The 72,089-nt window shown below is 44.1% G+C and overlaps 1 protein-coding gene across 1 annotated transcript; it reads left to right on the top strand.

Annotated features, from left to right (window-relative positions):
- The first annotated feature begins 31,667 nt into the window (after window positions 1-31,667).
- Window positions 31,668-57,578, top strand: LOC140716798 (major histocompatibility complex class I-related gene protein-like). The gene is made up of 6 exons (XM_073029709.1): window positions 31,668-32,172; window positions 38,459-38,707; window positions 41,662-41,922; window positions 48,803-49,078; window positions 57,169-57,281; window positions 57,364-57,578. The coding sequence occupies exons 1-5, from the start codon at window positions 32,079-32,081 to the stop codon at window positions 57,243-57,245; spliced, it is 957 nt and encodes a 318-aa protein (XP_072885810.1). The 5' UTR covers window positions 31,668-32,078; the 3' UTR covers window positions 57,246-57,281; window positions 57,364-57,578.
- The last annotated feature ends 14,511 nt before the right edge of the window (window positions 57,579-72,089 follow it).

Here is a 72,089-nt window from a genome sequence, read left to right as displayed (position 1 = left end):
AGAAGTTGATGTTTATGCTATCAGATTGGAGGCTACCTTGATGAAGAGGCAGAAGAGGGGGCCGTGGACCAACATTAGAACAGGAATGGGGATAGGAATTGAAATTGTTAGCTACTGGGAAATTCTATGTTTTGCTGATGGACCTGCTTCATAAAGAGGACACGCGATCTGCATTGGGGCTCACCAATGTAGAGGGTGCCACACTAGGAGCACCAGATACAGTACGTCACCCCAATAGATTCACAAGTGAAGTGTCGCCTCACTTGGAAGGATTGTCTGGGGCCCTGAGGGAGGAGATGAATGGCCAAGAATAGAAACTTCGGCCACTTACAGGATAAGTGCCAAGAGGGAGATTAACGGGGAAGGATGAATGGACAAAGGAAGATGGAGAGAGAAATCCCTCCAGAGTGTGGAGAGGGGTAAGGTAAAGTGTATTTGGTAGCAGGGTCACATTGAAGATGGCAGAAGTTGCAGAGATATGATGTGTCGAATATGGAGGCTCATGGGTGGTAAGTGAGGACAAGAGGAACTCTACCTGTGGTTTGGCAGTAGGAGATGGGGTGAGTGCTGATGCCTGGGAAATGTTGGAGATGTGGGTGAGATTAGCATCAATGATGGAGGAAGGGAAAGCCCATTTCACAACATGGGCTCTGTCGTGGGCAAAGTACTGGAGAGTTTAACATCGGTAGCTGAGCGAAGGGCACTGAGTAGGCTACGGTCAATTATGGAAAACCCTGAACATCCTCTACATAGATAGATAGATAGATAGATAGATAGATAGATAGATAGATAGATAGATAGATAGATAGATAGATAGATACTTTATTCATCCCCATGGGGAAATTCAACATTTTTTCCAATGTCCCATACACTTGTTGTAGCAAAAACTCATTACATACAATACTTAACTCAGTAATAATATGATATGCATCTAAATCACTATCTCAAAAAGCATTAATAATAGCTTTAAAAAAGTTCTTAAGTCCTGGCAGTTGAATTGTAAAGCCTAATGGCATTGGGGAGTATTGACCTCTTCATCCTGTCTGAGGAGCATTGCATCGACAGTAACCTGTCGCTGAAACTGCTTCTCTGTCTCTGGATGGTGCTATGTAGAGGATGTTCAGGGTTTTCCATAATTGACCGTAGCCTACTCAGCGCCCTTCGCTCAGCTACCGATGTTAAACTCTCCAGTACTTTGCCCACGACAGAGCCCGCCTTCCTTATCAGCTTATTAAGACGTGAGGCGTCCTTCTTCTTAATGCTTCCTCCCCAACACGCCACCACAAAGAAGAGGGCGCTCTCAACAACTGACCTATAGAACATCTTCAGCATCTCACTGCAGACATTGAATGACGCCAACCTTCTAAGGAAGTACAGTCGACTCTGTGCCTTCCTGCACAAGGCATCTGTGTTGGCAGTCCAGTCTAGCTTCTCGTCCAACTGTACTCCCAGATACTTGTAGGTCTTAACCTGCTCCACACATTCTCCATTAATGATCACTGGCTCCATATGAGGCCTAGATCTCCTAAAGTCCACCACCATCTCCTTGGTCTTGGTGACATTGAGACGCAGGTAGTTTGAGTTGCACCATATCACAAAGTCCTGTATCAGTTTCCTATACTCCTCCTCCTGTCCATTCCTGACACACCCCACTATGGCCGTGTCATCAGCGAACTTCTGCACATGGCAGGACTCCGAGTTATATTGGAAGTCAGATGTGTACAGGGTGAACAGGACCGGAGAGAGTACGGTTCCCTGTGGCGCTCCTGTGCTGCTGACCACTGTGTCAGACCTACAGTCTCCCAACCGCACATACTGAGGTCTATCTGTCAAGTAGTCCACTATCCAATCCACCATGTGAGAGTCTACTCCCATCTCCGTTAGTTTGTGCTTTAAGATCATGGGCTGGATGGTGTTAAAGGCACTAGAGAAGTCAAGGAATGTAATCCTCACAGCACAACTGACCCCATCTAGGTGAGAGAGTGACCATCACCATCCAGAGACAGAGAAGCAGTTTCAGCGACAGGTTACTGTCGATGCAATGCTCCTCAGACAGGATGAAGAGGTCAATACTCCCCAATGCCATTAGGCTTTACAATTCAACTGCCAGGACTTAAGAACTTTTTTTAAAGCTATTATTAATGCTTTTTGAGTTAGTGATTTAGATGCATATCATATTATTACTGAGTTAAGTATTGTATGTAATGAGTTTTTGCTACAACAAGTGTATGGGACATTGGAAAAAAATGTTGAATTTCCCCATGGGGATGAATAAAGTATCTATCTATCTATCTATCTATCTATCTATCTAATTCTGTAGCTGGGTGGCAGAGGGTGGAGCAAGAGCTGGCAGACAATAGTGTGTGCTAGTAAGGAGGAATATAGGCAGATGGAGAAGGAAAGAGGAAGAAAAGCGTCTTGACCAGAAATTTTGACTGCCCACTTCCTTCCATAAATGCTGCCTGACATACTGAGTTCCTTAGTTCACACTGTATGTGTGTTTTTAGCCATTATCCCCTGACATTAAAATTGCTTTTCAAGTACTTCCCCACTAGTCTAACAGGTTTACCCACATTCTAGCTATTGCTGGGATTTCACCTGAGAACAGGAAACAGCACAAACAGAATCAAAGAGATGAGGTAAGCAGAAAGAAACAATGCTGGAGGAACTCAGCAGTCTGGCAGCATTTGTGGGGGGAAATGAACAGTCAATATTTAGGGCAGAGATCCTTCATCTTTATTGAAAGATACAGAGATGATAATCAGTTTAAAGAGGTGGGAAGAAGTGGTGCAGCAACAGCTGGCAAGCGATAGGTGGATCCAGGTGAGGATGTGTGACAGGAGAGGAACATGCTCTCTTCTCATTGCTACCATTATGGAGGAGGTTTAAGACAAACACACACATTTTAGGAACAGTTTCTTCCCCTCTGCCATCATATTTCTGAATGGACCTTGAATCAGCCCATGAACATTACCTCACTATGTTTTGCTCTCTTTTTGGACATCCACACTCACCCCATCTTCCCGCCACCTTAACAGAGATAGACTTTCACTTGTCCTCTTCTACCTCCCCATGACCATTCAAGCAGTCCTTCCAGGTAAGGCAACATTTTACCTGTGAATCTGTTTGGGTATTCCATTGTATTAGGTGCTCTCGACGTGGCCTCCTCTATATCGGTGTGATCTGACATAAGCTGAGGGACTGCTTTGTCGAGCATCTCCACTCTATCCACCAAAAGCAGAATGTGGTAAATTGGATCAGCAAGTTTGCTGATGCCACTAAGATTGGAGGCGTTGTGGACAGCGAGAAAGGCTTTCAAAGCTTGCAGAGGGATCTGGACCAACTGGAAAAATGGGCCAGAAAATGACAGATGGAATTTAATACAGAAAAGTGTGAGGTGTTGCATTTTGGAAGGACAAATCAAGGTAGGACATACACAGTAAGTGGTAGGACACTGAGGAGTGCAGAGGAACAAAGGGATCTGGGAGTTCAGATAGATAATTCCCTGAAAGTGGCGTCACAGATGGACAGGGTTGTAAAGAAGGCTTTTGGCATCCTGGCATTCATAAATCAAAGTATTGAGTATAGGAGTTGGGATGTTATGGTGAGGTTGTATAAAATATTGGTGAGGCCAAATTTGGAATATTGTGTGCAGTTCTGGTCACCTAACTATAGGAAGGATATCAGTAAGATTGAAAGAGTGCAGAGAAGATTTACTAGGATGTTGCCAGGTCTTCAGGAGTTGAGTTACAGGGAAAGATTGAACAGGTTAGGACTTTATTCCTTGGAGCATAGAAGAATGAGGGGGGATTTGATAGAGGCTTACAAAATTATGAGGGGTATAGACAGAGTAAATGTGAGTAGGCTCTTTCCACTTAGATTAAGAGAGATAAATACGAGAGGACATGCTTTAGGGTGAAAGGGGAAAGATTTAGGGGGAACATTAGGGGGAACTTCTTCACTCAGAAAGTGGTGGGAGTGTGGAACGAGCTGCCATCTGACATGGTAAATGCGGGCTCACTCTTAAATTTTAAGAATAAATTGGATAGGTACATGGATGGGAGAGGTCTGGAGGGTTATGGACTGGGTGCAGGTCAATGGGACTAACAGAATAAAGTTTTGGCACAGACCAGAAGGACCCAATGGCCTGTTTTTCTGTGCTAATGTGTTCTATGGATCTATGGTTCTAATTTTCCGGTGGCCAACATTTTAATTTTTCCCTGCAATTCCCATTCCACTTTCCCACTGTAACGCTCTGGTTAATATTTTTACTGCTATGCTCTAGGTATTTCATTTAGCAGTTCTGTAAGAGCCGTCTGTTCTGCTTTCAGCCTGTTTGGGTTTGAGCTGAGATATGGGGATTTGTTGTTCAACTACAGAATGTGATGTCAGCCAGTCAGGGTGTTGGAATTGAGAGGAGGTTCTAGAGAACGCTGGGCAGAGAGTTTTTGAGGGACACTGGTGTGGATCTTGGTCTTTGTTGGCAGGAGCTGGGAGAAGGCAGGAGGAAAGATCGCTGAGGATGCCATCTCTGTTGCACAAGGTGCTTTGTGCAGATGAATGGCTTCAAGGAGGAAGAACCAATACTCCAGTGAGGGAGCCTGTTTGTTTGAGATGATTTTTGAGCGACATTCGGAAGTTGCTGTGTGTACATTGAAAACAATGTCTTCTGTAAAATGTGAGCTCTACCGTGCACATGTGGCTGTTTAAGTACAATAGGCCTTTTTTCTCGTTTTCTTCTTTCTTTCCTTTAATAACTGGTTGCTTAAGTTAACATTCTTAAATGTACTTCTTTATAATTTCATGCAGTGTACGATCTGTTATTTCTTGCCAAGGCAGTAAATTACACAGCATTCACACAAACCCTGGTTTGGGAGGGCGAGACATCCCAACCTCACGCATTTGGCGGGACCAAATTTGTATACACTCTAGACATATGAAGCCTGAGAAAGGTGGGGTTCTCGCCATGGAGTCCAGTGGCTGTTAGCAAGGGGATAACGAGTGGCATTTCCAGAGATGACCAGTACAAAGGGGTTTCATCGTAGGAGCGTCATCCTGGATTGAATTCATTGAAAGCTGTGTGACTGCCCTACGAATTGATTAAGTGAGTTTTGTGTTTAAGCCTGAGTGAAATTAATGTCCAGGAAAGTGATTAAGATACTTGCTCATGGACGCTGCAGGGAATGAGTGTTGGTGTGATTCAAAGACATTGCCTGTAACTAATGCTTGTGTTCTGAGCAGGTTGGATATCTGCAGCCCAGATGAACTGTTGAATAGGGTTGTAAGTACTGTTGGAGTATTAGGGAAAGCTATGGTCATGAAGTGGCAATTTGACCAAACAGAGGGGAATGATGAGGAGTTTGTTCAGACTAGATCTGACATAATGGGAGTGGATCTGCCTGGTACCACTGGAGTACCTGGAGAGGCAGGGCCATGGGCCATCCATACTTTCAGAGAAAGGGGGAGTGTAGGCGAGGGTGCTGAGTTGAAAGTCAAGTTTCCTGTAGCTGAGGGTGAAGACTTTAAAGAAAAGTTGCTCTTGTTTCTGCGGGGTGAGGGGAAGGGGATGTCTGATGTAATAGGCCTAATGAGTACTTCAGCTGTTGATTTAAATTCTGGGCTCGTTTTGGCTATTGCATCACCGGTTGAGAAATACAGAAGTATATCTGTGGAGAGCTAAAGTTATTGTAGGCCGGAAGTGTTCACCGTGGCCAAACCTACACCCGATGGGGAAGCAGAATGTGAGGCTTGGGCTGAGCAGATATCTCAGTTACTGGAGTGCTCAGATAATATGAAAAAACTGAGACTGATAGAGAAATTAAGGGGCCATGGCTGATATCGTAAGGTTACCCAAGGCAGAAAACCCATTAGCCATGTCAGCTAGTTACCTGCAAGCTCTGGAAGATGCTTCTGGCACTGCTGGAAGTGCAGCCAATCTTAGGATGAAGTTTAGGCATATATTCCAGGAGGAAGGAGAGAAATTATCTGCCTTCATTTTCAGGTTGAAGAATCCACTGCACTGTTTGTGCCACTGTCTCAGAGGAATTGCTTGAGAATGGAGCAACTTGTGAAGGGCAAATTGTCACATGACCTGATTGCTCTACTTACTCGAATGACCCACAAGATGCACCCTCCTCCATCTTTTACCAAGTAAAGCAGTGAAGCTAGGAGGAAAACACGATGCAGGAGCAGGAGGCCTCCGGCAGAAGGGCACTGTCCTTGGTAGTAACATCTGTTGCTAAAGCGACCCCTGATCAGAATCAGAATCAGGTTTATTATCACCGGCATGTGACGTGAAATTTGTTAACTTAGCAGCAGCAGTTCAATGCAATACATAATCTAGAAGAGAAAAAAATTTGAAAAAAATAAATAAGCAAGTAAATCAATTGCAGTATATGTATATTGAATAGATTTTTTTAAAGTGTGCAAAAAAACATAAATACTGTATATTAAAAAAAGTGAGGTAGTGTCCAAGAGTTCAATGTCCATTTAGGAATTGGATGGCAGAGGGGAAGAAGCTGTTCCTGAATCGCTGAGTGTGTGCCTTCAGGCTTCTGTACCTCTAACCTGATGGTAACAGTGAGAAAAGGGCAAGCCCTGGGTGCTGGAGGTCCTTAATAATAGATGCCGCCTTTCTGAAACACAGCTCTCTGAAGATGTCCTGGGTACTTTGTAGGCTAGTACCCAAGATGAAGCTGACTAGATTTACAACCTTCTGCAGCTTCTTTTGGTCCTGTGCAGTAGCTCACCTCTCCCCCCCACCCCCCCCCCCCAATACCAGACAGTGATGCGGCCTATCAGAATGCTCTCCATAGCAAAACTATAGAGATTTTTGAGTGTATCTCTTGATGTGCCATATCTCTGCAAACTCCTAATGAAGTATAGACACTGTTTTGCCTTCTTTATAACTATATCGATATGTTGTGACCAGGTGAGATCCTCAGAGATCTTGACACCCAGGAACTTGAAACTGCTCACTCTCTCCAGTTCTGATCCCTCTATGAGGATTGGTATGTGTTCCTTCATCTTACCCTTCTTGAAGTCCACAATCAGCTCTTTTGTCTTACTGACGTAGAGTGCCAGATTGTTGCTGTGATACCATTCCATTAGTTCACATATCTCACTCCTGTACACCCTCTCATCACCACCTGAGATTCTACCAACAATGGTTGTATCAGCAAATTTATAGATGGTATTTGAGCTATGCCTACCCACACTGTCATGTGTATATAGAGGGTAGAGCAGTGGGCTAAACACACACAGCTGAGCGCGCCAGTGTTGATCATCAGCGACGAGGATATGTTATCACCAACCCGCACAGATTGTGGTCTTCCAGTTAGGAGGTCGAGGATCCAATTGCAGAGGGAGGAACAGAGGCCCAGGTTCTGCAACTTCTCAATCAGGATTGTGGGAATGATGGTATAAAATGATGAGTTATATTCGATGAACAGCATCCTGAGGTTGGTGTTAGTGTTGTCCAGGTGGTTTAAAGCTGTGTGGAGAGCCATGGAGATTGTGTTTTCCATTGACCTATTGTGATGATAGGCAAATTGCAATGTGTCCAGGTCCTTGCTGAGGCAGGAGTTCAGTTTAGTCATGACCAACCTCTCAAAGCATTTCATCACTGTCGATGTGAGTGCTAATGGGTGATAGTCATTAAGGCAGCTCACCTTATTCTTCTTAGGCACTGGTATAATTGGTGCCTTTTTGAAGCAAGTGGGAACTTCCATCTGTAGCAGTGAGAGGTTGAAAATGTCCTTGAATATTCCCTCTAGTTGGTTGGCACAGGTTTTCGGAGCTTTACCAGGTACTCCATTAGGACCTTCCACCTTGCGAGGGTTGAATCTCTTTAAAGACAGCCTTACATCGGCCTCAGAGACGGAGATCACAGGGTCATCAGGTGCAGCAGGGATCTTCACAGCAGCAGTTGTGTTCTCCCTTTCAAAACAGGCATAGAAGGCGTTGAGTTCATACTATTTCAGAATTGTGTCTTCACCTTTGAAATAACCCTCTGCAAATCTGGTTTTCTGGTACAGGCCTGGGTTGCTAGTCTTGAATGCCACAGATCTAGCCTTCAGCAGATGATGTACCTCCTGGTTCATCCATGGCTTTTGATTTGGGAATGTGCAGCAAGTCTTTGTAGGCACACACTCATCGACACAGGTTTTAATGAAGTCTAAATTTGAAGGTGAATCCATGAATATGGTCCAGTCCACCAACTCAAAGCAGTCCTGTAGGTGCTCCTGTGCTTCCCTTGTCCATACCTTCTTGGTCCTCACTACTGGTGCTACAGTCTTCAGTCCCTACCTTTAGTCAGGGAGTAGAAATACAGCCAGGTGGTCAGACTTCCCAAAGTGAGGGCATGGAGAGTGTGGTAGGCATCCTTGAAGGTGGTGTAGCCACGGTCCAGTGTATTGTTTCCACTGGTATTGTAAGTGATCTGTTGATGGTGTTACGAAGTATGAACAACTCTGATGGGCAGAAGGGTACAAAATCGCCAATGCCCCCCCCCCTTTTGGAGAATTGCAAATCGCTACTATTCTGATGCTGTTATCAAGGAAGTGAGAGAGAGAGACAGGACAGCTGCCAGAGCAGTTGTTACTGATAACAGCTCATGAAAATTAATGAGAGAAGAGACACAGCTCAGGTTGGAATGTCTCCTATTGACAAAAGGGGAGATTTACTGCTATTGTCTCTTGGAGAAGGATTGTTTATTGAGTACTGTTCTATTAATTGAAACCCCTCAGGGGGCAACCAGAGTGGGCTGGTTTGATGGGTTGCATCATCCCAACCTGATTGACACCTGAGACCCCGTGAGTGGAGATAAAAGTAGGGTCTGGGGCAACACCCCCTCAGATGCACCAGGAGAGATGCTACGAGACCGGTGGGGGCTTGTGTGTGTGTCCACCCTTGCCTGGGTGACGAGTCCACCACGGAAGAACGGTCTAGCTAAAGGACGGAGGGGTCATATGTGAATGGCCACAGCAACAACTCATCGACGGATCAAAAATCGTAAAGGAAAGTTGGCAAGTCAATAGCTGTTACTGTTCTCTCTCTCTCTCTCTCTCTCTCTCTCTCTCTCTCTCTCTCTCTCTCTCTCTCTCCAACAGTTGCAACACAGCGACCAACAACTACCGCAGCCTGCATGAACTGAACTGAACTTTATATTTCCATCTGACAATTCATTATCCCCTAGACAATGATAGAGCTTATTTCTTATTGATTATTATTGTACCCGCACTTTTAGGTTTAGTATTGAGGACGTATATTATCTGTATATTTGCATTGATAATATTTTTGTGTATTTTTACTAATAAATACTGTTGAAAATAGTATCACCAGACTCCAACGGACACTTCTATCTTTGCTGGTAAGACACCCAGTTACGGGGTTCGTAACAATGGTAATTGCTTAGTGATCTTTCAGACTGGCCTGGTCAAAATCTCCCAAATCAATGTTGAAGGTGTTAGGCTGCATTGTTTTGTGCATATTGATCCTATTGCTCAGATCATCTAAAGCCTGCTTGACATTGGCCTGAGGTGGAATGTAAACTGCTGCCAAAATTACCCCAGAGAACTCCCGTGGTAGGTAAAAAGGACAGCATTTAACTGCTAGATATTCTGGTGAGTAGAATTGGGACAGCACTGATATATTTGTGCACCAAGAAGAGTTGATTATGAGGCGTACTCCTCAACTTCTGCTTTTGAGAGACTCTATAGATTTATCCTGATGGTGTATACTAAACCCATCGATCTGAGTCGCTGCTTCCAGTACGGAAGGTGTTAACCAGGATTCCATGAAATAAAGGACACAGGCGGTCCTAATGTCCCTCTGATTCAGCACCCTAGCTCTGAGATTATCGGTTTTATTCACCAGAGACTGCATGCTCACCAGCAAGATCGTCGGTATGATGCTGCCACCAAGAATGACAAGGCTGATAGGAAACTGGACCCACTGGTGGGACATACCAAGGCAAGGGCTGCTACTGAGCGGGGACCCTGACCAGAGTGATCGGTATTTTCTGATACAATTGCGGACAGAATTCAAGCGGGAGTGTGAAGGAGAGGAAGATCTTCAGAAAGTAAATCAGCGGTTAATCAAACAGCGAAGAAAAGAGGTAAAACTATGGAACAACCCAGTAAAGGAACTGGCTGACATTTCAGAGAGGATACATTCCCATCAGTATATCAAGGGAAATACTAAGGTACCTGTTACGGATTCAAGCAACAATAAATATATGAGTTAGGCAGGGGTTTTTATAACAAACAATATGTTTATTAAACACTGAAAACAAACCCCCAAAAGTAAACAAATCACTAACGTAACCGGAAATCAGCTGCTGTGCGGCAGCTTAAACAGTTCTTAAAGCGATGTTACAAAAACAGTTCTTCAAAGTAGTATTGCAAAAGTTAAAAATGCTTACAGTCCATTAGAGGGAGAGACTTTTTAAGATGATTTAAATTCTCTTTCACGTCGTGTCGTTGCAGTTCCCAGTCGAACTACTTTTCCCACAAAGAATTTTACGAAGGTGATATGTAACGGCTTAAAGGCACTGACCTTTCCTTTACAACACTGTTCCCAATCCTTTCTGCTATTATTCACAGGGATTAACATGGGCACAGTCAACGAATTCCTTCCGAATGAGGATCAAACAAGGTCGAACCTGTTGCACCATCGAAATCGATTCTCCTCGATCTTTTAACTCCCGAACTCCGATCTTCACTGTCCACTAATTCTCAACTAGCACTATTATACAGAAACTGCTGGCAATGACCTTTTAAACTTTAGGCATTAAATAAAACTTCATCCTTCAACTAAACTGCGTCATAACATTAAATCACGCAGTGGCATGAAGTCAACATGGCAAATCCAGCCACGAACTGCCCCTCCTCACAGGGAGGGGTCCTCCTTATATACCCTGTAAAAAAAACCTGTCACGTGACCTCTATTGGCGGGAAAATGACGTCACTCCACCATCACAAGACCATTACCTCAAGTCCAGTATAGCTTCAGCACCTGTCACGTTACAAGTACACCACTGTCACTTGTCACGGGTATGTAACACCTCCCTCCAAAAAAAAAACATTTTTGGTCTGTCAAGAACAAAAATTTTAACAATAATTTACAAGAAAAACAAATGTATAAATTTTATAACATACATAATATACAATACAGTATCATTATATAACATCTTACAACTCACAATACAGTAGGAGTGTTACAATTGTAAAAAAAACCACTCCGTAAAAAAAATTACATTGTACATTCAACATCGAGATAGACAATCAGCAACCACATTATCTTTACCTTTAATATGAGTTATCACAATATTGTACTCTTGTAACATCAAACTCCAATTTAATAGTCTTCTGTTTTTGTTTTTCATCTTACTCAGAAACACTAACGGATTATGATCAGTGTAAACAATAAGTGGTTTTTGAGTTGTACCAACATATACCTCAAAATATTCTAAAGCTAAAACAAGAGATAACAATTCCTTCTCTATTGTTGAATAGTTTCTTTGATGCTTATTAAATTTCTTAGAAAAGTAAGCTACTGGATGATCAACCTCATCCCCCACATTCCTTTGCATTAATACTGCTCCTGCAGCCTCATCACTAGCATCTACAGCTAATGAAAAAGGTTTTTCAAAGTCAGGTGCCTTAAGCACAGGTTGTTGACATATCATTGTTTTCAATTTTTCAAATGCTTCTTGACAAGGCACTGTCCACACAAACTTCACATTCTTCTGCAAAAGGTTAGTTAATGGAAGGGCAACATTAGCAAAATTCTTACAAAATTTTCGATAATATCCTACCATTCCCAAGAATCTTCTGAGAGTTTTTTTCCCCGTTGGAGTTGGAATCTCTAAAATTGCCCGAACTTTTGCCTCAACAGGAGCTAACTTACCTTGACCCACAACATAACCAAGGTAAGTCACAGTGGCATGTCCAAATTCACTCTTAGCTAAATTAATAGTTAAGTTAGCTTTTGAAAACCTTTCAAACAATTTCTCCACCGCAATAATGTGTGCTTCCCAAGTATCATTTCCTGTCACTAAATCATCAATATAAGCATCAGTATCTTTCAATCCCTGAATCACAGAGTTAATCATCCTCTGGAAAGTACCTGGGGCATTCTTCATCCCAAATGGAAGAACATTATATTCATGTAGCCCAGATGTTGTTACAAATGCAGAAATCTCTCTACCTCTGTCCGTTAATGGAACACACCAATACCCTTTCAATAAATCAATCTTTGTAAGGAACTTTGCTCTTCCAACTTTATCTACACAATCATCTACTCTAGGAATTGGATATGCATCTGTTTTTGTTACAGCATTCACCTTCCTATAGTCCATACAAAACCTAATACTACCATCTGGTTTTGGCACCATAACACAGGGTGAACTCCAATTCGAGTTAGAAGGAATAATAATATTATTCTCTAACATATATTCAATTTTTTTCTCAGCAAGTTCACATTTTTCTATGTTCATCCTATATGGGTGTTGTTTAATGGGTTTGGCATCTCCAACATCTACATCATGTGAAGCTATAGTAGTCCCTCTCGGAACATCTGGAAACAAATCCTTATATTTAAAAAGTAATTCCTTCATCTGCTGTTTCTGCTCCAGCTGTAAATGTGCTAATTTCTCATCAATATTTTCCAGAATGATTGAATTTGGTAACCTGACAGAAACAATGTTGGATTTAGAATGAAATTCAGATGAATCATCTATCATGTTCCTAGTTAAATCAAACTCATTCTCACTAACCACAACAGTCACAGTATCAGATTGTTTCCCAAAATATGGTTTTATCATATTTATATGGCAAAGTTGTGTTGACATTCTACGATCTGGAGTTTTTATCACGTAATCCACATCATTGATTTTAGACACAATTTCATAAGGACCATGAAATCTAGCTTGTAAAGGATTTGTTTGCACTGGGAAAAGAACCAACACCTTATCTCCAGGCTTAAACATCCTCATCCTAGCTTCTTTATCATACCAAGTTTTCATTTTCTCCTGAGCCAATTTTAAATTTTCCTTGGCTAAGCTACAAGCTTTATGTAACCAGTCCTTAAATTTCAAAACATAGTCCAACAAATTCGTGTGTATTTCCTTACTAATCCACTTCCTCATCAACACTCCTTTTTCCAAGTAATATCCTACTGGCACCTTCTCAATTTCACTATCTAGTAGAGCTTGTTCTCTTAATTTTATAATCTCAGGGTCTCTATTCTGCTCTGCTATCATCTCCTTCTGAGACAGAGATAAATCTTCATAGTCAGACTTACTCCAAGAATCTTGTTCAAACAATGAAGGTAAGAAAGTCTCTGACACATCCTCAAAACTCGAATCCTGAGTTGAACAGTCATGAGTAACAACTTCATTCTGCGCATCAATCTTTTTAGCCATAGCTCTAGTCACAACACAGGAAGAATCTGTGTTAGAATTCATCTCTGGTTCCTCTGACTCCATTGTCAAATGCACTTCAGGAAAAACTTGTCCACCTGCCAAGTCATTACCTAACAATAAAGAAATATCCTTCACAGGTAAGCTATGCTGTAATCCTACTTTAACAAATCCTGTATCTAACCCTGACTTTAAATTTACTTTATGCAAATGTACAGGCATAAAATCACTCCCAACACCTCTTATATAATTTACCTCACCAGTATCAGACTCTTCATTAAACTTCAATACACTGTCTAGCATCAGTGATTGAGAAGCTCCAGTATCCCTAAGGATTTTTATTGGCACCAGAGTAGATCCTTCTTTCAAGGACACAAACCCTTCAGTTATAAAATGATCATATCCCTTTTTAACTTGGTCAGACTCTAACAAAACCTCATTTGTGTTTATCGAACCCTGTAATTTTACAGGTGCTTCAGTATGTTGCACACAAGCATCTGGAACTGCTTCTTTCTCTTTTTTTCCCAATCTGAAACAGTTAGCTTTTACATGGCCAGGTTTCTTACAATAGTTACAAATAAGACCAACTGTCTTTTCTTCACAGGTTTTCCTTCCTCCTTACTTTTCTCATTAACTTCTGATTTAATTTCTGATTTACCTTGAGTCTCCGTGTTATTTTTCCTCTTAAAAATTCTGCCCTGAGGAAATTTATTCTTATGGATTAAAACATACTCATCAGCTAATCTAGCACAGTCCTGCAATGTATCAGTATCCCTCTCATTTAAGTAGGTCCTTACTTCAACAGGGATACTCCTTTTAAATTCCTCCATTAAAATCAGCTCTTTCAATGTATCATAGTCCTCATTTACATTTTTAGAAGAAACCCATCTCTCAAAACACACAGCTTTATCATAGGCAAATTCCACATAAGTTTTTTCCACAGACTTCTTCAAACTTCTGAATCTTTCTCTATACACTTCTGGGACCAATTCATATGATTTTAAAATATGCTTTTTCACAATATCATAATCTAATGCTTGCGCAGCAGTTAAAGCCGTATAAACTTGTTGTGCTTTGTCTTTAATTACACTTTGTAACAACACTGACCATTTATCTTTCAGCCACTCTGAAATCTGAGCAATCGTTTCAAAATGTTGGAAATATCTTTCCACTTCTGTTTCACTAAATGGTGGGACCAATTTAATTTCTTGACTAGCAACAAATGGTTTTTTAGAACCAGAAGACTGATCCCCAGACCTTAATTCCATCATTGCATATTCAAAATCCCTTTTCTTCTGATCAGCTTCTAACCTACAATGCTCCAATTCAGCTTTACTTTGTTCCAACTTCATTCGTTCAATTTGCAACTGCATCTCTATATTACTTATTGGAAACGACTCTAAAATCGATTCATCAAAATCACCCGAATCCACATAGTGTGACACGATTTCTCTCTGTATTAGAGCTTTTGATGTAGTCTTCAAAATACCTTTAAGTTGCAATCTACTAGCTAACTCAGACACCTCAGTTTTTTTCGCCGCCGCTAACAACTCCGCGTCTGGTGAAGCCAGAAACTCATCAATATTCATTGTTGCTGAATACCACTCACAAGCCAATCAAACAAAAGAATCAAGTATTCCCCATTTCCAAAACACCGATTCAAAATTTAACAAGCATTTAAACTCAAATGATCCAATCCGGACGCAGCCCCCATATTTATGTTACGGATTCAAGCAACAATAAATATATGAGTTAGGCAGGGGTTTTTATAACAAACAACATGTTTATTAAACACTGAAAACAAACCCCCCAAAAGTAAACAAATCACTAATGTAACCGGAAATCAGCTGCTGTGCGGCAGCTTAAACAGTTCTTAAAGCGATGTTACAAAAACAGTTCTTCAAAGTAGTATTGCAAAAGTTAAAAATGCTTACAGTCCATTAGAGGGAGAGACTTTTTAAGACGATTTAAATTCTCTTTCACGTCATGGCGTTGCAGTTCCCAGTCGAACTACTTTTTCCACGAAGAATTTTACGAAGGTGATATGTAACGGCTTTAAGGCACTGACCTTTCCTTTACAAAACTGTTCCCAATCCTTTCTGCTATTATTCACAGGGATTAACATGGGCACAGTCAACGAATTCCTTCCGAATGAGGATCAAACAAGGTCGAACCTGTTGCACCATCGAAATCGATTCTCCTCGATCTTTTAACTCCCGAACTCCGATCTTCACTCTCCACTAATTCTCAACTAGCAGTATTATACAGAAACTGCTGGCAATGACCTTTTAAACTTTAGGCATTAAATAAAACTTCATCCTTCAACTAAACTGCGTCATAACATTAAATCACGCAGTGGCATGAAGTCAACATGGCAAATCCAGCCACGAACTGCCCCTCCTCACAGGGAGGGGTCCTCCTTATATACCCTGTAAAAAAAACCTGTCGCATGACCTCTACTGGCGGGAAAATGACGTCATTCCACCATCACAAGACCATTACCTCAAGTCCAGTATAGCTTCAGCACCTGTCACGTGACAAGTACACCATTGTCACTTGTCACAGGTACGTAACATACCAAACACTATTCCTGAAGGTTTAGGGGCCAAGTTCTGCTGTAACCATATGGATTGAAGGTACTTATGTCAGAGCCATACTTGACACAGGTTCTCAAGTTACTTTGTTTTATAGATCCTTTCACAACCGGTATTTGACTCATTTACCATTGACGCCATTCAGTGCCCCTGAGATTTGGGGGCCTGGTGTTGATGATTATCCATACGATGGTTACTTGTCATTGAAGCTGGAGTTTTCAGAAGAAGATGTTGGAGTAACTGAGTAACTGTTGACACACCAGTGTTGGTCTGCCTGAAGCCAGTTGAGAAAGGGCGGAGCTTCCATTTTTGTGGGAACAAATACTGCATTATAAGAAGGCTCCTGCGAGCATGCAAGGAGAGAAATGGAGAGAACTTTTTGAAAACATTGTCCAATCACATTGTGTTTAGAGCTGCTTTTGAGAAGGTGCAAATTTCTCCTATGCAGGACATCGAGCAGAAACGAGGAGCTATGTGTTGCACCCAGTCTAAACCCCCCAGATTTGTCGGAATGTCTGAGGAATGGAAAAGATGTTTAATTGAGAAAATGTTGGGTTCAAAGATATGTTTTCTATTGACGAGGCTGATGTTGGTTACTCCAGGAGTACTTGCCACACTTTGGGAGAGAACGAGGACACTCCTTTTTTGAGAGAAGTCTTGCCAGTTAGCACCAGCAGGATGTGAGGATATTTGATCATGGAGCAGGAAGATACAAGTGAGATGTACCCTTTAGAAGACAGGAAGGGTCACAAGGGGTGGATAAAACTTGAGGAGCTGAAGATTGGATAAGGAGGTCTCAAAGAGTCAGGAAACCCCCAGATAGGTTGGCCTATGTTGCACCAGGGTAACAGAGTGTTGCATCTATCCCCCTATTGAGATATGTCACTACCATTCACAAATGGATTGGAGGTCCTGACATCAGGAAATTCCTTTGAAAACTGTTATTAAGGATGGGTTGATAAGTTTCAAAGTCATGAGGACATGACTACTTTTTGGTGGTGGGAGAATAAAGCTCTGGTTAAGATTTTCACTGCTATGCTGTAGGTATTTCATTTACAGTTCTGTAAGAGCAGTCGGTTCTGCTTTCAGTCTTTTAGGGTTTAAGCTGAGATAAGGGGCTTTGTGGTTCAACTTTGGAATGTGGTGTCAGCCAATTAGGATGGAGGAATTCAAAGAAGGTTCTAGAGAGTGCTGGGTGGAGAATTTTTGTGAGGGTCACTGGTGTGGGTTGAGGTCTTTGTTGGTGGGAACTGGGAGAAGGTGGGAAGATGGCTGAGGATGCTGTCCCTGTTGCACAAGGTGCTTCGAGGAGGAAGGACAAATATTCCAGTGGGGGAGCCTGTTTGTTCAAAATGGATTTCAAGCGAAATTTGGAAGATACAGTGTGTACATCAACAACAATGGCTTCTGGAAGATGTGAGCTCCACCGTGCACACGTGACTGTTTAAGTATAATGCACCTTCTTCATTTTCTTCTTTCTTTCCTTTAATAATCGGTTGCTTAAGTTAACATTCTTAAATATACTTCTTTATAATTGTCTGCAGTATGATCTGTTAATTCTTGCCGATGGGTGATTGCCAAGTGCAATGAATCACCCAGCATTCACACAAACCGGGGTATGGGAGAGCAAGACATCCTAACTTCACGGATTTGGCGGGACCAAAGTTGTATACACTCTAGATGTACAAAGCCCAAGAAAGGTGGGTTTCTTGCCACAGAGTCCAGTGGCTGTTAGCGAGGGGTTAGCGGGTATATTTCCGGAGATGCCCAGTACAAAGGGGTTTCACCTCAATGAGGCCACACTCGTGTGGAGAAGCCATATCTCATATTAAGTCCAGGTAGCCTTCAAACTGATGGCCTGAACATCGATTTTTCCTCCCAGTACTTTTTTTCCCTCTCCCTTCCCTCTTCTTCTATTCTCTTCTCCTCACCTGCTTATAAACTCATCCTGGTGTCCTTCCTTCCCTTTCTCCCATGGTCCACTCTTTTCTCTTTTCAGATTCCTTCTTCTCCAGCCCTTTATCTCTACCACCCACTGAATTCACCTACCGCCTTCTAGCAAGTCCTCCTTCCCCACCTTTATTTCAGCATCTTCCCCCCTTCCTTCCCAGTTCTGAAGAAGGGTGTCAGCCTGAAACATCAGCTGTTTATTGATTTCCATAGATTCTGCCTGGCCTGCCGAGTTCCTCCAGCTCTGATTTCTAGTATGTGCAAAACCTCTTGTGTTTATATTATGAACAGATATCTAGGAAAACATGTGCCACCATTGAAGAGGGTCCAGAAGATGTTCCGAAGAATGATTCTGGGAATGTAAGGGTTAAAATATGAGGAACGCTTGAAGGCTCTGGGCCTGTACGCACAGAATTTTAGAAGAAAGGCAGGGGGGATCTCATTGAAACTTATCGAATATTGAAAGGCCTAAATAGAGTGGATGTGGAGAGAGTGCCTCCTGTAGTAGGGTAATACTAGGACGAAAGGGAACAGCCACAGGGCATACCTTGGGAACAGAGGAGGATGAATTTCTTAGATGGCTGTGGAGGCCTAGTCACTGAGTATATTTAAAGGAGAAGTCGGTAGGTTCTTGATTCGTAGGGATGTCAGGGAGAAGGCAGGGGAATGGAATGAGTTGATTAATAAATCAATCACGATGGAAAGGCAGAGCAGACTCAGTGGGCCAAATAGTTTAATTTTGCTCCCAAGTCTTATGGTATAGCTGTTTGTGAGTGTAATAACCACACAACTTGCCAGCACTTGCTGCTCTTCCTGGTGAGCACCAGTTTCCTTTCTGGCTGTATTTTTTGTGAATCAGCTCACCAAGATGTGCAGTCTTAAAGCATTTTGTGCATTCCAGAACTAGTCTTCCCCGGGTGGACACTAGGCACTATGTATAGAGATGTCTATACATCTCACTGCCTCAGTTAAAGCAGCCAGCACAGTCAAAGACCACATGCACCCTAGAATTTTCATTCTGCCCCTGCCATTAGATAGAAGATACAAAAGCCTGAAAGCAGGTACCCCATTCTCAAGAGCAACTTCTAGCCCACAGTTATAAGAAAATTGAACAGTCCACTTGTACGATACGTTGGATTCTGAACCTCACAATCAACTTTGTTTTGGTCTTACACCTTATTATCTACCCACACTGCACTTTTGCTGTACCTGTAACACTACATGCTGTATGCCTGTTATTGTTTTCTCTTGTACACAGAACACAGAACAGTACAGGACAGGACCACAATTTGTGATGAACCAATTAAATTAGTGATTAAATAACCAACTAAATTAATCCCCTCTGCCTACACAATGTCAATATCCATGCAGTTTCCTCACATTAATGTGCTTATCTAAATATCTCTCTAAAGTCTTTAATGTGTCTGCCTCTACCACCACCCCAAGCCGTACATTCCAGGCACCCACCACTCAGTGTAAAAAAAACTTGCCCCTCACATCCTGTTTGAAATTATACCCTCTCATCTTAAATGCATACCCTCTGGTTTTACGTTCTGTTTACTCTTTCCCTGACACTCAAAATCTTATAAACCTCTCTCAGATCTCCCCTCAAGCATTGTCCCTTGAGAGAAGGTGATAGGTCCATCCTCTCATTATAGCGCTCCAATTCAGGCAGCATTCTGGTAAACCTGCACCCTTTCCAAAGCCTTGGCATCCTTTCACAATTGGGCCACTGTGTTCAACACTCCAGATGTGGTTTAACTGGAGTTTTATAAAGCTGCAACTTCCTGGTTTTTGAACTTAATTGAGTCATAGAAAACAACAGCACAGAAACAGGCCCTTCAGCCCATTTAGTCCATGCCAAACTTTTTAAACTGCTTAGTCGCCTCAACCTGCACCAGGACCATGCCCTTCCATACCCCTCCCATCCAAATTTCTCATAAGCAGTGAAATGGAAACCACGTCTGTTACTTATGCTAGCAGCTTGTTCCACACACTCATGATTGCCTGAATGAAGAAGTTTCCCCTCACGTTCTCCTGAAACTTCTCTGAAACAGAAAAAGGCTGGGACATGGGGGAAGTGGGAATGACTTGAGTGGGTGGGGTGGGTAGTGGAAAAGGAAGTAGAACTTGAGGAAGGCCACCCAAAGGGTAAAGAAGGGAGAGAGCACTGGGGAATGGGAGAGCACATGGAGGGATAAACATTGTCAACAAGGCCATTCAACCCACTATGTCCATGCTAAGCGTTCAGCACCCATCCATATTTATCCCATCACCTTGCATTTAGTCTGTAGCTTTCTAGACCTGAATGATGCAAGTGTTTGTACAGACTCTTCCTCAGTGCTAATGCTAACTCTGCATTCCACCACTCCAGCAGGGTGATCCAGTTATACACAGCACTCATGGTGATAAAGGTTTCCTGCCAGATTTCTTCCCCCTTACCCCAAATCCATGTTCTCTATTTTTTTTATATCTTTGATATGAGGACTAGCATCCTGCAATCTACACACTCTATCCCAAAATAGCTTTACAAACCTGGGTCATGTCTTCTGTCAATCTCCCCTGCTCCATGGAAACAGATCCCATCCCTTGTGTTTCTCCTCATAGCTGAAACTCCCCCGGTGAATCCCATCTCACCTCTACTGTACTATAACACACAGTACTATAGAACTACACATAGTACTCCAACCAACCAGGAGAGTGCAAAGTGCAAGAAAGGGAGAGAGCACAGTGAGGAGCCAAAGGAGAAATTATTGAGAGAGAAACAAGTTCTTTCCCTTTCTTTCTTTGCACTTCCATCCCCAATAAGGTGGGCATTACAGCTCACCATTTCTTTCTTGACAACAGACCCAGCTAGCTCCCTCCGTATGGTGGAACTGGTCCTCAATCTCAATAATTTCTCCTTTTGCTCCTCCCACTTCCTTCAAACCAAAGCTGTAGCTATGGGTACTTGTATGCGTCCCAGCTATGCCTGCCTTCATGGAACAGTCCATGTTCCAAGCCTATACCAGTACTTCTCCACAAATCTTCCTATTTTAAATTGACAACTGCATTAGTGCTGCCTCCTGCACCCACGCTGAGCTCGTCAACTTCATCAACTTTGTCTCCAGCTTCCAGCCTGCCTTCAAACTTACTTGGTCCATTTCTGACACCAACCTCCTTTTTCTCTGTCTCTATCTCTGGAGACAGTTTATCCACCAATATCTTTTATAAAGCCACTAATTTTCACAGCTGCCTGGACTATACCTCTTCCTACCCTATCACTGTAAAACTGTCATCTCCTCTCAGTTCCACTCTCTCTATTGCATCTCCTCTCAGGATGAGAGTTTTCACTCCAGAATTTATGAGATATCTTCCTTCTTCCCTTCCTCCACCATCTACAATGCCCTCACCCACATCTCTACCATTTTGCGTGTGTCTGCTCTTACCCCATCCATCTGCCAACCCACCAGGGTTAGGGTTCTGCTTTCCCTCACCAACCACCCCACCAGCCTCCACATCCAGCACATAATTCTCTGTAACTTCTGCCATCTCCAATGGGATTCCACCGCCAAGCACATCTTTTCCTTCCCCCCCCCCACTTGCTGCTTTCCACAGGGATCATACCCTATGCTACTCCCTTGTCCACTTGACCCTCCCCACTGTTCTTCCTATTTATCCTTGCAAGTGGAACAACTGCCTCACCTCACTACCATTTAAAGCCCCAAACAGTCTTTCCAGGTGAGGTGACACTTCACTGTGAGTCTGTTGGGATCATATACTGTTGGTAATCTCAGAGTGGCCTCCTGTATATTGGTGAGACCCAACGTAGATTGGGAGACCATGCAACTAATCACCTATGCGCCATCTTCCAGAAAAACGGGATCTCCGGGAGGCCACCTATTTCAATTCTACTTCCCATACCCATTTCGACATGTCAGTCCATGGCCTCCTCTACTGCTGTGATGAGGCTACACTCACGTTGGAGGAACAACACCTAATATTCCATTTGGGTAGCTTCCAATCTGATGGAATGTACATTGATTTCTTCAACCTGGTAACTGCCCCCACCCTTCATCATTCACCATTCCTGTTTCCCTCTCTCACATTTATCCTTACCTGCCCATCATCTGCCTCTGGTGCTCCTCCTCATTCCCTTTCTTTCATGGTCTTTTTCTATCAGATTCACCCTCCATCAGCCCTTGATCTCTTTCACCAATCAACTTCCAAGTTCCTTACTTTGCTCCCCTCCCCCTCTCCCAGTTTCACCCATCACCTACCACCTTGTACTTTTTCCTCCCCTCCCCACACTTTCTTACTTTAACCTCATTTGTTTCTCCCAAATCCAGTGAAAGGTCTCAGCCCAAAACTTCAACTCTGTATTCCTTTCCATTGATGCTGCCTAGACTGCTCACTTCCTCCAGCATTTTCTGTGTTTGTAATCAAAACAACACACACAAAATGCTGGAGTAAGTCAGCAGGCCAGGCAGCATCTATGGAAAAGAGTAAACAGTTCAGGCTACGACCCTTCATCTGGACCCTGCCAGACTTTTTGGGAATCTGGTGCAGAAATTATAGGAACACTGGTAAAGGTATTTAAAATATCCTTAAGCACAGGTGAAATGCTGAAGGACTGAATAGCTAATGTTGTTCAATTATTTAAGCAAGACTAATAATAAGTAGGGAAATTAAAGGTCAGTGACTGGAAGTTATCAGTTGGTAAACTTTTGGAAGGTATTATAAGGGACATGATATATAAGCTTATGGATAGACATGGCCTGATTACAGAGAGTCATCATGGATTTGTTCACGGTAAGTTGTGTCTAACCAAACTTACAAAAATTTCAAGGATATTACCAGGAAAAGGCAGTGGACATTGCCTACACAGACTTTAGTAAGGCATTTGACAAAGTCCTGCAAGAGAGGCTGGTCAAAGAAGTTTAATCAGGATGAAGTAGCAAATTGGATTCAACATTGGAATTGGAGAAATGAAAGAATGATGTGGTTGCCTCTCTGACTGGAGGCCTGTGACCAGTGTTGCGCCACAGGGGTCAGTGTTGGGATTGTTGCTTTTTGTCATCTGCATTAATAATTTGGATGATAACATGGTAAACTGGATCAGTAACTTTGTGGATTACACCAAGATTGAGGCATAATGAAACATAGAAACATAGAAAACCTATAGCACAATACAGACCCTTCAGCCCACAAAGCCGTGCCGAACATGTACTTCCTTTAGAAATTACCAAGGGTTACCCATAGCCCTCTGTTTTACTAAGCTCCATGTACCTATGCAGGAGTCTCTTAAAAGACCCTGTCATATCCACCTCCACCACTGTCACTGGCATTTGTCTTCTTAACCAGAGTCAATCTGCGCAGCAGCTTTGAGTGTCCTATGGACTCAGACCCCAAGATCCCTCTGATCCTCCACACTGCCAAGAGTCTTACCACTAATATTATATTCTGCTATCGTATTTGACCTACCAAAATGAACCACCTCACACTTATCTGGGTTGAACTCCATCTGCCACTTCTCAGCCCAGTCTTGCATCCTATTGATTTCCCGCTGTAACCTATGACAGCCCTCCAAATTATCCACAACACCACTAACCTTCCTTGAATGTGGTGTTACAGGTATATAGGGTTTTAAAGAGATCTTCTGGCACATTGACTTTCATAAATCAAAGGATTGAGTACTGGCGTTGGGATACTATGTTGATGTGATCTAACTACAGGAAAGATATCAAAAAGTGAAAGAGTACAGAGAAAATTTATAAGGATGTTGTGATTTGAGGACATGTGTTATGGTGAAAGGTTGGATAGGATAGGACTTTTTTCCTGGAGTGGAGCAGAATGAGGTACTATTTGATAGAACTGTACAAAGTTATGAGAGTTATAGATAGGGCAAATGCAAGCAAGCTTTTTCCACTGAAGTTGGGTGAACCTAGAACAGGTGTTTATTGTTTAAAGTTGGAAGGTGAAATATTTAAGTGGAGACAGAGGAGGAATTTCACTCAGAAATGGTGAAAGTGTGGAATAAACTGCCAGGGGAAGTGGTGAATGTAGGGTTGTTTGCAACTTTTATGAGAGGTTTGATTAAGTACATGCATGGGAGGGGTCTGGAGAGCTGGCCAAGTGTGAGTTGATGGGACTATGAAGACTAACAATTCTGCATGTTTGAGATGGGCCAAATGGCCAATGTTTGTGCTGTAGTTCTCCATGAATCTGACTCTAGGAGGAGAGGAGAGAGTGCAGGGAGAGAGAGAGAGGATTGGGAAATGGGAAAGAGCACACAGGTGAGTGGAAGTTCGTGGACATGGGGAGCGACAGAGAGCAGGATGTATCTTAATAAAGTAAGACAGAAATCTGGTGTGGGAGAGAGAGATGGATGGGAACAGAGTGAGGCGCAGTGCAATGTGGAACTGGAGAGCAAAGGAGCCGATGAAGGGATGTCTGCAGTGTGTGGGAGTATGTTGCACTTAAGTGCAGTCCTTGTGTTTCCAGGAACAACTGCGCAGAGGGACGGAGGTAGAGAAAGGGGTCCTGGGCAGATGGAGGCACAAGAGACTGCAGATGCTGAAATGTGAAGCAGAAGCCAAAATGCTGTTGAAAGTCAGAGTAACTCTTACTTTTAAACAGAGTATTCTTTGTATATAAACTGAACTGCCAAAGAAATTGTTTGACATGGGTAAAGAAACAGCTTTTAAAAAACAGGTACATGGTTTGGAAAGTTATGGGCTAAACACTGGCAAATGGAATGAACATGGGCATCATGGTTGCACAGAAAGGCCTGTTTCATGTTTTATTAATATCAAAATAACTTTTATGCATAATACAAATATTTACAAGAATAAACCATGGAATGTCTTTTTATTCATGGAGTCACAGTGAATGTTTAGAGTTCTCTTATATTTGCTAAAATTAATATGTTTGTTGCCATGCACACAAATTGCTGGAGGAACTCAGCAGGTCAGGTAACATCTATGGAAAAGAGTAAACAGTCTAAGTTTCAGATCAAGACCCTTCATCAGGACTGGAAAAAAAGAGATAAGACATCACAGTAAGAATGTGGGGGCTAGAGAGGAGTAAGTACAAGGTCATAAGTGATAGGTAAAACCGGGAGAGAGGAAGCTGTGAAGTAAAGAGGTAGGGGCTCGAATGGTGAAAGAGATAAAGGGCTAAAAAAGGGGAAGACAGAAGGCCTTGGAAGGAAGTGAAGGGAAGGAGCACCAGAGGGAGGTGGTGGGCAGATAAGGTGATAACATGAGAAAGGCAAATGGGGATGGGGAGTTGTGAAGGAGAGAGGAGGAGGGGCATTACCAGAAGTTGGAAAAATCAATGTTCATTCCATCAGGTTGGAGGCTACCCAGACAGAATACATCACGGCAATAGAGGAGGCCATGGCTTGGCATGTCAGAATGGGAATGGGAAGTAGAATTAAAATGGGTGGCCACTGGGGGATTCTGCTTCTTCTGGTGAAGAGAGTGTCAGTGCTTGTGAAGCAGTCTCCCAATCTATGTCAGGTCTCACCAATATACAGGAGGCCACACACCTGGAGCACTGGAAACAGTAGATAACCCCAACAGACTCATAAGTGAAATGTCGCCTCACTTGGAAGGACTGTTTGGGGCTCTGAATGGTAGTGAGGGATGAGGTGTAGGGGCAGCTGTAACACTTGTTCTGCTTGCAAGGATAAATGCCAGCAGGGAAATCAGTGAGGAAGAACATATGGACAAGGGAGTCATGTTGGGAGCAATTCTTGCAGAAAGTGTGGTGGGAGGTGGTGGGGAAGGGAAAATGTGTTTGGTCATTGGATCCTATTAGAGATGGCAGATTATGGAGAATTATGTGCTGAACGCAGAGGCAGGTGAGGTGGTAGCTGAGGAGAAGGGGAACCTTGGTTGGGGTAGTGGGAGGATGGGGTGAGGGCAGATGAGTGTGAAATACAAAGTAGAAGAGATGCAGCAGAGGGCAGTATTGATGGTTGAGGAAGGGAAGCCCCTTTCTTTGAAAAAGGAGGACATTTCTTTAGCTCTAGAATGAAAAGCTTCATCCTGAGAGCAGATGCGGCAGAGAAGGAGGAATTGAAAGAAGGGTTGGCAATTTTTCAAGTAACAGGGTGGGAAGAAGTGCAGTCCAGATAGATGTGAGGGTCAGTGGGTTTATAAAAGACATCAATAGCTAAGCAGTCTCCAGAGATAGAGTCAGTGAGATCGAGAAAGTGGAGGGAGGTGTCAGAAATGGACCAAGTAAATCTGAAGGTGCAAACTAGAGGCAAAGTTGATGAAGCTGAGAAGTTCCACATGGGTGTAGGAAACAGCACCAACCAGTGTAGGGTTAGAACATAGACTATTCCACATAGCCAACAAGAATGCAGGCATACCGGAGAGCCATACAAGTCCTCATAATAAACCTTTTACTTGAAGGTAGGAGCCAGAGGAGAAGTTATTGAGAGTGAGGAACAGTTTCACTAGGTGGAGGAGAGAGGTGATGGAGAGGAACTGGTGGGGTATGGTGTCCAGAAAGAAATGGAGAGCTTTGAGACTGTCCTGGTGGGATGTGGAGGTGTATAGGGTTGGACACCCATAGTGAAAATATGATCAGGTCCAGTGAACTTGAAATCTTTGAAAAGATCAGGAGGGTGTCAAGTGTCAAGGATGTAGGTGGGACGGGACTGAACGGGGGCGGGTGGGGGGATAAAACTGAGTAGAGGTATGCAGATATACGTTCAGTGGGGCAGGAACTAGCAGAAACAATCGGTCTACCTGGACAGGCAGGGTTGTGGATCTTGGGCAGTTACGGATTGTATGGGGCGCAGGAACTATGAAGTTGGTGGCAGTGGATGGGAGATCTCCAGAGTTAGTAAGGTCAGTGATGGCGTGGGAGACCGTTGACAATCTTCTGAGACCCTGGGGGGGGGGGGGGAACTCTACTACAATAATTGAGGGGCTCTCTCAGAGAACCTGCCCACTCCCTGTCCAGTGGCGGAAGAACCCTATTCTGTGATCATTCCCCATCCGGTCCTGTTTCATGAAGTATGACTATGAATCAGTGGGTCTGGCCGCAGCTGTAGAGGGATATGGACAGTGGACATTTTGTGTTGACGCTGCTTTTCCCTTCACATCTGCCTCCTGGCCCGCCGAGTTCCTCTAGAAGTTTTGTTTTACCCAGTGATTGGAGAAGGTTTGTGCTGAACAGCTTCCCTCGGGCTATTGGGAGGTTCCTGAAATCTCCTCTCGCCGGATTTGATGCAACACTACTGGAAGTGGTTTGGCTCCGCTCCCTCCCGCGATCAGCTGACTCTCCACTGCGCCCACAGTCCATTTCTGTAGAAGGATTTTCAGTTACTGGCTGCACCTGCAGATTGTAGCGTTAAAGTGACTCGGACACCGCAGTATTAAACACACACGTTTATTCACCAGACTTCCATTTTACAAAACCCGCATTCTGACGTCATACGCACTCTGACCTACGAATACTCACATAATACATTACATCCCCCTTCTCAAGTTTTTTTTACAATACTGTGAATTACCAAACCAATGCCTCTAGGTATGACTTTCTAACATTACAACAGCCATGACATAAACTAATAAAAATCTTAACTTCTTATACTGTATTCTACATTGTATCTTACAATACTAACAACAGTATATTTTCTTTTACTAACATAGACTAATAAACCTTTTATTTCACACCTTGGAACTTATATCATGTGTGATTTTGTCTCAAACTGTGCGAGACTGTAGGTAGATCTAGTCTCTGTATCTAGCTGGAAGTTTGACTTGTCTTCCAGACCTTGTGCGATAGAACTGTGACTGTGCTTGTCCTTCAGAGTCAATCTCTCGAGTAACCTCTTTGTCCGCATTTCCACCTCGGTCTGTCTGCGCCGAACTTTCACCGTCATTGTGTCGTGGGGTTTCATCATGCCCCTCACTCTTGGTGTCGTTTGTTTCCATGTCTGTATCCGTGGAAATGTCCTGTGTATCTGTACGTGGAAACACCCTCTCACCTGTCTGCAGCAGATGCTTCCTGTTCCTGCAGTAGATTCTTCCATCTGGCATGCGAACTATGAAGGATCTTGGTTGCTGATGCCTGTTTACAACCACAGCTGGCTGCCAAGTGTCTCCTCTCTGTATTCTGACATTTTCACCTATATGCAGATCTCTTGTATGTCTGTCATAGTAGCTCTTTTGCTTTATTTGCTTGTACTTTAGCTTATGATGTACTTGAGCATTACTTTCAGGAGTCAGTAGAGTTGTGGATGTTGGCAGCTTGGACTTCAGACAACATCCCATCAACAGCTGTGCAGGAGAGAACCCCACACCTTCAATCCATGTGTTGTGGTATTCAAGCAGAGCAACGTACGGGTCACTGTTGCTGCTTTGTGCTTTCTTGAGCATGTTCTTCACAGTTTGTACAATTCTCTCTGCTTGTCCATTAGACTGAGCGTGCCCAGGACTGGAAGTAACATGTTGAAGTTCCCAGCTTTCTGAAAACTTTCTAAACTCACCACTGGCATATTGTGGACCATTGTTACTGACGACAATATCTGGAATACCATGTCTTGCAAATGTCGACTTCATTGCGGTAATGACACCTTGACTGGACGTGTCACTTAACTTGGTGATTTCCTGATATTTTGAATAGTAGTCCAGACAAAGCAGGTATTCTGCACCATTGTAGTGAAAGAGATCTGTGCCAAGCTTCTCCTATGGTCTTCCTGGTAGTGAATGGGGAAGCAAAGGCTCTCTTGGATTGCTGTTTTTATTTTCAATATAGACAGCACACTGAGACACAATGACCTCTATCTGAGTTGACATACCTGGCCAATAGAGAATGTCCTTTGCTCTTTCTTTACATTTCACTATCCCCAGGTGTGACTCATGAATTCTATTGAGCATTTCCTGTCTCATTTGATTTGGTACGATGAGTTTTGCCGTTTTGAACATTAGTCCTGATGCATTGCTAATTTCCTCTTTAAATGTCCAGTATTTCTGTATTTCTTTTGGAACATCTTTTCTTTCTGTTGGCCATCCATTCATTGTAATGTCTCTTAGTATTTGCATTTCAGGATCATCTGCAGTCGTCTTCCTGAACATGTTCAACTTCTCCTCAGAAATAGGTAGCTGAGGTGTAGCCCAGTTGACCTCCAGCTCTCTTCCTAGCAACTCTTCCTTTTGCTCTTTGAGGTAAGCATGGCTCAAAGCATCAGTGATGTGCAGTTCTTTTCCTGGCTTATAGGTAACTGTGAGAGTGTACCTCTGTAGCCTGAGAAGCATCCTTTGCAGCCTCATAGGAGCTTGATGAAGTGGCTTTTTGAAAATGCTCTCAAGTGGTTTGTGATCACTCTCAACCTGGATTTCTTTGCCATATACATATTGGTGGAACTTCTCACACCCATAAACTATGGCAAGTAATTCCTTCTCGGTTTGAGCATATCGGTGTTGACAGTCTGTAAGTGCTCGTGATCCATACGCCACAGGCCTCCCATCTTGCAGTATAACAGCTCCTATTCCTTCCGAACTGGCATCCACAGACATTGTCACCGGTTTATTGACATCATAGAACTTGAGTGCTGGTGCATTGGTAACCAACTGCTTCAATGTGTCAAAACTTTGCTTTTGTTCATCTTCCCAATGTCATTCAGTGTTGCTCTCTAGTAGCTTTCGAAGTGGAGCACTGACCTCCGATAAGTTGGGAATGAACTTAGCAAGATACTGTATCATGCCCATGAACCTCAATAGTCCTTGCTTGTCTTCAGGTGGTGTTAGCTGTACCACAGCCCTGATCTTTTCATTATCTGGTTTTAGTCCATCAGCGCTGAGTACGTGACCCATGTATTTGATCTCTGTACTTCTGATCCTATATTTACTTTTGTTCAGTTTTAGGTTGCACTCACATGCTCTCTCCAGAAGCTTCCTCACTCTGATCATGCTCCTCAATGGTGTCACCCCATATCAGCAAATCATCAATGATACTGACCACTCCATCCAGGCCTTCAATCATTTGTGCCACTGACTTCTGGAATACCTCTGATGGAGAAGAAATCCCAAAGGGTAGACGCAGGAAACGATATCTCCCTATGGGCGTGTTGAAAGTGCATAATTTGGAACTTTCTTCATGCAGCTTGATCTGCCAGAAACCTTGATTTGCATCCAATACTTAAAAGTCTTTTGCATTAGGCATACGGGAGACAACCTCTTCAACCGTGAGCAGCGGATAGTGCTCTCATTTGATGGCTCAGTTGAGATCTTGTGGATCCATGCAAATCCTAATCTTTTTTCCTGTGACCACTGTCACCATACTATTCACCCAGTCGGTTGGTTCAATTTGTCTCGTTATGACTCCCATCTGTTCCATTCTGTGTAGCTCCTCCACTACTCGATCCCTGAGAGCTACTGGAATCTTTCTCGGAGCATGCACAACTGGTGCAACAGTTGGATCAATCTGGATATGGTGTTTCCCTGGTAAACATCCTAGTCCAGAAAACAAGTCAGCAAAGTCTTTGAGAAAGTCATTTTCTTTCTCAACACCATAGATTCGCTTCACCAGGCCTAGCTCTATGCATGTTGCTCCGCCTAGTATTGCCGAAACATGCTGCTGCACAATCTCACACTTGTGTTTCTGTCCTTTATACACACAGGTGAGTGTTTTCTTTCCCAATGATGCTGTCTTGTGGCCAACATATCCAACAAGCTTGCAGGTGGATTTTCCAAGTTTTCCTTTGATGTCCAGTGAGTTGAATGTTTCTGCTGACATTACATTGCACTTCGCCCCAGTGTCAAGCTTAAATGTCATATTCCTCCTGTTTATTATCAGATCTTGAGTCCATTCATCTTCAACATCCATCTCTGCATTGTCAATATTCTTGATGCATACCTCCCGTTCCACTTCAATTGTTCCAATGAACATGTCACTGTTGCACTCACTCTGTTCCACAGCATGCATTTTCCTTGCTTGCTCCTGCGATTTGCACATCTTTGCAAAGTGATTTTTCTTTCTGCATAATTTGCATGTCTTACCAAAGGCTGGACATTTTCTGTATCCATGTTCATAACCGCATCTGTTGCAGTTAACTTCCTTTTGATTATACTGTGGAGCTGGCTTTGTCCTACTCTTGTCAGTTTTCACAGCTTTTATTTTGCATACTTCAGTCTCTTCATTAAGCCTTTAAACCTGACTCGACGTGATCTCGCTAGCACGGCACATATCAATCGCTTTTTCCAATGTAAGCTCCGCCTCTCTCAACAGCCTGCCTCTCACATGATCATCTCGTATGCCGCATACAATCCTGTCGCGTATTAAAGAATCATGTAGTTGTCCGAACTCGGGTTTTTTGCCTTGTTCTTCAAATCTGTTACGTAGGCGTCTATATTCTCTGTCGGTCCTTGAGCCCTCGTAAAAAATGTGTCGAATGTACGGTAGATTTTTTCTCGGCTTGCAGTAATCTTGAAACTTTTTCTTCAACACTTCAATTTTATCTCGCTCACCCTCTTGGAAGACAAACGTGTTGGAAACCTTTATTGCCTCTGCTCCTGCTACATGCAGAAACGTAGCACATTGCACTTTCTCCGTCTTGTCATCTACGCCACTAGCGGTGTAAAACAGCTCAAACTGCTGGAGCCGTACCTGGGCTCTCTCAGAGAACCTGGCCGCTTCCTGTCCAGTGGCGGAAGAACCCTGTTCTGTGATCATTCCCCATCCAGTCCTGTTTCATGAAGTATGACTATGAATCAGCGGGTCTGGCCGCAGCTGTGGAGGGATATGGACAGTGGACATTTTGTGTTGACGCTGCTTTTCCCTTCACATCTGCCGCCTGGCCCGCCGAGTTCACTAGAAGTTTTGTTTTTCCCAGTGACTGGAGAAGGTTTGTGCTGAGCAGCTTCGCTCGGGCTATTGGGAGGTTCCTGAAATCTCCTCTCGCCTGATTTGATGCAACACTACTGGAAGTGATTTGGCTCCGCTCCCTCCCGCGATCAGCCGACTCTCCGCTGCGCCCACAGTCCGTTTCTGTAGAAGGACTCTCAGTTACTGGCTGCACCTGTAGATAACCCTGTTTACCTCAATCCGCGTCTGTGAGTCTAACTCCACCCTCAGCACTTCACTGACTAACGATCAGGGTTCAGTCGATGCGAGGAGTCGTCGCAATGGAGTGTTGGACCGGACCGGTATCGCTCCTTGTCACCGCGTTCTCTCTCTGCTCTGTCGCGGGAAGCCAGACAGGTGAGGCGAGGGTATGTGACGGCGATGGTCGGGGGTTGCGTCGGGAAACTCACCTTTAAATCTTTCGGAGTTCCTGGCTGTGGCTCCATTAGACGGAAGAGGAACTCATCGCACTCCTGTGTTCTCATTTCACTCTTGCGAAATTTCTGGAGTCGATAAACTCGGGGCAAAATGATCCTTGAATGTTTCACCGGTGGGTAGGAATTGTCGCCAGTTCCCAAAGAGGAAAGTCTCACAATCTTAACAGAGGCATCACATTAAAGTAATTAATATGAGTTTAACTATCCCTTAACTGCCAAGTTGCGTCAGTCTGTTTCACAGTACCAGAGAAATACCCCTGTTCTACCCATTCCGCAAGGGTCTGCACACATATAGCGGTCCGAGTGGCCTCTTTCTGTGCCTTATGTGTGAAGGACTTCTCTGCTAACAAAAACTAACTTGATTTCTCTCATTCCAAGTTCTGACTCGGGCTCCCGAATCTGAAACATTTATTGTTTGTCTCTCAACAGATGCTACCCCAACGGTTGCAAGTTTCCATCTTGGCCCTTAAACATTAGTTCTATTTCTCTGTCCTTGCATGCTATTGGAACTGCTGAGCTTTCCGTCTTTAACTTGAGACATTAACAGTTCCTCTTTCCCCCAGATACTGCCTGGCCTGTTGACTATTGTCAGAACTTTTTCTTCCTATTTTCAAAATGCATCAAGAGTTGGCTCAAAGTTTTGGTGATTGCTGTGGTCATAGACTGGGAGAACATCGATGCATGTTATGTACAAGGACTTCTGGGAGGTTTGATAAAAGGCCCCTCTCAAGTGAATCACCAGGTTAACACTGCTCATGGCGAATGATGCTGCAGGAAGTGGAGGCAATTGGCACTGGACATGAGTGGCGAGTTCATCAAATCTCTGGTGTTGGGGTGGTTGGTCAGTATGTTTACACATGGCAGACTATGGGAGAGTGTTCTGTGCCTGCACTGGCTGCTTACAGAAAATACAATGAAATAGGAAGCAGAAGAATTAGGAGCAATAAATCACAAAGAACAATATTGCTCAGTTTCAGTTACCTTAGGTAGCAGGGAATTTAGGATGTTCAGGCAGATTTTAGGTCACGTTCAGTCAAATTTATTGCCATATGCATAAGAATGGTTAGATATAGATAACCATTCTTCCTTGCAACAGCATTACAAGCAGGCATATTCAGGGAACACACAGAATGACAATACGCAAAGTTTATGCAAGTCAATGAACAAAAATAACTGCAGATTGAGACATCAGAGCAAATAAAACACAATCAGAGATGCCCAGCTGCAACAGTACATGGGGAAGCAACAGTGCTTGTGCCTCTGGCACTGAGTCTGGCACTGTGGCTCAGAAGGGTCGGGAACTGAAGAGGATGTCTGCAGTAATAGGAGATTCTGTAGGCAAGGTGACAGATGGGTGATTCTGTAGATGCAAAAGGGAAACACAGATGGTAGTTTGGCTCCCAGGTGCCAGGGTCCGAGATGTTTCTGGACGCATCCACAATACCCTGAAAAGGGAGGGTGAGCAGAGAGAAGCTGTGGTACATATTGGTATCAATGTTATAGGAAGGAAAAGGGACAAGGTCCTGTAAAAAGAATATAGGGAGTTAAGAAGTTAGCAGGTCCTCAAGAGGAGTAATCTCAGGATTGCTGCCTGTTCCACATGACAATGAGGATAGGAATAGAATGAGGTGGCAGGTAAATGTATGACTGTAGAATTGGAGCAGGGGAGAGGGATTCAGATTTCTGGATAATTGGGCCCTCTTCTGGGGCAGGTGAGACCTGTAGAAAAAGGTCACGTTGCACTTGAATCCAAGGGGGACCAATATTCTTGCTGGCAAATTTACTAGAGCTGTTGGGAGTGGTTGAAATGAATATGGCAGGAGGATGGGAACCAGGACGATAGAGCTGAGGATGAGCCAGCAGGTTTACAAGAAGATGATTGGTGTAACATGAATGTATGGAAGGACAAGACAATGACTGGGTACAAATACAGACAGAACAAAGAGTTAAATTATACCACAGAGGCAAAATTCAAAAGGGTGAAGAACGCAGCACTGAAGGTGCTGTATTTGGAATAAGGTGGATGAACTCGTTGCGTGATTAGAGATTGGTTTGTATGACATTGTGGGGATCACGGAGCTGTGGCTGAAAAAAGGCCGAAGTTGGGAGCTTAACGTCAAGGGATATAACTTGTATCAAAAGGACAGGCAAAAAGGCATAGGCAGTGATGTGGCTCTGTTGGTAAGAGTTGGAATTACATCTCTAGAAAAGGGTGATGTAAGGTTAGAGAATGCTTGTGCTTGAGCCTACTCAGGGAAAGGCTATCATAGATTGGGTGATGTGTATTGAATTGAATTGAATTGACTTTATTAATTACATCCTTCATCATCTTTATGTTACATCTCCATCTAAATGTGCAATGTTTAATTTATAGTAATTTATAATAAATAGTATGTACAACTAGATAGTCAATATAACATAGAAATTCAGTTGTGTCAGCATGAATTAAGCAGTCTGATGGCCTAGTGAAAGAAGCTGTCCCTCTTGGTCCTGGCTTTTATGTTGTGGTACCGTTTCCCAGATGGTAGCAGCTGGAACATTTTGTGGTTGGGGTGACTCAGGTCCCTAAAGATCCTTCGGGCCTTTTTTACACACCAGTCTTTGTTAATGTCCTGAATAGTGGGAAGTTCACATCTATAGATACGCTGTAATAACCCAGATCTTATCAGGGAGGTTAACATAAAGGATTCCTTAGGGGACAGTGATCAAAATATGATTGAATTCATACTGCAGTTTGAGAGGGAGAAGCATAACTCACATGTATCAGTATTGTAATGGAATAAAGGGAATTACAGAGGCATGAGAGAGGAGCTTGCCCAGGTCCTCACTGGAGTTTAGAAAAATGTGGGGTGATCTCATTAAAACCTCCAGAATGTTGAAAGGCCTTGTTGGGGTGGATGTGGAGAGAATGTCTCCTTCGGTGGGAGTATCCAGAACTAGAGGTCACAGCATCAGAATTGAGGGGCGGCCCTTTAGAACAGAGGTAAGGAGGAACTTTTTTAGCCAGAGAGCATTAAATCTGTGGAATGCTCTGCCACAGACTCTCAAGTCTGTGCATATATTTAAGGCAGAAGTTGATCATTTCCTGATGGTCAGATATGACGAGAATGCAGGTGTATGGGGTTGAGTGGGATCCGGATTCAGCCATGATGAAATGTGGAAAAGACTCGATGGGCTGAATAGCCTAAATCTGCTCCTATGTCTTATGGTCTTAAAGGTGCAAGAGGCAGTCTGTAGTGTTGCATTGCTGATGTAGGGACAGGATTGTTCAGGTTGGTTCAAGAACATGATGTAGATGGTGAGAATCGTTGATGGTAGATGCTGCTTTCATGAGGCAGTGCCTCCTGTAGATACTGCTAGTGTTGGGGAAGGATGTGCCCATGGTGGATCAGGCTGTGTCCCCCATTCTCTGCAGCTCTTGTCTTCCTGTGTATTGTAGTTTCTGTATCAGGTTATGATGCAGCTAGTCAGTAATGTCAAGATTTTAAAGAAAGTGATTCTTCTGCAGAGTCAGTACAGTCCTCTGGGTCCATCAACCACCCCTTTACACTCATCTAAACTTATTCTTCCCTCATTCGCATCAACACCTTCCCAGATTCCACCACTCACTCACATCTTAGGGTGATTTACAGCAACCAATTAGCCCACCAATCCACCCATCTTTGGGGTGTGGGAGGAATTCCGAGCAACCAGGAGAATCCTATGATATCTTTCTCTGGGATTACAGCACCGGGCAGTGCAGGACAGGGATATGCCCTTCAGCCCAAGATGTTGTGCCAAATTAATTAAACCAGTAACTAAATGCCTAACTAATCTAAACCCTTCTGCCAATGTCCATATCCTTCCATTCTCTGCAATTCCTGAGCCTTTCTAAGTGTTTCTTAGATACCTCTATTGTATTTGCTTCCACCACCAGCCCTCACGGCTGATTTCATCACTGACCACTCTGTGTAAAATAAACATTGCCCTACAAATATCCTCTGAACTTATTCCCTTTCACTTTAAATACATGCCCTGTAGTGTTAGATATTTTGACCCTGGGATGCTCTTGTAATCTTATAAGCATCTATGAAATCTTCCCTCAGTCTCTGCTACTCCAGAGAACAACTTCTCCTCTGCATACACATCACCAAGGATCTCACGTGGTTTTTATGAACCGGCTGTGTGGTGAAAAAGGCACAACAGCATCTCTTTCACCTCAGATGGTTGAAGGAGTTTGGTATGGCCCTCCCTCCAAATTCTAAGGATTTTCTATAGGGGCATGATTGAGAGCATCCTGACTGGCTGCCTCACTGCGTGGTATGGGAATTATACCTCCTTTAATCACAGGACTCTGCAGAGAGTGGTGCGGACAGCCCAGCAGATCTGTAGATGTGAGCTTCCCACTATTCAGGATATTTACAAGGACAGGTGTGTAAAATGGGCCCAAAGGATCATTGGAGACACGGATCACCCCAACCACAACTGTTCCAGCTGTTATCATCTGGAAAATGGTACCACAGTATGAGAGCCAGGACAGCTTCTTCCACCAGACCAACAGACTGCTTAGTTCATGCAGACACAACTGTATTTCTGTTATATTGACTATATTGTTGTACATAATATTTATTATAAATTATTATAATTGTACATTGCACATTTGAACAGAGACATAAAGATTTTTACTCCTCTTGTATATGAAGGATGTAAGTAATAAAGTCAATTCAATTTAATTCAATTCTTATGTCCTCTAATCCAGGAAGCATTCTGGAATGTCTCTTCTGCACTTGGATACCTGTGACAGTTTTGTACCATAAAACCATAAGATATAGGAGCAGAATAGGCTATTTGGTCTATCAAGTCTGCTCTGCTATGTCAATTTTACTCTCGGCTCCAATATGTTGCCTTCTCCCTGTATCCCTTCATGTCCTGACCAATCAAGAATCTATCAGCCTTTGCCTTAAATATACATAATGGCTTGGCCTCCACTGCTGCTAGGTTGCCTGTGCCAAAGAATCCCACAGATTCATCACTCTCTGACTAAAAAAATTCCTCCTCATCTCTGTTCTGAAAGGACACCCCTCTATACTGAGACTGTTATCTGGTCTTAGACTCTCCCCCCATAGAAAACATCCTATCCACATTCACTCTGTCAAGGGCTTTCACCATTTGACAGGTTTCAATTTGGTCCCACCTCATTCTTCTGAATTCTAGTGAATACAGGCCTAGAAACATCAAATGCTCTTTATGTGACAAACCTTTCAATCCTGGAATCATTTTCATGAACCTTCTTTGAACCCTCTCCAGTTTCAGCACATCCTTCCTAAGATAAGGGCTCCAGAACTGCTCACAATACTCCACATGAGGCCTCACCAGTGCTTTATGAAGTCGAACATTACACCTTTGCTTTTATATTCTAGTCCTCTTGAAATGACTGCTAAGGTTCAATCCCATTTGGGCTCCCTCACTCAGCTCCTTTCCTTTTACATTGATCACTGTATTGGTGCTGCTCCCTACACTCACACAGAACTGGAAATTGTCGTTTTCCTTGCTCCCAATTCCTAGCCTGTTCTCTTCATACAGAGCATATCTAAGTCTTTCCTACCCTCACTGCACTCACAAATGTCTGATCCACCTACAGACTCAGACAACTATCTTTACTTTTAATCCTCCCACTCTGCCTCTTGTGGGACTCCACAACCAATTTTCTATCCTCTTTCTCTGTCACATTTGCTGTGATGATGAGAATTTCTAAACTGGTGCCCCGGAAATTTCTTTTGCTTCTCCTTGAACCTTGGCTTCCTCTCTATCATGGCGGACATATATTCCAGTATGTTTGCCTCTGAATTAGAAGCAACCCTATAGTGGGAGTTGGGGCTCCTGTTTGCCTGCTGCTCTTGACCTCCTTTGTGCTGGGGTTTGGGTTGTTCTGTTGGATTGGCTTCGGTGAGTACCTGCTTAGGATTTTGTATACAGCCAGAGCAGTGAAGCATGTTTTAGTAATGTTTGTTGCTCGTGTTTGGGGAGCTAATAAAGGGGGGGGGGGGGGGGGGGGGGATGGTGGTGTGCTGCCTGATCCAGTCGGATGTCTGCTTGGATGTGTATTAATCTATTCAAGTGGTGAGTATGCCATCAAACTTCCGAGTTATGCCCGATAAATTGTGAGCATCCTTTGTTGTTTTCTGACACTTCTCTCTCTTTTTCTCTCTCCCTCTCCTTTTACTCAGGCTCACACAGCTTGATGTATTTCTACCTACAATCCATCAACATTACTGAACTACCAGCCTTCTTCAGGATTGGGATGTTGGATGACTTGCAGATTGACTACTACAACAGCACCCTCCGCGAGGTAGAAATCAAGCGCCAGTGGATCGCAGATGCCTTATCGATTGACTACCAGAAAGAACAGAAAGAAATAACCGACAGCCTTCATGAGTTCCTCTCGACACATCTGCAGCAATTCACCTCAATCGTTAGTGAGTGTCTTTGAGTATCTGCCCTTTGAGTATCACAGTGACTTGCATATTGCTAATATCTTGATCTTATATTGGATCTGATTTTGTTGTATCAAGTTTAAAGTCCTTCACTCTTTCAAATCTCTCAAAACTCCATTCTGCTCTCTACCTTCCTTAACTCCAATTACAAGAATTCCATCCTAATTATCTGGGTAAGTTCTGACCTTTGAAAATAAGCTGATTATCCAGTCTTCATTCCCCACTGACCTCTTCAGAGAAACAGTGAAAATGAAACCCACTGTCCACACAGGCCTTGTCTGGCTCTAACCCCAATCCTCAGCCTACTCCCCAACTCCAGACTTGGGAATGTCTCAGATGGCTTGGAACTAAGATGTCCATGGCTTACCTAGTCACCTGCCACAGTGACGCTTTCCAGATCTAATTCGGTGCTGGGACTCCGTGCATTAGAACATAGAACACGACAGCACAGGAATAGGCCCTTTGGCCCACAAAGTTCTGCTGAACTAATTATATTGATAATCAAATCCCAAACTGATCTAATCCTGAGGGAAACATGATACCAGCTGTCAACTTTAAAACAGAGAACAGCCCAAGTTGGTCCAATCTCTTGTTATAGCACATGCTGTCCAATCCAGGCAGCATCTGGTAAGCATCTTCTGCACCTTCTCTAAAGCCTCACCATCACAGAGTGACCAGAACTGCTGTGGTGCACACTCTGTGCTTATTGACACTGAATACAAACACGTTGCTTTCACAATTCTCCACCGTAACTCTGCAGTGGACATGGTTCAGCGCAGACTGTACAGTGCAGATTCTCACTGAGCTCTTGCTGTGTCCCACATATTAACAGAGTCCTTCAATGTGCCCCCTGCTTTGTATGCACAGTGTTTCAACGTGATCTCTGTACTGTGCACTCTGCATATGTTCAAGCTCAAGTTTATTTCTGATCATAGGCTTACATAGGGTACAAATGCCATAAAATTACCGTTTTGCAGCAGCAGTGTTCTGTATTATAGGACGTGTTAGCATGGAGTCAATTTTAAATAAATATACACAACCTGCACATGTGCAAAATATATAAATGTGACAATATTTGTGCAAGATTAAGAGAGAAAATATAATCTAGGGTCATGTTAATGTTTTTCTGTTTGGTTAAAGAACCAGGTGGTATTGGACATGGAACTCTTGTCAGAACCTGAGGTGTGGGTCCTTAGACAGACAGACATACTTTATTGATCCCGAGGGAAATTGGGTTTCATTACAGTCGCACCAACAAAGAACAGTGTAGAAATATAGCAATATAAAACCATAAATAATTAAATAATAATGTAAATAATGCCAAGTGGAAACCAGTCCAGGACCAGCCTATTGGCTCAGGGTGTCTGACACTCCGAGGGAGGAGTTGTAAAGTTTGATGGCCACAGGCAGGAATGACTTCCTATGACGCTCAGTGTTGCATCTCGGTGGAATGAGTCTCTGGCTGAATGTACTCCTGTGCCCAACCAGTACATCATGGAGTGGATGAGAGACATTGTCCAAGATGGCATGCAACTTGGACAGCATCCTCTTTTCAGGCACCACCATCAGAGAGTCCAGTTCCACCCCCACAACATCACTGGCCTTACGAATGAGTTTGTTGATTCTGTTGGTGTCTGCTACCCTCAGCCTGCTGCCCCAGCACACAACAGCAAACATGATAGCACTGGCCACCACAGACTCATAGAACATCCTCAGCATCGTCCAGCAGATGATAAAGGACCTCAGTCTCCTCAGGAAATAGAGACGGCTCTGACCCTTCTTGTAGACGGTCTCAGTGTTCTTTGACCAGTCCAGTTTATTGTCAATACGTATCCCCAGGTATTTGTAATCCTCCACCATGTCCACACTGATCTCTTGGATGGAAACAGGGGTCACCGGTACCTTGGCCCTCCTCAGGTCCACCACCAGCTCCTTAGTCTTTTTCACATTAAGCTGCAGATGATTCTGCTCGCACCATGTGACAAAGTTTCCCACCGTAGCCCTGTACTCAGCCTCATCTCCCTTGCTGATGCATCCAACTATGGTAGAGTCATCAGAAAACTTCTGAAGTTGGCAAGACTCTGTGTTGTAGTTGAAGTCCGAGGTGTAGATGGTGAAGAGAAAGGGAGACAGGACAGTGCCCTGTGGAGCCCCAGTGCTGTTGACCACTCTGTCTGACACACAGTGTTGCAAGCACACGTACTGTGGTCTGCCAGTCAGGTAATCAATAATCCATGACACCAGGTAAGCATCCACCTGCATCACTGTCAGCTTCTCACCCAGCAGAGCAGGGCGGATGGTGTTGAATGCACTGGAGAAGTAAAAAAACTTGACCCTCACAGTGCTCGCCTTAGGCCTCTGTCTCTCCCTCCTGGTGGGAGCATCAAGATGAGGGTCTGTCCTGGGTGATAGGGAGGGTGTGGTTCCAGATGATGGATGTTGTCTTCCTGGGACATTGCCTTCAGCAGATGTCCTGAACGATGTGGAGAGCTGTACCTGTGATGGGACTGACTGAGTCCACCACCCCCTCAGCCTTTAGTCTTTCAGGGATTTGGCGTTTACCTACCAGCTGTGATGTAACCAATCCGAATGCTTTTCACTGTACGTTTGAAAATGTTGCCATTCTTTGATGACAAATTGAATCTCTTTAAACTTTCCCCTCCCACCCTGCCATTTAGACAGTTGCTCACATTGATTACTGATTCCACAAGACCCTGTGATCTGTGCCACACACTGACGAACATTCTATATGGTACACTGTCACCCCATGTTCTCAGCCTTAACTGTACACAGTCCCTCACTGTGACCCACTACTTTGTGCACCTCTTTGTCACATAGTATTTACGTATTTAGCAGACCATTATACAAATGGATATCAGATTTAAGTGTTGGAAGCTTCAGCCATTGATGTTAATTAATCTGTTGGTACTTTACAGCCTTCAGCTATATACAGGGACTCTGGGGCTGCACACAATCTGGAAATATGGTCAATGCGATTCTAAAATTCAACATCCCGGATCTCGGAGAGGTCAGCTGTGATATCAATGAAGAGAAATGCACTGGCACTGGTGTCCTAGCAGCGTTCAATAATCAATTGAATCAACTCAATTTCACTGTCGTGACTGCGTTCAAGATTAACTGCATTCAGTCCTTGCAAAGAGCAGTTCAGCTTGGAAAAGAAGCATTTGAAAGGCAAGGTAAGTGAGACATACTGTAATGGTGAAGGAACTCCCAATTCAGCAACATAAGGGATACCTCAGTCTGAGACGATTATGGGGCTCTGAGACTGAGATGGTGTGGGCTGTCATGATTCAGGATACTGAAGGATTTGATGATCTAGCAAATTGATGGTGTTCCCAATCTGGGACAGAGAGGAATCTCCTGATCTGGACAGTAAGGAAGCTCCCAATCTGAGATGCAGAGGGATCCCCTGATATGGGAAAGAGAGGAAGCTCCCAAAACAAAATGGTTAGGGGTTTCCCACCTGGAGTAATGAGGGATCTAATTTGAGACAGTGAGTTCATTGGAGTGTACGACCTGCAGGCCTGGAGGAGGACTGTGAGCCCATGATTGGCTCCATTGCTTCTCTCTGACTGAGGCGTTGAGCAAGGTTGAAGTGGATGAGGCCTGGAGGAGGACTGTGAGCCCATGATTGGCTCCATTGCTTCTCTCTGACTGAGGCGTTGAGCAAGGTTGAAGTGGATGAGGCCTGGGGTGGAGGCCAGGCTGGTGTTTGGCGCCATCTGTCGCATTTGGCTGGTATTCCTCTCCCTTTTCCTAGCTGCGGTTGGAGGAAAGTGCAGGAGGCTTGTGTTCCACATTGTAGAGATTGATCGGTGAGGCTCGTGGTTGTGACTCATTTTGGGGAACTTTAGGGTTCATGTGCTTCAGGTATTGCTGTTTATGAGCAGTTTGATCGCGGTGCATCAGTGTGCACTGGGTGCTTCAGCAAAGATTGATTCTGCGGCATGCATTTGACTAGTAGCAAGGCACTGAACTAAACTGAATACATCTAGACTCGATAAAACCATAAGATATAGAAGCAGAATGGGCCATTTGGTCCATCGAGTCTGCTCCACCATTTCATCATGCTGGTCCATTACCCTCACAGTTCCAATGTCCTGCCTTCACCGTCTCCCTTCATGTCATGACCATAAAGGACCTATCAATCTCTGCTTTAAATATACCTAAAGATGTGGCCTCCACAGCTGCCAAGTTGCTTGTGGCAACGAATTCCACAGATGCACTGCTCTCTGGCAAAAGAAATACTTCCTGATCTCCATTTTAAAAGGATGCTCCTCTACACTGAGTGTCACAGAAATTTACTATTGCCGATTAAACAAAGACACAGACTCCAGTATTCAGTTGAATTACTTAATTACATGACTACAGAGAGCCCAGTAAAAGACTCTGCTAAAGTGAGCACAAGTATGATCTTTTATACCTTAAAATACATGCAATTCAGCAGTTTTCAGGAGTCAGGAGTTCCTGCTTAGACCTTATTGACAACGTTCAGGATGCTTCCATACCGTACATAAATTTAGATACACTACACTCGTCCCCTCTTCCAGATCGTTAATGTATATCGTGAACAGTTGCAAGCCCAGCACAGACTCCTGCAGCACATCACTCACCACTGATTGACAACCAGAGTAACACCCAGGTATCCCAACTCTCTTCTTTCTATTAGTCAACAAATCCTCTATCCATGCTAATACATTACCCCCAACTCTATTGTTCCATTTTGGTAAATTATCACCAAAGCCTCTACTATAACCTCTGCCATTTCTTTCAGTACCCTGGGACTTATCTATCTTCGGGCCCACAAGTATGCTTAGCAGTACCTCTTTAGTGATAGCTATTGTATCAGGGTTCTTGCCTCCCATCGCATCCTTAACATCTGTCTTTGACATGTTAGACGTGTCCTCCACCTCCACTGTGAAGACCGACACAACATAGATCTAAAGCCTCTCCCATTTCCTCATTACCCAATATTAATTCCCCTTTTTGTCCTCCAAGGGACCTATGTTCACTTAAGCCACCCTTTTCTGCTTTATATAATTATAACAACTTTTACAATTCGTTTTTATATTTTGTGCTAGTTTAGTTTCATAATCTGTCTTCCCTTCCGTTATTGCTCACTTAGTGGTTCTTTGTTGCTTTTTAAAGTTTTCCCAATCTTCCAGTTTCCCACTACTCTTGGCAAATTTGTACAAACAAGCTTTTAGTTTGATGCCTTCTTTCATTTCCATAGTTATCCAAGGCTGGCTCTCCCCACACTTATTTACTTACTCCCCACTTTTGACTGGCATACACTTTTGTTGAACACTGTGAAAAGATCTCTTTGGAAATCTTCCACTGCTTCTCATCCCTCCCACCATATGGTCTGTGATCCCAGTCTACACAAGCCAAATCCTCCCTATACCCATGGTAGTTTCCATTGTTTAGGCATAATACACTGGTTTTCGATCAAACTATTGCATCCTCCATTTGTATGAGAAACTCAATCACACTGTTATCACTTTTTCCATGAGGATCCCTAACTAAAAGATCACTAATTTTACCTGATCATTGCACAGGACCAGATCTAAGATAGCATGTTCCCTTGTAGGTTTAGTAACATGCTGTTCAAAAAAGCCATCATGAATGTAGTCTATGAAGTCATCCTTAATACTGCCTCCATCATCTTGATTCACCCAATCTATACGCAAGTTAAAACCCCCCACGATAACTGCTGTTCCATTCTTACATGCCACAGATATTTGTCTGTTTATTGCCTGTGCCACTGTAATGTTATAACTCAGTGGTCGATGGACAACTTCCACCAGTGACTTTTTTCCCTTTTCTATTCCTAATCTCTACCCAGATGGATTCAAAATTCTGCTCATTAGATATATCGTCTTTCACTATCACCCTGATCTGATCCTCAATTACGAGTGCTACCCCACCTCCCTTACATTCCTGCTTATCCTTCCATATTACCTGATATCCTTGGATATTTACTTCCCAATCCTCTCCACCCTGCAACCACAATTCTGTAATGCCCATGAAATCATACCCCTTTGTACTGATTTGTGTCAAAACTTCACAGACTTTATTTTGATTACTACTGGCATTCAGATAAAGTGCCCTTACACTCATTGTGCTTTTAAAATCTTGTAATCTTTTTCTCTTTTGGACTTGTCTTTTCTTTACTCCACTCTTACTTTTCTCTTTTTTATCTTTTGATTTTTCATTATCTTTATCCAGACTTTTCTCTGTTACTTTATCTATATTTTTCTAATCTGTTGAACCCATCCCCCCTACTAAACCTACCCCCTACTATTTAGTTTAAATCCCTATGCACAGCCCTTGTTATGCGATTCACTAGGATCCAGTTCCCATCACAGATTAGGTGGAGCTTGTCCCATTGGTACAGCTCCCTCCTTCTCCGATACTGGTGCCAATTTCCCATGAATTCAAACCTACTTCTCCCACACCAATCCTTCAGCCACACACTTTACTCTCTAATCTTCTAAACCCTATGCCAATTTGCTCGTGGTTCAGTAGTAATCCAGAGATTCCCACCTTATTTGTTCTGCTTTTTGAATTTAGTCCCTAGTTGCTCAAATTCCCTCAGTAGAACCTCTTTCCTTGTTCTACCTCTGTCACACCTTATCAAAGGCCTTCTGAAAATCCAAGTACACAACATCCACTGATCCTACTTTGTCTATCTGGCTTGTTATTTTTTCAAATAATTCCAACAGATCTTCCCTTGAGGAAACTATGTCCACTACGACCTATTTTATCATGTGCCTCCAAGTACGCCAAAACCCCATCTTGAACAATCAACTCCAAAATCTTCCCAACAACTGAGGTCAGACTAACTGGCCTATAATTTCCTTTCTTCTGTTTCTCTCCCTGCTTGAAGAGTATAGTAATATTTGCAATTTTCCAATCTTCTGCAATGATTCCAGAATCTAAAGATTCTTGAAAGATCATTACTAATGCCTCCACGATATTTGCAGCCACCTCTTACAGAACCCTGGCATTAACACCATCTGTCCAGGTCACTTTAAGACCTTTCATTTTCCCAAGAAACGTCCGTCTAGTAAAGGCAACTTCATACACACACCTGCTCCCCTGACTCTTCCAAGCTTCCATCATACTGCTAGTGTCTTCCTCATTTCATCCACTATTTCATTGACCCCAGTTACTACTTCTCCAGCATCATTTTACAGCTGTCCGAAATCCAACCTCACCTCTCTTTTACACTTCATCTATCCATAGAAACTTACTGTATCCTCTTTATTATTGGCTAGCTTACTCTTATTTTCCATCTTTTCCTTCTTAATGATTTACTTAGTTGCCTTCTGCTGGGTTTTAAAAGTTTCCCAATTCTCTAACTTCCCACTAATTTTTGCTCTATTATATCCCTCTCTTTGGTTTTTATGTTGGCTTTGACTTCTCGTTAGCCACTCGCCTTATGACATCTCGCCTTTGGAATACTTCTTTCTCTATGGGTTGTATATATCCTGCGCCTTCTGAATTGCTTCCAGAAACTCCATCCATTTATGCTCTGCCATCATCCCTTTCAGTCTTCTTTTCAAATCAATTTTGGCCAGCTCCTCTCTCATGCTTCTGTAATTCCCTTTACTCCACTGTAATCCTGAGGCAGTTGACTTTAGCTTTCCTTCTCAAATGGCACGGTGAATTCTAATATATTATGATCACTTACCCCTAACAGTTCCTTTACCTTAAGCTCTCTAAACAATTCTGGTTCATTGCACAACACCCTATCCAGAATAGCTGATACCCCAGTGGACTCAACCATGAGCTGCTTTAGAAAGCCATCCCACAAGCATTCTAGAAATTCCACTTCTTGTGATCCAGCACCAAACTGATTTTCCCAATCTACCTGCATATTGAAATCCCCCATGATTATTGTAACATTGCCCTTTTGGCATGCAGTTTCTATCTCCCATTGTAATTTGTAGACCACATCCTTATTACTGTTTAAGGGTCTGTATAAACTCTCAACAGGTTCTTTTTAGCCTTGAAGATCCTTAGCTCTACCCACAATAATTCAATGTCTTCTGACCCTACATCGCCTTTCTAATGATTTGATTTCATTTTTTGCCAACAGAGCAATACCTCCCCCTTTGCCTACCTGCCTATCCTTTCGATACAATGGGTATGATTGAATGCTAATATCCCAGCTATAATCTTCTTTCAGCCATGATTCAGTGATGCACACAAAATCATACATGCCAATCTGTAACTGTGCTACAAGTTCATCGATCTTATTCCGTATACTGCACACATTCAAATATAACACCTTTAGTCCTGTATTCACCTTTATCAATTTTGTCCACTTTTTACATTGCAACTCATCCTGTTGATTGCAATTTTGCCCTATCATCATCCTCTCCTTGCTATGAGTCCTATTACAAATTTCATTTGTTTATAAACCAACTACCCCATCCTCAGCACTATCACTCAGGTTCCTATCCCCCTGTCAAATTAGTTTAATCCCTCCTGAACAACTCTAGCAAACCTGCATGCTCGGATATTGGGCCCCCTTGGGTTCATGTGTAACCTGTCCCTTTTGTACAGGTCATACCCAGAAGAGATCCCCTGCCCTCTCCACTAATTCCTTGGCCACACATACACCTGCCAAATCATACTATTCTTCCCCTCACTGGTGTGTGGCATGGGCAGAAATCCAGTGATTACTACCTTGTGGGTCCTGTTTTACTGCTTTCTACACAGCTCCCTAAAATCTCTCTTCAGGACTTCCTCAACTTCTCCACCCATGTCATTGGTGCCAATATGCACCAAGATTTCTGGATGCTCACCCTCCCTCCTGAAAATGCAATGGACCTGATCCGAGACATCCATGATCCAGGCAACTGGGAGGCAACATAACTTCCGGCTGTCTCCATAGTAACCATAGAATCTTGTCTCTGTTCTTCTGACAATGTAATCTCCTATCAACACTGCAGTCTTCTTCACCTCTCTGCTCTTCTGAGCCACAACACCAGACTCAGTGCCAGAGACCTGGTCACTATGGTTACCCCCGGTCAATTGTCCCCCTCAACAGTATTTAAAGTGGTACATTTATATTGAGGGGAATGACCACAGGTGTACTCTGCACTGGCTGTGCATTTCTCTTCCTTCTCCTGACAGTCACCCATTTACCTATCTTCTGCAACCTAGGGTGACTACCTCCCTGTAGCTCCTATCTACCACTTCCTCTTTCTCCCATATGAAGCTACGGTCATTGAGCTGCAGGTCCAATTTCTTAACACATTCTCTGAGGAGCTGCAGCTTGACACACCTGGTGCAGATGTGTTTATCCGAGAGACTGGATGTCTCACATCTCTCACACAGTACACAGTACAAGACACTGCCCCTGGAGTCATTGTCACTATTATGCCCTAACAGATGGGGAATGGACAATTAAGAACAGAAATACTCCTGCTCGGATGTTTGATATTCCATGTGTTGCTAGCTCACTTTGCTGTTTGTGCAATCTGTTCTCTCTTTGCATGTTTGGTGTTTGATGTTTTCTTTGAAGGGGTTCCTTGGTGTCTCTTTGTTTCTTTGCTGCATTGGAGGATAAATCTCAGTGTTGTATTCTTTATACACACTTTGATAATTAATGTACTTCAAATCTTTGAGTGAGGGCGCTCCCAAATCGAGACATTGACTGATCTCCCGATCTGGGGCAGTGTGTGGGACAGCGAGAGACCTTCTCATCACCACCGCTGTGCTGAGGGCATTCTCCATCTTGCAGTTTGAGGATGATCTTAATTTGGGATATTGCGTGACAGTTGGATTGGGAACAGTGCCTGTGACCTCGATCTGGACCTGTCAGATGAATGAACGTAATCTCTGTCTGTCGCCTGCATGAGCTTGGTCTGGGGAGGCTGATTTCAGATCAGATAGTGAGTGTAGTAGTGAGACAGATCACGTTCTGAGGCAGTGACAGATGTGAGAGTAATACCAACATTGAACACTGTAACTTCAGCCTGTAACAGTAAGGTAACATCAGCCTGTGTTGAGATGGTGACATAATTTTTGATTCTTCCCCAGTTGCTCCAGAGGCTCAGGTGTCGACAAGGAGGCCAACAGCTACTGCAGGCGAGAGTCTCTCATGCATCATCACTCCCTTCTACCCCCGTGCTATCAATGCTACGTGGCTGAAGAATGGGCAGGTTGTTTCTGAGGGCTACAAGGTGACTGTGCTACCGAACTACAATGACACATACTGGATGGAACTAGTCATTGAGCTGCAGGGCAACAACCCGAACATCTATGCCTGTCACGTCGAGCACAGCAGCCTGACACAGGCACTGGTGGTGAAGGGAGGTAGGTCATTGTACGGTACAGAATTTGCTTTTTTCTGCCTGTGGTGGCTCATGGTCTCGTGCAGCAGAGAAGGAGGCTCTTCAGCCTACCTGTTTCATGCAAACCCTCTGTTCTCAAAAGCACAACCCGTCCCCTTCTCTATCTTGATGAGTCAAGTGATCATCTAGATACATCTTGAAAATTATGAGGGTCTCTGCATCCACCATCTCCTCAGGCAGTCCATTCCCAACTCCAACACCCCCTTGGTGAAAGCATTCATCTGTAGATTCCCTATGAACTTCTTAATCATTATCTTAAACCTACCTCGAGTTACAGGCACCTTTACTATGGGGAAAAGTTTACTACATTTCAAGCAAACACATGAAATGGAAGCATAAATTGCAGCAAGCAAAACCTGCAGCGTTCTTCAGAATCAGAATCAGATTCATTGTTGCTGGCATGTGTTGTGAAATTTGTTACCTTAGCAGCAGCAGAACAATGGAGTGCATGATAATATAGAACGATGAAATATAAAATAAGTAAATCAACTATAATGTATATATATATGTTAAACAGATTTGAAAATAGTGCAATAACAGAACAAATATATATTTAAAAAAATTCTTCCAACATTTTCTATGTGTTTCCTATCTACAACCCTAATAATTTTGTATAGCTCCATCAGGTCCACCCTCAGTCTCCTCCCATCTAAGGAAAACAAACCCAGTGTATCATTTTCTCTTCCCAATCCATCTGAGCCACATTCTGGTGAATCTCCTCTGCACTCTGTCTAATGCAATCACACCTTTCCTCTGCTCTGGTGACCAGAACTGTAAACAATACTCAGAATGTAGCCTCACTGATGCTTTATAAAGCTGTACCATAATTTCTGTGCTCTTGTATTCTAAGCACTGACAATTGTTATCTTGTACACTTCCTTCACCACCCTATTTAACTCTTTGAAAGACCTAATCAAGAATCTCCACCATGAAGCTGCACTATTAGTTCCCTTCTCTTGAATTCTATGCCCTGATCAATGCAATCCAGCATCCTGTAGGCTATCTCCCCTACTTTGAAAGACTTGCTCAAGTAGCCCCACTCCTTCTCACACACCTGAAAATTTCTTAATTCTAAGAACATATCCCATTTCCATTTTGTAAGTTATTATTTACTATGCTCTTTTACCACTCAAATTAAATCTGTTCCTTCTGCTCACCAGCTGTTACAGAAATAGTTGAGCTGTTGGTCAAAGAAACACAATAGGAACTCAACAGAAAGAACAACTAAGAAGCAATTGGGACTGTGGGGAAGACCTGACTGTCAAGTGGTCACTGCCTGGCTGTTGAGTGTTTGATTGTCATAGATTTGTAGAATTCAGCAATAGAGAAACAGACCCTTCAGCCCAGCACACCTTTGTCAATCAAGATTCCCCTTCAAGAAACTCCCATATATCCTGGCCCATATCTCCCTAAACTCTTTAGATCTATCTACTGTTGGATGTATCTTTTAAAAGATGTTAACTTGTCTGCCTCAACCACTTCTTCTAGCACCCTTAAATTGACCACCCTATGGGTTAAAATGTTGCCCCTTAGGTTCCTGTTACTGTTGCGGGGGGGGAGGGGGGGCGACTGAGGAGAACCCAAGTGCAGGACACCGGCACGTTGACTGAGTTGGAAAGCCTGGCGTAGACCTGAACATAGAACAGGAAACTGGAGGAATCTTGACAAGGAGACGGGATCTACACGGACTATCTAGAAACTACTGCTGAACTTAGAATTAACGGTTCTAATCAGACTAGGGAACGAAGTATCACACGAGAATTGACCAACAAACTGGCAACCTGTGATCGTGTCGCCATCGTATTTATTCCCCAGTCTCTGATGAGAACCAGGTGTGTGGTAATTGGATAAACTAGCAGCAAGTGACTGAAATTGGGGCAAAAATCAGGGAGAAAGAAGTGTTAAAGGGAACGGCCAACCGGAACCATGACAGTACCCCTCCCTCAACGGGAGCCTCCGGGCAACCCCCCAGGCTTGTCTGGATGGTCCCGATGGAAATCCCGGATGAGAGAGGGGTCCAGGATGAAGGAGCGGGGGATCCAGGAACGTTCTTCTGGACAGTACCCCTCCCAGTCGACCAGGTACTGGACACTCCTGCCACGACAGCGGGCATCCAATAACCGCTGGACGGTGTACGCCTGATGGTCGTCGATGATCCGGGGGGGAGGGGTTCAGTCGGAAGGCATAAGGGGCTGACAGAAACAGGTTTTAACTGGGAGACGTGAAATGTAGGATGGATCTGCATTGATGTGGGTAGTTTGAGCCAGATTGCCGTGGGATTGATAATGCTCTCAACCTCGAAGGGTCCCAGGAAGCGGGGGTGAGCTCGTTCTTGAGAAGAATGTCTCTGGACGAGAGCCACGCCATCTGCCCAGGTTGATACTCAGGAGCAGGGGTACGATGGCTGTTGGCAATTTTTTGGTTAAGGTTGACGGAGCGAAGCAGGGCCGTGCGTGTGTCTTGCCAGATCTTCAGGCACCTGTGTATATGGGCCTGGACTGACGGCACCGCAGTTTCCTCTTCCTGGGCGTGCAACAGCGGGGGTTGATACCCAAGAGAGCATTCAAACGGAGATTTTCCTGTAGCGGTGCTGACCAGGGAGTTGTGGGCGTATTCTACCCATGCGAGCTGGTTGCTCCAGGTAGACGGGTTGTTAGCTGTCATACAATGTAACGCCGCCTCTAACTCCTGGTTGACGTGCTCCGTCTGCCCGTTCGTCTGTGGGTGAAACCCGGAGGACAGGCTAACTGAGGCACCAAGGGTTCGACAAAAGGACCTCCAAACTTGTGAAATGAATTGAGGTCCCCGGTCGGAGACAATATCCAAAGGGATTCCGTGAAATCGGAAAACGTGGGTGACGAGAAGGTCTGCGGTCTCCTGCGCGGAAGGTAGTTTAGGAAGGGCTACAAAATGCACCGACTTCGAGAAATGGTCCAATACAGTATGGCAGTGTTTCCATGTGAAGAGGGTAGACCGGTGACGAAATCTAAAGTGATGTGGGACCAGGGGCGCCCAGGGACAGGTAGGGGATGGAGTAATCCCACAGGTGGCCAATGGGAGGCCTTTCCACGGGCGCAGACGGAACATGCAGAAACATAGGAACGGGTGTCAGAGTCCATGGAGGGCCACCTGAAATGCCTCTTCAGGTGGGTCAGGGTCCGATCGATTCCGGGATGGCAGGCAAAATGAGAAGTGTGCCCCCTCTGTAGAACCTGTGATCGAACAGCATCGGGTACAAAGAGGCGATTGGGAAGTCCAGTGCTTGGGTCGAGTCCTTTGGGCCTCTGACTCTGGACTCGATCTCCCAGGTGAGGGCAGCCACTATACAGGGTGGTGGAAGAATGGTCTCGGGGTTGTGAAGGTCCTTCTCGGAAACGTATTGGCGGGAGAGGGCATCGGGCTTCCCGTTCTTGGACCCCGGACGATAGGTGAGGGAAAACCTGAACCGGACAAAAAATAATGCCCAACGGGCCTGGCGGGATTTCAGACCTTTGGCAGTCTAGATATATTCAAGGTTCTTGTGGTCTGTCCAGACGATGAACGGGTGTTCCGCCCCCTCCAACCAGTGCCTTCATTCTTCCAATGCCAGTTTGAACGCTAGTAGCTCCTGGTTCCCCACGTCGTAGTTTCGTTCAGCGGGAAACAGTCGGCGAGAGAAGGCGGCACAGGGATGTCGTTTTGTTCCGGGCCCAAACGTTGGGACAGTACCCGCTTCCACCCCCGAGTCAGAGGCGTCAACCTCCACAATGAACTGACAGGAGGGGTCTGGTTGAATCAGAATGGGGGCAGATGGGGAACGCCTCTTTAGTTCCGCGAATGCTGAGTCCGCCTCGGAGTTCCAAAGGAAAGGTGTGGCAGGTGAGGTAAGTCGGGTAAGGGGAGCCGCCACCTGACTGTAGTTTCTGATGAACCGGCGACTGAAGTTCACAAACCCCAGGAACCCTTGGAGTTGCTTGTGATCCGTGGGTTTGGGCCACTCCACCACAGCCTGGATCTTCTCGGGATCAGCTCTCACCTGTCGCCTCTCGATGATATAACCTAGGAAGCTGACCGAGGGGATGTGGAATTCGCATTTCTCTGCCTTTACGAATAATTTATTCTCACTCAGCCTCTTCAGGACTTGACGGACATGGGGCACGTGTTGCTGTGGACTGTTGGCAAAGATCAGGATGTCATCCAGGTAGACAAACACAAAACGGTTAATGAAGTCTCTTAGTACATCATTAATCAAGGCTTGAAAAACTGTGGCCGCATTGGTGAGGCTGAAAGGCACGACTAAGTACTGGAAGTGGCCTACAGGGTATTGAATGCCATCTTCCACTTGTCCCCCTCCCTTATCCGGACCAAATGGTAGGCACTTCGGAGGTCCAACTTCGAGAAGATGGTGCCTCTATGAAGTGGCTCGAACGCAGAACTTAAGAGGCAGTGGGTACTTGTTCTTAATAGTGATATGATTTAGGCCTCGGTAATCGATGCAGGGATGGAGAGAGCCATCCTTCTTCCCCACAAAGAAGAATCCAGCACCCACCGGAGATGATGAGGGTCGAATAATGCCCGCCGCGAGAGACTCACTAATGTATTTCTCCATGGCTTCTTTCTCAGGCCGGGACAAGTTATACAGGCAACTGGTAGGTAACGAGGTCCCGGGGAGAAGGTTGATAGCGCAGTCATACAGGCGGTGTGGAGGCAGGGAAAGGGCATGTTGCTTGCTGAATACCTGTCCCAGGTCATGGTATTCTGTGGGAACTCTGGACAAGTCGAGGGTTTCAAAGACGGGCGAGGTCGCTGTATCCTCCCTAGCGGATAGGGCCGACTGCAGACAGGTGGCGTGGCAAAACGGGCTCCAGCTGGCTATCCTCCCAGTAGACCAATCAATGCAAGGATTATGGCGGCGTAACCAGGGGTACTATCGGAGCTTGAGGAGAGGAGATTAGGTTAAATTGTACCTGCTCCCGATGATTCACAGAGAGGATCAAAGACAGTGGTGGAGTACGGTGAGTGACTCGAGCCAGAAGTCTTCCGTCCAGTGCCCGGGCTTCCAGAGGGGTAGACAACGGCTCCCGAGGAATTCAGGCCTGGGCAGCTATGTCTTCATCCAACAGATTCCCCTCAGCACCGGAGTCTATCAAGGTAGACAAGGACAGGGACTGTTGGTTGTAGGTTACAGTAGCTTGGATCTGCATCCGGGTTTGGGGAACAGAAGGGAGTGTTGTCTGATTCACCAGAACAGTTGGAGTGGGGGCTACCCTAGGAGCGGACGGGGAAGAGAGGCTGGCCGAAGATGGTGAGGTGGGCTGTAGGATGACCCGAGGAGCGGGGTGACTGGTCTTTTCTCTCAGACGTTCTTGAAGTCGATTATCTACCCTGGTGGCTAGAGAGACCAAAGAGTCCAGGCTGTTCGTGTCATCCCTGGCCGCTAATTCATCTTTTATCTTGTCAGAGAGACCCCGTTGAAACACTTATTGTAGTGCTTTGTCATTCCACCCAGAGTTGGCCGCTAATGTTCGGAACTCTATGGAGTATTTTGCTACGCTTCGCGAGCCCTGACAGAGAGTCAGAAGGCGCTTAGCGGCGTCCTTCCCGTGAAATGACTGTTCAGAAACCTTCCTCATTTCAGAGACGAAGGTGGAGATGGAGGAGCAGACCTCTGGCCGGTTGTCCCAGATCGCGGTGGCCCATGATAAGGCATCCCCTCGTAACAGCCCCATGATGTACGCAATTTTTAATCTGTCCAAGCTGTACATACATGGCTGTTGCTCAAAAACCAGAGAGCTTTACAGTAAGAAAACCCGGCAATTCCCTAGGTCCCCAGCGTAGGGTTCTGGTTCGGGTACGTAAGGCTCTCGAGGTGATTGTGTTGCCGAGCCAAGGGGCGTAGCCATCCCAGGCCGTGCGGTTTGGTCAGACTGGGTTCTTGGAAGGGACGGAGTCAGGGGAGCGGATACCCGGTCAACCTGCTCACTGACCTTCTTTACATCCTCGGATAGGGCACGAAGATCTTTCATGACTTCTCTGAGTAGTTGGTCATGTATGCCCAGTCGTGCGCCCTGGCTAACGAGGGCCTGTTGCGCCAGGTCCGTGTCCGCTGGATCCATTCTGGCCAGTTTGTTCTGTTACACGGGGGCGACGGAGGAGAACCCAAGTGCAGGACACTGGCACATCGACTCAGTTGGGGAGGCTGGCATAGACCTAAATGTAGAGCAGGACACTGGAGGGATCTTGACAAGGAGACGGGATTCACAGGGACTCTCTAGAAACTAGAGCGGAACTTAGAACTACCGGTTCTAATCAGAACAAGGAATGAAGTATCACAGGAGAATTGACCAACGAACTGGCAACCTGTGATAGAGTTGTCCTCGTATTTATTTCCCAGTCTCTGATGAAAGTCAGGTGTACGATTATTAGGTAACTAACAGCAATTTACTGAAATTGGGGCTTGATCAGGGAGAAAGAAGTGTTAAAGGGGAACGGCCAACTGGAACCATGACAATGGGTGTATATGTTAATGAGTTTTGTCCAAGTGTGGTGTGGCCTGTCAGACCTTTCTGGGTAGTAGAAAATCCCTCTGTAGATTTTGAATTGCTTCAGATTAAATGCAGTAATAAAACAGCTCATATACTCAGTGAATGTTATAGGTATAGGGAATGTAAATACAAAGACGTACAGATTTTTACGGATGGATCAAAGAATCCAGAAACAGGTGCAACAGGGTCTGCAATTGTTGTGCCAAGTTATCAAGTGGAAATTAGCAAGAGAACGCCGGATTGCTTGAGTGTTAATGCAGTTGAAATGTTTGCCATACTATTAGCACTAGAATGGAGTGCGCAGGTTGACTGTAGTAATTTTGTGATATGTAGCGATTCTGTATCGGCCCTTGCAAGCATTAAGGCGGGTACGGCTAGAGGACACCAGGATCTGCTTTATGAAATCCTGTTTGCAAATTCAAGACTGGCTAGACAAGGCAAAAATATTGCATTCATGTGGGTTCCAGCACATTCGGGTATTATGGGAAATGAGACAGCAGATAAGCTGGCAAAAGCAGCAGTCAAAAAAGGATCTGTAGAGGTCAATATTAAACTTTCAAAATCAGAAGGGAAGAGCATAGTGTGGAGAAGGATAAATCAACAGTGGCAGCAGCACTGGGATAGAGCAATAAAAGGAAGACATTTACATTCAATTCAGAACAGAGTAGATATGGGAAGGAGTAGGGGAGTAAAGTGGTAGGAGAAAGTAATTATAAGTAGACTGAGAATTGGGCACAGCAACCTTTATGATGTACTCTGGCCATCATAAATAAACATCCGACAGGTTTTTGCAATCTATGTCAGGAGACTGAAACAATAGAGCATATCCTTATTTCATGCAAGAAATTTGCACAGGAAAGACAACAAATGCTACAACAATTACACAAAACAGGACTGGTAGAGAACAGTGTTAAAGGTTTATTGGAATGTGGGGAGAGTGATCAGGGGAGGAGATGGTTATTTAGTTTTTTAAGGGTGACGGGACTGGAAAGACGACTTTAGGCAGTCAAGTGAATGGACAATGAGGGACCATAAATCCTGAAGATGGCAGTAAGGCAACAACGTGGATGCCAACTGCCGTAAAAACTCAAGGAAGAAGAAGAAGAAGTAGAAGAAGAAGGATTACCCTTCCCCCCCCCACCCCACTTCACCCAGCTCCCATCAGGCAAAAGATACAAAAGCCTGAAAGCATGTACTACTATGATCAATGAACACTTCTGTCTTGCTGGTGTAAGAAAACTGAATCGCTCCAAACATAGTAAGATGGACATCTGACCTCACAGTTTAACTTTTATTGATCTTGCATCTTATTGCCAGCCAGCACCACACATCCTTTGTAAAAGTAATACATTCCTTTACATTCTGTTACTGCTTTCCCTTGTACAACCTTAATATCCTGATGTAAAGATCAGGATACATCTTTATCCTGATAAAGACAGAATGCAAAACAAGTATTTCCACTGTACGTGGTAACTGGTGACAATAATAACATAACTTATTAATTTTCCAATCTTTACTTGGTGGACAGGAGTTGGTGAGCCCCATTGTGCAGGTCCCATGTTGGGGATGATGACTGTGTTTGCGATAATCTTTGGAGTGATGTAGATGTGCAGCAAGGAGAGAACGAAAGCATCACTGGAGGTGGGTAAACATACAGATGGCTTGTTAAACCTGCTACAGTATTATACTGTACATTCAATCTCTTCTCGTTTCTCCTTTGCAGGTGAGCATTTGGCTCTAACTCAACCACAGTTCTGACCACAGGGTGGAGCCTCAAACAGTTTTGTGATGAGTGACCGCACACCTCTGCAAGCTTAGTCAGAATCAGAATCAGATTTAATATCACTGGCATAGGTCTTGAGATTTGTTAAATTTACAGCAGCAGTACAATGAAATTAACAATAAATAAACATCAAGGAAAAAACTGAGTTACATAAAGTATATATATGACTATTAAGTTAACATAAGTAGTGCAAAATTACAGAAATAAAAATAGTAGTGAAGTAGTGTTAATGGGTTCAATTTCCATTTAGAAATCGGCTGGCAGAGGGGAAGAAGCTATGCTTTCCACTCAGTCATTCCACTGAGATGTAACACTGAGCGTCATAGGAAGTTATTCCTACCTGTGGCCATCAAACTTTACAACTCCTCCCTCGGAGTGTCAGACACCCTGAGCCAATAGGCTGGTCCTGGACTTATTTCCACTTGGCATGATTAACTTATTGTTAATTAATTATTTATGGTTTTATATTGCTGTATTTCTTCACTATTCTTGGTTGGTGCAGCCGTAACGAAACCCAATTTCCCTCAGGATCATTAAAGTATGTCTGTATGTCTGTCTGTCTGTCTGTCTGTCTTCAGGCTTCTGTACCTCCTTCCTGATGGCTCCAGCATGAAGGGGGCATGTCCTGGGTGGTGGTAGATGTAGCCTTCCTAAGGCATCACTCCTTGAAGATGTTTTGGATACTATGGAGGCTGGTACCCCAGATAGATCTGACTAATTTTACAAGCTGTGGAGTAGTCCCTCATAACAGATGGTGATGCAGCCAGTCAGAATGCTCTCCATTGTACATTTGTAGAAGTTTTCAAGAGTTTTAGTAGAACAACAAAATCTCCTCAACCTCCTAATGAAATATAGCCACTGTCATGGCTTCTTTATAGCTGCATCAATATGTTGTTTCCATGCTAGGTCCTCAGAGATGTTGACACCCAGGAACTTGAACTTGTTCATCCTCTCCACTTCTGATCCCTCTACAAGGATAGGTTTAGTGTTACATTCACTGTGGGAACTTGTTGGCTGAATCTTCTGCTGCTTTAATGAACTCCCGTTTAGCTATGTTTTAACTTTTTCTTACATCTGAGAAAGTATTCAAGTTTCAGTATTGCAGTGAACTGTAAGGTCTGTAAGGTCCCACTTGAGTTGAGTTGCTCCCTCCAGTCCTAATTCCCCCACAAATGCCAAATGTCAAATCATTGCTCTGAAGTACAAATGCTTCTTTTGAACGCTGGACACCCAAGAGTAATTCTTTTCTTCATCAGAGATTGGCACGGTCAAACATTTAGTTTATAATATGAGCAGAAACTCTGGGATTTTTCTGGCAATTTGGAGAATGAGAGAGTACAAAATATGAGGATTATACAGTGGAATAAACATGGTTACTTCCCCTGTTGTATGGTTGGGCAAACTCATATTTTCTCTGGAGAATTGGAGGTTGAGGGCAGACCTAGTAGAGATCTATATAATCCTGAGGACATACAGAGATGGGATAGTCAGTTTTTTCCACAGACTATAAATGTCAAATATTAAATGTAAAAATAGTACTTGCCTTTGACATCCCCCTATAGTTTCTACTAATCATCTTGAAATTATTCCCCCTCATATTAGTCATTTCCATCATGGGAAAAATTCTGGCTACCCATTTAATCTATTTTTCTTATGCCTCTTAACATCTTGTACATATCTGTCAAGTCACCTCTCTTCCTCCTTTGCTCCAAAGAGGAAAGCCCTAGCTCACTGAACCTATCCTCATAAGACGTACTCACTAATCCAGGCAGCATCCTGGTAAATCTCCACTGCACCTTCTCTAAAGCTTCTACATCCGTCCTATAATGAAATGGCCTGAAATGAACACAATAATTAAATTATAATCCATAATCAGCACAGCCCCTCTAAGGATGCAGACATGCGATACCGCAACATTTCCCCATGACTGATTCTCTAAATATGAACTGCTCCCTCAGCACTGACAGGAGCACAATGCTCCCAAGCATTGCACCTTTGACACTATAGCAGCCCCTCAGCAACGGTCCTTCTTCAGATAATCCACTTCTTCATGTGAATCAGAACCTTAGTTACAACAGTGGAGAGTGGCACAACCCCTCCAGTTGCACAGTGTTCCCTTTGCACTGTCTCTCAACAGAACAGTTCTCCCTCAATATTCCTCTTTGACTGATTCCTTAAATTTAATCTTTACAGTAGCACAGTCTCTCAGTATCTCCCTTTAACTGTCTCAGTGCACACCTCTGCTGTTACAGTGCCTCCTTGGAATGTCCTGTTACAGTGGAGCACTTCCTTAGTATTACTCTTTCAAATGGTACAATATTTCCTCAGTCCTGCCCTCTGACAGGGTAATATTACCAGCTGACAATGCAACACTCCCTCAACATTGGCCTCCGCAAGTAGCATTCTTAGAACTGAGCCCAGCAGTGCAGCACTCCGGGTGCTTCCCTCTATTTGTACATTGATGACTCAGCACAGAAAATGCTGCTTTCCATACTATTGCTCCTCCTATATTGCATGGCTTCACAACAAAGATAACACACGGATCATGAATGAATTCCATTCCTGAGAAGCGCATGTGGCGTGAGTCGCAGACGTGCTGTGAGAGCATTCATCAGGAAGGTGAACCCACAAAAAAGCATCCGGCCCCAATGGGGTACCTGGCCAAGTACTGAAGACCTGTGGTGATCACATTGCTGGTGTGTTCACCTGAAGCTTTAACCTCTCACTACAGCAGTCTGAGGTACCCATCTGCTTCAAGCAGGCTTCAATCACACCAGCGCCAAAGAAGAATGTGGTAACCTACCTCAGTGACCATCATCCTGTAGCACTTACATCCACTGTGATGATGTGTTTTGAGAGGTTAGTGATGAAACATATCAACTCATGCCTTAGAAGCAATTTGGATCCATTCCAATTTGCATATAATCACAACAGGTGCCATTTCATTGGCTCTTCACTCAACCCTGGAACATCAGAACAGCAAAGATGCATACATCACAATACTCTTTATAGACTACTGTACAGCTAAGCATTTAATAATATCACTCCCTCCAAAGTAATCAATAAGCTTCAGGACCTGGGCCTTAATATCTCTGTGTGCAATTGGATCCTCAATGTCCTCGCATGTTATCACCAGTCAGTTTAGGTTGGCAGCAACATGTCCATCAGCACAGAAACACCACAAGGCTATGTGCTTAGCACCCTGCTGTAGTTGCTTTATACTTTTGGCTGTGAGGCTATGCACAGCTCCAATGCCACATGTAAGTTTGATGATGACACACTTGTTGGCCGAATTAAAGGTGGTGATGAATCAGCATATAGGAGGCAGATTGAAAATCTGGCAGTGGTGCCACAACAACAACTTCTTACTCAATGTCAGCATGATCAAGGGGCTGATTATTGACTTCAGGAGGAAGAAACAAGAGGTCTATGAGTCAGTCCTCACTGGGGGTTAAAAGCTGGAGAGGGTTAGTGACTTTAAATTGCTCTGTTATCATTTCAGATTATCTGTCCTGGGCCTAGCCGTAATTGCCATTATGAAGAAAGCACAGCAGTGCTTCTACTTCCTTAATTTTGCGAAGATTCGGCATGAAATATAAAACCTTGATAAACATTTATAGATGGATGGTAGAGAGTATATTGTCTGGCTGCATCACAGCTTTTTTGCACAGTTGTTTTGTTTAGATAATTCTGTTGAGTTTCTTGGATTCACAGTGTATGCCCAATAGAATTCCAAACTATATATGGTATATGGTAACATATACATTGATAATATCTACTTTGAACAGAAATGGGAAAGCAAGCACTCTCTCTCTCTCCTTGTTTTATGGCGGTTGGCACCCAGCTTAGTGGTGCACTACCTAACCTACACTTAGAGGCACATGTGGGTAGAAGCACATTCTAAATCCCTTCACCCAATCTCACACACACATACCCTAACCTACACTTTATCCTCCCATCTTTAGCCATCCTAGTACCCTATTCCTGTTTATCCATCATATACTATAAAATACAAAAACCCCTGTACCCCTAAAGAAAGCTAAAAATACCCTAACCTGTGCTCTCTCACCCATGCTCAGCAACCCTTTTAATGTGAATTCCTGCACCCCCAATTCCCTTAGATTAATTCTCATCATCTCTCTCTGTATCCCATACTTCCTGCAACTCAGAACTACCGGTACATGTTCTACTGACTCCTCTTCCTGACATTCCTCACAGTCCTGTCTGGTGTTTCCCTATCAATTTCAATGTTTGATTTAGTGCACAGTGCCCCACCCTTAACCTAGTCCACACAATTTCCTCTCTTCTGTATCTACTACCTACCCTAGTACCTGCAAAACTTTTTTGTATTTGATATAAATGCCTCCCTTTCCCCTCCCTGTCCCATCTTTCTTGCCACATTTGGTTGATTTTTCCCCAGATAACACACTTAACCTCTGCTTTACTGATACTAATGTGCATTTCTATATTTTCTTTCTTTAACACCCTCTTTGCCAACTCATCCGCCCTCTCGTTCCCCTTCACCCCTACATGAGCTGGAACCCATAGAAATTTAACCTGACCTCCCTGATTTGCAACTCTTGTGACTGACTGAATGACTTCATGAAGTACATCTTGCCAGCTGTTTGAGTGAGAAGACCTTAAACTTGCTAGAACTGAAGATGCATCTGAGCATATCAATGCTTTGACTAGTCTAGCTTTCTCCACCCAATGCAATGCAACCAACACTGCCAGCATCTCCACTGTATACACCACTAACTTATCAGATGTTCTTCTGCTGATTGCGATTGCTTTTGCTGGTATAGCCACCCCAGACCCTGTCACTCCTGTCTCAGGTTCCTTAGCCCCATCTTGAAGTGCCTGCATGCATGGTCAGGCTCTGACTACATTGGCTAAAGCCAGATCACTAGATTCAGCTCACAAACTCAACCACGAATCTCAGCTCTAAAGTGAGGGAAGTTCTAAAATTGTTTAAAAAATTATAGGAAACCTTCAGACAGATTGAAATTTCGTTAGTTAGTTCATTCATGTTTGTCCAAAAATTGGGTGTTCATACTCCAGGGCGGAGCTATACAAGATAAGATTTTGATTAATTTGATATATCAGCATCTGGGTCACATATAACATATCCCTAGCTCCCTGAACCTCACTGTTGCCTCAATTCCCATAGTTCGAGGAGACTCACTTGGGTCTCTACTTCTGTTTTCCCTTCAATGTCTATTTTCTGTGTTCCCTTCAAACTCACCAGTTATTCTCTACTGAATTCACAGGGTCCCCGGAACACTACCGGAGTTCCTGTTCTCGGCCTCCCCAGAAACTTGTTAGTGTCCCGGATACCACGCTCCCTGTAAATTGACCAGGCTCCTGATCCCGTGCACTCTTCCGGGGTCACGGGAAAATTTATCATAACATTGCTTAAGATCTTTAAAAGAGGTGAAAACACATTGGGATATTAAATTGGGTTACATTCAGTATTCGTGAAAATCCGATAGTCTGGTTCCTGTAAAGACTTGAGCGTGCTGGGATATCGGAGCTTCACAGGACTTACTGTGGAGGGAATGCGGTCGAGATTCACCTGGGTCCGGGCCTCTGGAGTTCCTTCAGCACTTCGCTTGTGCTCAGGCTGGAATTCTTGGGGGTTGTTTCTTATGTTCGCGGAACAGGCACTCCCCAGTTACAGGCGCTCGACTTATGGACACTTAAAGACACTCACGGAATCGAGCATTTTCCAGACCAGGGTGGATTGGGGCTTATACGGAGCTGCGGACACCTTCTGCCGGGAGGGTACGGGGCATCTACCGTTCCTGCTCCCTCCCCACCCAAAGTCGCACTAATTGGGTTCTGGGTGGAGCTGAGGAGACTCGCTCCTTCGCTCACTGAGTCAACTAGGCCAGCTGACGGACGCACTTTATATTTAAAGCAAGGTTTATTCATACGATTAAAATATCACAAGAATACAATATTATACGTTTTACAGGACAAACACACTATTTACAATTTCATATTATAATACGGCCGTCACTCTCCACGATAAGCAGAAGAAGAAGTCACTGTCCAAACGCACTTGAGCCCCTGAGGTGCCCACCGATCCCTGAAAAAGCCAAGGGCATGTATACGCCTTCTCCAGGGACACCTAAGCATAGCTGTAGCCCTCTGGCGGCTGCTGTTCCCGTGTCTACATCGTTCTCCCGTCTCTCCTGTTCCCACAATCCTCTCCCACACACAAAGGAAGTCGGGCGATGGCCAGTTCTCAGGACCCGGGAACGACATGCATATTGAAACCTTCATAACCCAGTGTTCTGGGGTTATCTGGTGGGCTTCGATCAGCAGGTTCTCGGGATTATTTGCATTGGTACCTCACCAGCCTCTTAACTCGTTTGTAAGAACTATTACATAATATGAGAATACATTTTGCCATGAACCAGCCAAGCAGAAAGGGTGCGCAGGAAACGGGTTTCAGTGATGGACCGGAAGAAGCTGTGGGCTTCAGTGAGTGAGAGGGAGCCCGGCAAACATTACCTGCTGAGCTGGATACTGAACCTTTGTGATCGCTGAAAAGCCAGTTAGTTGATTATTGGAGTGTTACTTTATTGTCCTTCTAACAGTGCGGAAGTCCATCAGTTGGTTCCTTAAGGTTGCTATCGCCGGGGTGGTAATGGGGATACGCTGCCACTGTCTAATGGGGTGCGACTCAAATAGCCTGACAACCCAGTCCAGTTCCTGATCTTCATGTGTGGTTCAGCTACCTAGCCCAGCGGAACTGTTTCTACTGACAGGAGAAGGACCAAAGCTGGGTTACAGTACTGGCGCTTTAAAACCAGTCACCTCAGGCAGATGCGGCTCGCCAGCCCTGGTTGGCAATTGATCTAGGAGAAGGAAAACTCAGATCTCAAACCTCTGCTGCCTTGTAGCTATACCCACTGATGGGGAAGGCTTTGGGAGTAAACCCTGAGGGAAAAATCTGGAGCTGCAGTCCCTACATTGAGTTTATCGGTGACTGGCAAATCCCGCGACTCAGCTGGTGCCGACGTATATCGGTCTCTGCTGTTCCTCTCGGTTCGAGGGAGGGAGGGAGGGAGGGAGGGAGGGAGGGAGAGAGAGAGAGAGAGAGAGAGAGAGAGAGAGAGAGAGAGAGAGAGAGAGAGAGAGAGAGAGAGAGAGAGAGAGAGAGAGAGAGAGAGATTGCTACATGGGCAACAGCTTGTTCTCCACATTGTACTGCACAGGATTGCGTATCTGGACAGCTAGGATGCCACATCCATGGTCAACGCTGACCGACAGAAGCCTCAACAAGCCCATCAGTGCCGTTCGCTTCACTCTGCAGAGCTCTCTCAGTATTGTCTCCGACCACTGCTGAAGTCACTAAATACCGCTGCTCTGACAGTGCAGAGCTCCCGCAGCACTTCCCCTTAGTATTCTGTACCGGGCAGGAAAATCTCTGACAGACTCGAGCTACTCAGGGATATCATCGACTTAGTGCAGAGAAGAGAGGGTTGGATGTCTCCCATGTCAGGTCGGACCAGGAAGAGGCCTTCGCCATGACACGCCACACATACATTATGGGGTGACTCTAAAAATGGGGTTTGGTAAAGCTGCAATATGTCGCCTGTGAATCGTGGCGACATTCTGTGGGCTATGTACAATACTTCTAAATATATCTCTTTTGAATTACTCTCACTGTAATCTGCAGTGTGTAATTTCCCTTTAAGCAATATACAGTTAAATTGAGGTTGGGTGGGTCTATAAGGTGTCTGTTAACGTTTGCTTTTTGTTTTTTTTTTATCCTCTTTTACTGTACTATTTAAATGGCTGTAATGTGCTCTTCGTGCCAGATGTTGGAGAACTGGGAGACCCAGAATCTCCCGGAGATCTACACCTGCGTGAAGTGCATCTGCCTGCAGCTCCTTAAAGACAGTGTTAGAGATCTGCAGCAGCTACTGGATGACCTTTGGATTATACAGGAGACTGAGCAGATAATTGATCAAAGTTACAGGGTAGTATGCACCCCGAAGCTGCAGGAGTTGAATAGCTGGGTGACTGTTAGGAAAATAGAAATAGGCAGTTACAGCAGAGCACCCCTGTGGCCGTTCCCCTCAAAGGTGGTGAATTTGCGGAATCTGTTGCCACATGCAGCTGTGGAGGCCAGGTCGCTGGGTGTACTTAAGGCAGAGATTGATAGGTTCTTGATTGGACATAGCATTAAAAGTTATGGGGAGAAGGCCGGGAACTAGGATTGAGGAGGAGAAAAAAAAGGATCAGCCATGATTGAATGCTGGAGAAGACTCGATGGACCAGATGGCCTAATGCTGCTCCTATGTCTTATGGCATTATGGATACTTGATCTGCTATTAGGGAATGACTGGGCAGGTGGGGCTCGTTAACCACGGATGGTAGCTCATGTCAGAGAAGGAAAACTCCAATTTCAAACCTCCGCTGCCGTGCAACCATACCTGCTCATGAGAAAGGGTTTGGGGTAAACTTCGAGGAAAAATCCAGAATCAGAGTCCCGAAGGTGGCTGACTGCTGTACCCAGAACCAGCACGGCAACTCCTGCAATGCTGCAGGCACCAAACTGTATCAACTTTTGTTGTTCCTCTGGACCTGTCATTAGCATGGAGAGGGGGGTCCCACTGCATGGGCAACAGATGGATCTCCATATCAATTCTGCCCTGGCTTGTGCCCTGAAGAGGCCACTCCAGTGACTACCAGAGATGCGGTACCACACACACACACACACACACACACACACACACACACACACACACACACACACACACACACACACACACACACACACACACACACACACACACACACACACACACACACACACACAATGATACAGGGCAGGTGACTAAGTTTGTATAGGGGAACACTTTGCATCCAATGCCCATAATGCATTTAGTTTCAAGGTAAATTTGCAAAAAGATAGGTCCAGTCCACTGGTTGAGATTCTAAATTGGAGAAAGGCTAATTTTGATGGTACAAGAAAGAATTTGGTAAGTGTGGATTGTGACATGCTATTTTCTTGTCAAGGAGTACTTGGAAAGTGAGAGGCCTTCAAAAACAAATTTTGAGAGTACAAAGCTGTATGTACTTGTTAAATAAAAGGTAAAGATAAGAAGTGCAGGGAGCCTTGGGTTTCAAGAAATATTGAGCCCCAGGTTAAGAGAAAAAAGAAAGTGTCTAGCAGGCATCGGCAGGGGGGAAACAAATGAGGTGCTGATGGAGTACAAGAAATGCAAGAGAACTCTTAAGAAAGAAATCAGGAAGGCTAAGACATAAAGTTGCTCAAGCAGAGAAGGTCAAGGAGAATCCCAAAGGATACTATAGATATATTAAGGGCAAAAGGATTGCAAGGGACAACATTGGACCACTGGAAGATCAGAATAGTAATCTGAGTGTAGAGTTGAAACAGATGGGAGAAATCTTAAATACATTCTTTTCATTTATATTTACTCGGGAGATAGACACAGACTTAACAGAAGTGAGGCAAGGCAGCATCAACTTCATGGACCCTGTACAGATTATAGAGGAGGAGGTGTTTGCTACCCTGAGGGAAATCAGTGGTTTTCGTGTGATGTCTGTGTTAAGGTGATGTGGTTGTCATCTTTGGGCATCTGAGAGGCTGGGAAGGTTTGTGTATGCTTGCAAGTCATCCACCAAGCTAATTAAACTGACTGGGGTTGGAACAATGGACTAAGCCCACCATTGGGAGTTTTCTGTCAGGCAGGAAGGGGTAGAGATGGCAGGAAGCGACGGGGACCTCGGAGGTAGCGACTGGGAGGTGTATGGAGGAAGGCAAATGGCAGATTTCTGGGAAACTGAGAAATAAATAGCTCATTGAAGATTGTAGAGGCTTATCTTCCAGTGACGATGGCAGTCGACAGGATTTAACTAAAAGAAGGAAGAGTTTAAGGTTTTGTTGAGTTTTGAATGTGGATCTGCCTCCAATATAAATCCAATCATAGTAACTATGGATTTGAAAAATTGTGAAATATTGTGCATGCAAAACCTTTACAGAGATATTACAAGGATAGAAAGCAATGTGAGAAAACTTTGGGGTTTAAAAGCAGTGGGAGGAAGAAAATAACACCAAGTAATTATACACAATGGCTTTGGGGTGTAATCTCTGGAGTGCCCCTAGATGTATCCATGGCCAAGTTAAAACTTGTTCAGTTGTGTAGTAGCAGTGTGTAAGGGTAAAATGCAGTGTGGTAGATGTGGTGATTATGGCAATTGTGGAGAAAGCATTAGGCTAAATTGTAGCATCTGTAAAGGAAAACGTAGCTTGATTATCCGGGATGTCCTGCATATTGCTGTGTTTGGATGGAAATAGGCATATCATATGCAGAGGCTCTGCAGAAAGTATAGAAGACAGTGTCAATGGGATCTATAAATATCCAGAATGCAGATAGTTTAATGGCATTGTGTAAAGTGCATAATTGTATAATAAAGGATTCTCTGATTGTTGATAAACTTTCATGGCAGATGTGGTAAATTATACAGCACAAACTAAAATAGGACAAAGTATTAAAATTATGTGAAAAGCAGAAGAAAACATTGAGACAAAAGACTCCAGAAGCTATTAATGATGCCTTTCAAGGAGTAAAAATGTTCACATTTCAAAGGAGAGTTGTTATTGGCTTTTTAATCTTACAATGGAATTCTAGAAGCCTGTTAGCTAATAGTCAAGAGGTTAAGAAATTTATTGAAGATTTACTAATAAACCTCATGTCATGTGTACAGGAAACCTGGTTGAAATCCTGTACGTTTCAAAATACTATGTTAACATAAGCCATGATCGGAAAATGGGCATTGGAGGAGTGGCTACATTTGTCAAAAATGGGATAGCATGTTCAGTAGACTTTTGGAGTTTTGGGTTGTTTACAAGTCAATTGTGGGTTGAAATTTAGTGAAGCTGAGATCCTTCAATGTGTGCAGCAGGATATTGGAGATCACTTACCAGTCTGTTGTAGCAAGTCTCCTTTGCTGCTTTATGTTGGGGGAGCAGCATCGGTGCTGGTGATGCAAAAAGACTAAATAAACTCACCAGAAAGGCTGGATCCACCCTTAGCTACAATCCGGACTCTTTTATGTTAATGCTGGAGAGGAGGTCTGTGTGATGTCCGTGTGTGTTTAAATTTTCTCTTGCATAGTCTAAATTTATTTGCTTTTCTGAAAGGAACATTACACCCAGACATGATCTCAAGTTATATATTACATCACTTAAACAAGAGATACTGATGAGGTTTTATGTTTGTGGTAGATATGTAGATAGATTCAAGGGTAACATGAAAAGTGCATGTGAATAAAATTCCAGAGAAATATAAAAAGCCGTTAATGTGCTCAGTTGCTTAGTTGGGTGTGAGTAGGAGGTCACTTAAACAAATGTATATTGCTTTAATCAGATCTGTTTGATTATGGATGTGTTACTTATGGATCAGCCTCACTAGAAGTCTTAAAGACTCTAGATAAAATTTAAACTCAAGTATTCAGATTATGTTGTGGTACTATTAAATTTCCCAAATACCACTATTAGTGGGATAAATAGGTGAAGTACCTTTTTAGTAGGGATAAGGGAATAAAACAACGGCTTTTAAATAAAATTCAGAGGATGGTGGGAACTCAACTAGCAGATGGATATGAAAGGAGAGAAGTCATACTTATACATTTACATATTGGAAATACTAAGTTGAATAATATGCATGACATTAGCATCTGCAGTGAGTACATTTGTCAAGAAACAGTGTAGCATACATTGCTTGAATGTAATTCCTTAGAGGTGGAAAGGAAACATCTTATTGCTGAATTGCGATCTTTGGCACACAGGTGAACATGGAACGTTTGTTATGATACTACTGCCATCTAATGTATTTAAGTGAGCATTGACTTTCATTTTGATATTATATGAGGATTTCATGGTGATGGTTCCTGTGGGGGGTGGGGGGTGGGTGGTTGGTGAGGTGATATCGTGGATATTAGTCCCGTCTCTTTACTCCACACCCCAATTCAGTAGGTGGCGGTAATGCACCTTAAGTTGGTCTGCGAACCGCTGTTAAACTTCATAGAGAAAATAGATCTTTTGGAATCCGCGACAAATCTCAAAGACCAGTTGAACATTTTCAGTGATAATTTTATCCCGAACTTATAGACTCCAGAAATTCCCCAGCATCTTGGATTTCCTCTGTATCAGTGCGATGTATCAGTGCGATGTACCAGTTCTCCAGTCTAATGGACGCATGCCTGGGATCTCTCGAGATTAGCGGTGAGTTTCCAAATCGCAACCCCAGTCCTTTAAAACAATCACACAGCCTCGCCTTACCTGCCTGGCTTCCCGCAGAGAGACAATATGGTGAAAAGGAGCGATCCCGGTCCGTTCCGACTCTCCATTGCGGTGTCCCCGCACCTCGACAAATCTACTCGTTGGCCAATAAACTGCTGAGGGCGCAGATAAAATTCACGGAGGCAATTCGGGGTTAAGTAGCGCTCTCTACAAGGAGCAACCAGTCAGAACTCCTGTAATTAAAAATCTTCCTGCAGAAATAAACAGAACCGCCGCTGCTCCGGAGTGTGGAGAGAGGGAGGGAGGGAGGTGGGGCGGTAGACAGCCGGCCTGGTACAGGATGTGCAGCTGCAGGGTGCGGAGACAAACCTCTTCAGGTAAGGATGTGGACACGTGCAGACAGCGACAGGGAGGCGCAGGCAGCAACACCCAGTCACTGACATGTCTCTGGGCAGGTTTCCAGGATCCTCCCAGTAGATGCTCGCCAAAAACCGTCTCCAGCCACTGTATAAAACAGGGGTTCCCAATCTTTTTAATTCCATCGACCAGTACCATTAAGCAAGGGGTCCATGGACTCCAGGTTGGGAACCCCTGCTGTAAAACAAAACTGATGCAAGAACTGAGCGGGTCAGGCTGCATCTATTGAGGGAAATGCACAGACGACGTTTTGGGTCGAGATACATCCTCTATACTGGAAGGTTAAAGGGCAGGTAGCTAACTAGGTGAAGGACTGAGAGTAGAGATAAGATTCCAAAATGTCGACTGTCCACTTCCCTCCACACGAGATCCCCCAGAATTTTAGATTCTGCTCTAAATTCTAGCGAATGTACACTCAGAATCCACTCGATTCTGCGGATCTCGTGTCGTGTCTCCTGGACAACTAGGATTACACTTCATACAACACACTGCCAGACGCCAGTGCGGACTTCCCTGCAAACTCATTGCTCCCCAAGCTGCACCTATCCCTCTCCCTCCCCCCACTTGCCTACAGCTACCCTGTCCTTTTCCTACCTGCGCGTTCTTCATTCGTGTACGCGCCCCCGTGCCGCCCAAGCACACTCTAACCCCGCACGCTCTTTCCCCAACTCTCCCCCACCCCCGTACGCTCTCCCACGTTCATTCATGCATCCCTACCCTCCCTCATGCACTGTCGACTGCACCGTGTGCGCTCTCCTCCCTCTTGAGTGTTGGAGCCTGCGTGCAGTTCCACACTACAAGAAGGATTTGTGAACAGTATAGAGGATGGAGAAGAGATGCATCTGGAATGGCTGATTTATGAGAAGAGCCTGGAGAGGCTGGGGTTGTTCTGCCGGTGACAGAGGCTGTTTGAGGGGGCCTGAAATTACATTGAGTATAGACAGAGTACAAGACTCTACTCCTCGTGTCACAGGTATTTATTGAGGTGATTGGCTTGGGTAATAGGGAAAAGACAGGATGACCTTTTCCTCCAGAGAGCAGTGAGTATCTGGAACACATTGCCAGTTAGTTCTGGAAACAGAATCACTGACAGCTCTGAAGTTGTATCTGGACAAACACGTGTATCTCCCAGCTGCAGAAGACAAAGGAACAGTTGTTGGAAGATCAGTTTAATAAGGTAGGGTACTCACTGGTTGACATGGACATGGTGGACTGAATGGCCTGTTTCATGCTGTATGGCCTTGACTTTCCCTCCCTGTGCACTTGCACTCCCCATTGGTTCTCCCTTGACGATCCATAGGGTGTTCTTCCTCCTACTGTAGTCCCGTTCCCACCACCCACCCTGCCACATTCTTCCCTCTTCCCCAATGTGCCATACTTTCCACGTTTCAACCACAACCGATATCCTGTCCTAAATTGGTAGAAGTTTGATCTGAATAGTATAAGTGGGGATGTCACAAAAGTAGATTGGCAGCAAATCCTTGCAAGTTAAATGACACCTGACAGGTGAGGATACAGAGTACAGAAAGGCAAGGATGAAAACTCCAGTGAACAGGTGATATTAAATGTTTGATGAAAAAAAGGTATGTGATAGGAATAGACATCTGAATACAAGTGAGTTCCTTGAGGAATATCAAGATTGTAGGAGGAAACTTAATAAAAAAAATTGGGAAGACAAAAGAGGCTCTGGCAGGAAAGATTAAGGAGAATCCCAAGGCAATATATTAGAAGCTAAAATGTAATTAGATAAGAATATTTCTTCAAAGGCCAAAGAGATATCCTGTGTGTGCAGTCAGGGGACATGCTCAGTGTTGAAAATGAATGCTTCTTGTCTGTATACATTAAATTTAACATGTCCCCATGGCCAATTTTTACAGGACCATAGAAAGCATCCTAATTTTTTCCTTAATCTTTCCTCTTTTGTCTTCCTAATTTCTTTTTGATGTTTCCTCCTACAACCTTG

The sequence above is a fragment of the Hemitrygon akajei genome, chromosome 2 (genome assembly GCF_048418815.1).
Source record: "Hemitrygon akajei chromosome 2, sHemAka1.3, whole genome shotgun sequence".
Lineage (NCBI taxonomy): Eukaryota > Metazoa > Chordata > Chondrichthyes > Myliobatiformes > Dasyatidae > Hemitrygon > Hemitrygon akajei.
Note: the sequence above shows the minus strand (reverse complement) of the source record. Positions and strands in the feature narration are given on the sequence as shown.

What these genes read in the sequence shown, in the direction of transcription:
- LOC140716798 (XM_073029709.1), top strand. Translation starts at nt 32,079, where the DNA reads ATGCGAGGAGTCGTCGCAATGGAGTGTTGGACCGGACCGGTATCGCTC. An exon ending in GCAATTCACCTCAATCGTTA is followed by an intron (nt 38,708 to 41,661) that starts GTGAGTGTCTTT and finishes GGTACTTTACAG; the next exon opens with CCTTCAGCTATATACAGGGA. An exon ending in GGCACTGGTGGTGAAGGGAG is followed by an intron (nt 49,079 to 57,168) that starts GTAGGTCATTGT and finishes CTTGGTGGACAG; the next exon opens with GAGTTGGTGAGCCCCATTGT.